General features: G+C 46.4%; 3 protein-coding genes across 6 annotated transcripts; 1 reads left to right on the plus strand and 2 right to left on the minus strand.

The window, feature by feature from the left end:
• Positions 1-1,839: 1,839 nt before the first annotated feature.
• LOC139384859 (large ribosomal subunit protein mL46-like) lies at positions 1,840-8,156 on the minus strand. 3 transcript variants are annotated; one of them, XR_011628886.1, is made up of 5 exons: positions 7,892-8,156; positions 4,354-4,558; positions 2,873-3,043; positions 2,042-2,508; positions 1,840-1,987 (listed from the first exon to the last, which is right to left on the minus strand). XR_011628886.1 is itself a non-coding variant. In XM_071129757.1 (4 exons), exons 1-4 carry the CDS (start codon positions 8,150-8,152, stop codon positions 2,231-2,233), a joined length of 915 nt encoding a protein of 304 aa, XP_070985858.1. In that variant the 5' UTR covers positions 8,153-8,156; the 3' UTR covers positions 1,840-2,230. The 3 variants fall into 3 exon arrangements, 1 of the variants encoding a protein (XP_070985858.1); XR_011628887.1 differs by having other exon boundaries at positions 1,842-1,999; positions 2,096-2,508; XM_071129757.1 differs by having other exon boundaries at positions 1,840-2,508.
• A 288-nt stretch (positions 8,157-8,444) lies between these two features.
• On the plus strand, positions 8,445-15,707 carry LOC139384824 (small ribosomal subunit protein uS11m-like). The gene is made up of 6 exons (XM_071129719.1): positions 8,445-8,640; positions 9,592-9,696; positions 12,179-12,277; positions 12,375-12,504; positions 12,692-12,757; positions 15,277-15,707. Exons 1-6 carry the CDS (start codon positions 8,555-8,557, stop codon positions 15,382-15,384), a joined length of 594 nt encoding a protein of 197 aa, XP_070985820.1. The 5' UTR covers positions 8,445-8,554; the 3' UTR covers positions 15,385-15,707.
• A 6,223-nt stretch (positions 15,708-21,930) lies between these two features.
• LOC139384993 (pyruvate dehydrogenase phosphatase regulatory subunit, mitochondrial-like) lies at positions 21,931-57,779 on the minus strand. 2 transcript variants are annotated; one of them, XM_071129955.1, is made up of 19 exons: positions 57,635-57,779; positions 56,646-56,933; positions 53,932-54,065; positions 51,642-51,723; positions 50,877-51,040; positions 48,378-48,499; positions 47,609-47,726; positions 45,537-45,686; positions 44,932-45,124; positions 41,143-41,267; positions 40,579-40,734; positions 40,156-40,289; positions 36,325-36,473; positions 34,891-35,003; positions 34,698-34,792; positions 34,505-34,594; positions 26,092-26,274; positions 25,525-25,661; positions 21,931-24,630 (listed from the first exon to the last, which is right to left on the minus strand). In XM_071129955.1, the coding sequence occupies exons 2-19, from the start codon at positions 56,918-56,920 to the stop codon at positions 24,363-24,365; spliced, it is 2,688 nt and encodes an 895-aa protein (XP_070986056.1). In that variant the 5' UTR covers positions 56,921-56,933; positions 57,635-57,779; the 3' UTR covers positions 21,931-24,362. The 2 variants fall into 2 exon arrangements, with proteins under 2 accessions (XP_070986056.1, XP_070986057.1); XM_071129956.1 differs by lacking the exon at positions 56,646-56,933 and having other exon boundaries at positions 57,635-57,771.
• Positions 57,780-70,331: the final 12,552 nt, after the last annotated feature.

The following is a 70,331-nucleotide window of genomic DNA, read 5'->3' on the forward strand; positions in this document are numbered from 1 at the left end:
AAGTGTCAAAGGCTTTTAGTGACAATTACATGAAGTTGATGCAAAGAGTCAATATTTGCAGTGTTGACCCTTGTTTTTCAAGACCTCTGCAATCCGTCCTGGCATGCTGTCAATTAACTTCTGGGCCACATCCTGACTGATGGCAGCCCATTCTTGCATAATCAATGATTGGAGTTTGCCAGAATTATTTTTTTTTTTTGTCTACCCGCCTCTTGAGGATTGACCACAAGTTCTCAATGGGATTAAGGTCTGGGGAGTTTCCTGGCCATGGACCCAAAATATCGATGTTTCGTTCCCTGAGCCCCTTAGTTATCACTTTTGCTTTATGGCAAGGTGCTCCATCATGCTGGAAAAGGCATTGTTAATCACCAAACTGTTCCTGGATGGTTGGGAGAAGTTGCTCTCGGAGGATGTGTTGGTACCATTCTTTATTTATGGCTGTGTTCTTGGGAAAAATTGTGAGTGAGCCCACTCCCTTGGCTGAGAAGCAACCCCACACATTAATGTTCTCAGGATGCTTTACTGTTGACATGACACAGGACTGATGGTAGCACTCATCTTATATTCCCCGAACAAGCTTTTTCCGGATGCCTCAAACAATCGGAAAGGGGATTCATCAGAGAAAATGACTTTACCCCAGTCCTCAGCAGTCCAATCCCTGTACCTTTTGCAGAATATCGGTCTGTCCCTGATGTTTTTCCTGGAGAGAAGTGGCTTCTTTGCTGCCCTTCTTGACACCAGGCCTTCCTCCAAAAGTATTCTCCTCACTGTGCGTGCAGATGCAACCTGCCTGCTGCCATTCCTGAGCTCTGTACTGGTGGTGGAGGAGGCAGACTACGGTGGCCAGGAGACCATCACCGCTCAGGACCCGATTCTGCAGCTGAATCCATTTTAGGAGACGGTCCTGGACTTTCTTGGGCGCCCTGAAGCCTTCTTCACAACAACTGAACCGCTCTCCATGAAGTACTTGATGATCCGTTAAATGGTTGATTTAGGTGCAACCTTACTGCCAGTAATATCCTTGCCTGTGCAGCCCTTTTTGTGCAAAGCTGATAACGGCACGTGTTTCCTTGCAGTTGACCATGCTTGACAGAGGAAGAACAATGATTCCAAGCACCACCCTCCTTTTGAAGCTTCCAATCTGTTATTCAAACTCAATCAGCATGACAGAGTGATCTCCAGCCTTGTCCTCGTCAACACTCACACCTGTGTTAACGAGAGAATCACTGACATGATGTCAGCTGGTCCTTTTGTGGCAGGGCTGAAATGCAGTGGAAATGTTTTTTGGGGGATTCAGTTCATTTGCATGGCAAAGAGGGACTTTGTAATAAAATGCAATTCAACTGATCACTCTTCATTACATTCTGGAGTATATGCAAATTGCCATCATACAAACTGAGGCAGCAGACTTCGTTAAAATGTATATTTGTGTCATTCTCAACTTTTGGCCACGACTGTAGAGACGCTCTCTGACCAGTCTCTCCTGTCTCACTACTGCCATCTAGTGGACAGGACAATACACTGTTCTGACCAGCCTCTCCTGTCTCATTACTGCCATCTAGTGGACAGGACAATACACGGTTCTGACCAGCCTCTCCTGTCTCACTACTGCCATCTAGTGGACAGGACAATACACTGTTCTGACCAGCCTCTCCTGTCTCATTACTGCCATCTAGTGGACAGGACAATACACGGTTCTGACCAGCCTCTCCTGTCTCACTACTGCCATCTAGTGGAGGACAGGAAAATACACTGTTTGCATAGAACAACACACAGGCAAAGAGACTGGCTTTCTATCCTCTGGGATATAGGCCTACAGACAACACTGAATGGTTTATATGTTGGAACAAATTATAAACTTTAATCATGCTCGCTTATACACCAAGTGGACGGGCAGGAGAAAACAACAGTTGCTGTGACAGAAATATGACTTCCAGGACTCAACGAGGACGTTTCGAAAAAAGACATCCGTAACCTCACATCACATCTTCTCCATCAGCTCTCATCCACTCCATCACAGGTTGAGTATGAAGCAGTCAACCTTCTCCATCAGCTCTCATCCACTCCATCACAGGTTGAGTATGAAGCAGTCAACCTTCTCCATCAGCTCTCATCCGCTCCATCACAGGTTGAGTATGAAGCAGTCAACCTTCTCCATCAGCTCTCATCCGCTCCATCACAGGTTGAGTATGAAGCGGTCGACCTTCTCCATCAGCTCTCATCCGCTCCATCACAGGTTGAGTATGAAGCGGTCGACCTTCTCCAAGTAAGCTGGCTTCAGGTATCCCTGCAGTTCAGTCTTCTTCACCCACAAGAAAGGTTCTTTCTGACTGGCTGAACCAGCAGACAGGAAAGGTTCTTTCTGACTGGCTGAACCAGCAGACAGGAAAGCTTTGAAAAAGAAGACCTTGGCTCCCACGCAGCGCTCTGTCCGGACCTCTTTGGGGAATGTGTACCTGTACACTCCACAGGGGGTGTTGCCAAGGAACGTAGCCTTGAAATCAGCCTCTGGAACGAAGAACAAACTTGGCGTTAGAACGGAGTTGGAGAACACACAATTTAGAGTCTTTACTGATGTACCAGTACAGTGTGCAGGTGAAGGACTCTATCATGATACAGAACTAGAATAGTTAGATATAGAGCCCTGATCAAGAACATTGCATAGATCTCCTGCTCAAGCATGTGCCGTGTAGATATTTCTGGAACCTTCCAGAGTCCAGCACTAGAGAAGGTGTTGGAAGCCTGATGAAAATGTCTGACAGAGGAAACACTGCATCACCCCAAATTGGCCCCCTAATTCAGAGCACTACTTTTGACCAGGGCCTATAAAGTAGTGCACTAGATAGGGCTCCAGTACCACTACACAGCTGACCTGGCAGGCTGCTGAGGCCTCTCTCTGCTGTCTGTCGGAGAGTCTCCCCTGCCTCCCACTGGGCCTGAGGGAGCAGCCAGATGGTCTCTTTACCGACAGTCTGCTGGACCAGCAGGACCAGGCTGTCTCCTAGACACCTCTCCACTGAGCCCAGCGGTGTCCCACCTACATCTGAAACACAGAGTTACAGGTCAGTTTGACAGTCTGCTGGACCAGCAGGACCAGGCTGTCTCCTAGACACCTCTCCACATCAGTTTGTCTGAGCTGTTGTCCCACCCAGCTATCTTGAGATGACCTCATTAACTGTAGGTGTCTATGGATAAGAGTGTCTGCTGAATGACTAACATGTCAATGTTGTTTATGAAGCATTTCACAGTTAGTCTCCATCTGTTGGTCATGAAGCATTTCACTGTTAGTCTCCACCTGTTGGTCGTGAAGCATTTCACTGTTAGTCTCCACCTGTTGTCTAGGAAGCATGTCACTGTTAGTCTCCACCTGTTGGTCATGAAGCATTTCACTGTTAGTCTCCACCTGTTGTTCATGAAGCATTTCACTGTTAGTCTCCACCTGTTGGTCATGAAGCACGTCACTGTTAGTCTCCACCTGTTGGTCGTGAAGCATTTCACTGTTAGTCTCCACCTGTTGGTCGTGAAGCACGTCACTGTTAGTCTCCACCTGTTGGTCGTGAAGCATGTCACTGTTAGTCTCCACCTGTTGGTCGTGAAGCATTTCACTGTTAGTCTCCACCTGTTGGTCGTGAAGCATTTCACTGTTAGTCTCCACCTGTTGGTCATGAAGCATTTCACAGTTAGTCTCCACCTGTTGGTCATGAAGCACGTCATTGTTAGTCTCCACCTGTTGGTCGTGAAGCATTTCACAGTTAGTCTCCACCTGTTGGTCGTGAAGCATTTCACAGTTAGTCTCCACCTGTTGGTCGTGAAGCATTTCACTGTTAGTCTCCACCTGTTGGTCATGAAGCATTTCACAGTTAGTCTCCACCTGTTGGTCATGAAGCACGTCATTGTTAGTCTCCACCTGTTGGTCGTGAAGCATTTCACTGTTAGTCTCCACCTGTTGGTCATGAAGCATTTCACAGTTAGTCTCCACCTGTTGGTCATGAAGCACGTCACTGTTAGTCTCCACCTGTTGGTCGTGAAGCATTTCACTGTTAGTCTCCACCTGTTGGTCATGAAGCATTTCACAGTTAGTCTCCACCTGTTGGTCATGAAGCACGTCACTGTTAGTCTCCACCTGTTGGTCATGAAGCACGTCACTGTTAGTCTCCACCTGTTGGTCATGAAGCACGTCACTGTTAGTCTCCACCTGTTGTTCATGAAGCATGTCACTGTTAGTCTCCACCTGTTGTTCATGAAGCACGTGACCAATAACATATGATTTATTATTTGATTTGTTCCTAATGTTTTGTCTAGTCAGTGCATAGGGAATAGGGTGCCATTAAGGACAACCTCTCTGACTCCTACCTCTGTCTCTGAGAGCAGGTTGGAAGTGTTTGAGCTTCTGTTCCCAGGTGTCCTCCTGGTCCTGAGCGGTGATGGTCTCCTGGCCACCGTAGTCTGCCTCCTCCTCATCTGAATCATAGTTGTCTGCCTGTTTACGAGTCATACGTTCTGAGTCCTCAAGGAGCCTCTGTTCATGATCCGACAGCAAGCTTCTCTCCAGCTCCATCTGGGATTAGGATATCACAGAGACGTCACCCTCTCAACCCCTAGGATATCACAGAGACGTCACCCTCTCAACCCCTAGGATATCACAGAGACGTCATCCTCTCAACCCCTAGGATATCACAGAGACGTCACCCTCTCAACCCCTAGGATATCACAGAGACGTCACCCTCTCAACCCCTAGGATATCAGAGACGTCATCCTCTCATTCCTAGGATATCACAGAGACGTCATCCTCTCATTCCTAGGATATCACAGAGACGTCAGCCTCTCATTCCTAGGATATCACAGAGACGTCAGCCTCTCAACCCCTAGGATATCACAGAGACGTCAGCCTCTCAACCCCTAGGATATCACAGAGACGTCAGCCTCTCAACCCCTAGGATATCACAGAGACGTCAGCCTCTCAACCCCTAGGATATCACAGAGATTTCAGTCCTGCCGCTAGTCTACCCTCCACTACAGTATTGACGGTAGTCTACCCTCCGCTACAGTACTGCCGGTAGTCTACCCTCCACTACAGTACTGCCGGTAGTCTACCCTCCACTACAGTACTGCCGGTAGTCTACCCTCCACTACAGTACTGCCGCTAGTCTACCCTCCAATACAGTACTGCCGCTAGTCTACCCTCCACTACAGTACTGCCGGTAGTCTACCCTCCACTACAGTACTGCCGCTAGTCTACCCTCCACTACAGTACTGCCGGTAGTCTACCCTCCACTACAGTACTGCCGGTAGTCTACCCTCCACTAGGACTACAGTACTGCCGCTAGTCTACCCTCCACTAGGACTACAGTACTGCCGCTAGTCTACCCTCCACTAGGACTACAGTACTGCCGCTAGTCTACCCTCCACTACAGTACTGCCGGTAGTCTACCCTCCACTACAGTACTGCCGCTAGTCTACCCTCCACTAGGACTACAGTACTGCCGCTAGTCTACCCTCCACTAGGACTACAGTACTGCCGCTAGTCTACCCTCCACTAGGACTACAGTACTGCTGGTAGTCTACCCTCCACTACAGTACTGCCGGTAGTCTACCCTCCACTACAGTACTGCCGCTAGTCTACCCTCCACTACAGTACTGCCGGTAGTCTACCCTCCACTACAGTACTGCTGGTAGTCTACCCTCCACTACAGTACTGCCGGTAGTCTACCCTCCACTACAGTACTGCTGGTAGTCTACCCTCCCAGCAAAAGCAATTTCACACACATGAGCACACGCAGGACAGGTAGCCTACATTCAATATAATACAGTTGAAAAACATGTTTTACACCCTGGTTCAGGAGTAACATTTAATTAAAAAACAGTCCTCATGGGCACATAGATCTAAAATAATGTAGGCCTATGCAAATGCTTCTAACCAAAAGAGTCAACTATAGGCCTACTGGCATTAATTTACTTGTTGGATGGATTTGGATGCGCATTGGTGTCTAGTGATATTGGTGTCTAGCTGTAGGCTAGGTGTCTAGTGATATTGGTGTCTAGGTGTCTAGCTGTAGGCTAGTGATATTGGTGTCTAGCTGTAGGCTAGTGATATTGGTGTCCAGCTGTAGGCTAGTGATATTGGTGTCCAGCTGTAGGCTAGTGATATTGGTGTCCAGCTGTAGGCTAGTGATATTGGTGTCCAGCTGTAGGCTAGTGATATTGGTGTCCAGCTGTAGGCTAGTGATATTGGTGTCCAGCTGTAGGCTAGTGATATTGGTGTCCAGCTGTAGGCTAGTGATATTGGTGTCCAGCTGTAGGCTAGTGATATTGGTGTCCAGCTGTAGCTGTAGGCTAGTGATATTGGTGTCTAGCTGTAGACTAGTGATTTTGGTGTCTAGCTGTAGGCTAGTGATTTTGGTGTCTAGCTGTAGGCGAGTTGTCTAGTGATATTGGTGTCTAGCTGTAGGCGAGTGATGTTGGTGTCTAGTGCTGTTGGTGTCCAGCTGTAGGCTAGTGATATTGGTGTCCAGCTGTAGGCTAGTGATATTTGTGTCCAGCTGTAGGCTAGTGATATTGGTGTCCAGCTGTAGGCTAGTGATATTGGTGTCCAGCTGTAGGCTAGTGATATTGGTGTCCAGCTGTAGGCTAGTGATATTGGTGTCTAGCTGTAGGCTAGTGATATTGGTGTCCAGCTGTAGCTGTAGGCTAGTGATATTGGTGTCTAGCTGTAGGCTAGTGATATTGGTGTCTAGCTGTAGGCTAGTGATTTTGGTGTCTAGCTGTAGGCTAGTGATTTTGGTGTCTAGCTGTAGGCTAGTGATTTTGGTGTCTAGCTGTAGGCTAGTGATTTTGGTGTCTAGCTGTAGGCTAGTGATTTTGGTGTCTAGCTGTAGGCTAGTGATTTTGGTGTCTAGCTGTAGGCTAGTGATTTTGGTGTCTAGCTGTAGGCTAGTGATATTGGTGTCTAGCTGTAGGCTAGTGATATTGGTGTCTAGCTGTAGGCTAGTGAATTTGGTGTCTAGCTGTAGGCTAGTGATTTTGGTGTCTAGCTGTAGGCTAGTGATTTTGGTGTCTAGCTGTAGGCTAGTGATTTTGGTGTCTAGCTGTAGGCGAGTTGTCTAGTGATATTGGTGTCTAGCTGTAGGCGAGTGATGTTGGTGTCTAGTGCTGTTGGTGTCTAGCTGTCTAGTGATGTTGGTGTCTAGTTATCTAGTGATATTGGTGTCTAGCTGTAGGCTAGTTGTCTAGTGATGTTGGTGTCTAGCTGTCTAGTGATGTTGGTGTCTAGTTGTCTAGTGATGTTGGTGTCTAGTGATATTGGTGTCTAGCTGTAGGCTAGTTGTCTAGTGATGTTGGTGTCTAGCTGTCTAGTGATGTTGGTGTCTAGCTGTCTAGTGATGTTGGTGTCTAGTTGTCTAGTGATGTTGGTGTCTAGTGATGTTTGTGTCTAGTGATGTTGGTGTCTAGTTGTCTAGTGATATTGGTGTCTAGCTGTAGGCTAGTTGTCTAGTGATGTTGGTGTCTAAATCATATTTACCATTGCATTTTAAACAAAGAGATGAATGGTTAAATTAGCATTATTTAGGGCAACACCATAGTTTGTTGCATATAGGGGAGCTAACTCTTCATTCAGAGGAGTTGAGCCCCCCCCCTCCCAGGTCATCCGTATTCCGAACTTTGTAGCAGAGCAGTGGAGAGCAACAGGGCGCAGGGATTTATTCTAGCCTTACACTACTGATTCAACTCAATGAAGTCTTGGAAGTTGATTGGTTGAATATGTGTTAGTGCAAGGCTTGAAGCAAAGACCTGCATTGGCCTGCACATCCACTTCAGGACCACGGTCAGCAAACCATCTCAGACTATTCACTAGTGACTACATCCATTGACAAGTGAATGGAAACACATTTACCTGATGCATGAGCTCAGCGAATTGGTCTTCGATCGGGTTCCGCTCCTGTGATATGACAGGCAGCCTCTGGAGACACACCGCCCCGTACAGCTTCCATGGCGACGCGACGCTTTCCGTTTTACTTCTGGTCTGAGTTGCAGCTCGACAAGCAGAACCGAGAGAAATTTGACGAACTCCTGTATGTTTTAGCCCTGTCCGTCTGACATTTGTAATAAATTGCCATATAGGGCGACTCGCCATCCTCGAGCAGGGCGCTACCATCTTGATTCTCTTGTTTCCACCCACAATCCTCTGCGAAGAAGGGAGAGATTATGCTAAGGAAAAGGGGTAGAGGAAATTAAGATAAATGTAGTTTGAAATATAAAATATTTAACATTAAGATCATTCATTGAAACATATATATTTTTAATTGATCTTAGATACATTTAGTGTAGAAATAAAAACGTTTACGCATAAGATTTTAGAACTAAATATTTTCTAATAATTTGGATCGCTCCCCCACATTATTAATAATGTACTATTCCAGGAAACGCGTCATACTAAATGGCTAATTTTGACTTTGTGACTGTGCTATCTATTGGAAACCTCCTCAATGTCACACATGTTGTTGTGTAACGCTAGTTGACTTGTTGGTTTCTAGTAGCTAAATTATATTATCTAATCATGCATAAATTAAATTGTATATTATCTAATTCTTTCAGGAGTGCCTGCCAACAGGTTGCTGGTTCCTTCAATGCAGGAGGCTCAATGTAAGTATCACGTTTTTATACGAAATCCCATGCATGCAATTGACAGCTAGTTAACGTTATTTTACGATGCTAGTTTGAGAACTGGTAGTGTGGTACTTTAAACTCGATAAAGACCTTTACCGATTTAATTATACCGCCAGCTTGCTACACTTCATTCAACCGATCAGCTACCTTAGTTATCTATCTATACTAGGGGGCGGCAGGGTAGTTTAGTGGTTAGAGCGTTGGACTAGTAACCGAAAGGTTGCAAGTTCAAATCCCTGTCGTTCTGCCCCTGAACAGGCAGTTAACCCGTCATTGAAAGGAAAATAGTCCATTGAAATTAATTATTCCCTAATCTATGGATTTCACATGACTTATTATTGATTTTGTTTTATAAACTTTTATTTAAATTTAGTCCTGGACTTTCTGATGGTCCGCCCCCAGGTGGTGAAGATAGGAAACAACACCTCCACTTCGCTGATCCTCAACACAGGGGCCCCACGAGGGTGGGTGCTCAGCCCCCTCCTGTACTCCTTGTTCACCCATGACTGCGTGGCCACGCACGCCTCCAACTCAAAAAGCTTCTTGATATGCCACACCTGTCAGGTGGATGGATTATCTTGGCAAAGAAGAAATGCTCACTAACAGGGACATAAAAACACATTTGTGTAAATCATTTGAGAGAAATAAGCTTTTTCTGGGATTGTTTATTTCAGCTCATGAAACCAACACCTTCACATGTGGTGTTTCTATTCCTGTTCACTAGATGATCTGGGCAGTTACTGGACTGTCTCAACATGAACCAGTTGATTTGCGGTCTGCAGAGAGCAGTGTGCTGATTGGTTTATTCTCTGTTATAGTTGTAGAACCAGCGGTCTGCAGAGAGCAGTGTGTTGATTGGTTTATTCTCTGTTATAGTTGTAGAACCAGCGGTCTGCAGTGTGCTGATTGGTTTATTCTCTGTTATAGTTGTGGAACCAGCGGTCTGCAGAGAGCAGTGTCCTCCAGTGCTGTCAGGTTGCAAGAGGATGCCAGTGTCTCAGCCACACCTGGGAAAATATCCAAAGACTTCAGGTAACACTAGCTCTCAGACTCTAGGTGGCATTCTGCCTATAGCTCTCAGCCATTCTGCCTATAGCTCTCAGCCATTCTGCCTATAGCTCTCAGCCATTCTGCCTATAGCTCTCAGCCATTCTGCCGTTAGCTCTCAGCCATTCTGCCGTTAGCTCTCAGCCATTCTGCCGTTAGCTCTCAGCCATTCTGCCGTTAGCTCTCAGCCATTCTGCCGTTAGCTCTCAGCCATTCTGCCGTTAGCTCTCAGCCATTCTGCCGTTAGCTCTCAGCCATTCTGCCGTTAGCTCTCAGCCATTCTGCCTACAGCTCTCAGCCATTCTGCCTACAGCTCTCAGCCATTCTGCCTACAGCTCTCAGCCATTCTGCCTACAGCTCTCAGCCATTCTGCCTACAGCTCTCAGCCATTCTGCCTCAACCATTCTGACTTCTGCCTACAGCTCTCAGCCATTCTGCCTACAGCTCTCAGCCATTCTGCCTACAGCTCTCAGCCATTCTGCCTCAACCATTCTGACTTCTGCCTACAGCTCTCAGCCATTCTGACTTCTCCCTACAGCTCTCAGCCATTCGCTTCGCTCACAACTGGCTCATGTGAGCTACATTCCCAACTCTGTGTCATCAGCGAGAAACAATCCTTCAAAATAAAACAATAGTTCATTTTGCCCAGATCCATCCAGCAAAACTATAATTCAGCTCCACTTCCTGAGTTTCGCTGACACACAGGTGTACAGAGCATGCTAGATAGCTAATTAACACAGGTAGTTCCATCTGTCTTCGTAAACAAGCAATGAACCATGGAGATATGGCCGTGTGGGAACACTAACCCTATAAAGATGTGTTGTAATTTTAACCTTTTAGTTAAAAAAAAAGGATTTCTCTCTGATTTGAAAGATAAAGTCCATATGCCTCCAAAACCGTACTGCAAGCGATGCCTGTTAATGTTCAGACAGAACATCGTACAGAAGACACCTTTGTCCAATGACTTATTATTTAGGATTTTTTAAACCCGGTTTGCTGTTCACTTGAGGGATCTCAGATGGGAGCTCAATGTAATCATGGCTCTATGTAATACTGTACACTTTCTGGAAGTTGTTCTGGATTTGGGGACTGTGAAAAGACCCCTGGTGGCATGTCTGGTGGGGTAAGTGTGTGTGTGTCAGAGATTTGTGTAAGTTGACTGTGCAAACAATTTGGTATTTAACGACTGTTTCTTATAATGTTGCAATCAGTCTCTCCTCTACTTCCATCCCAGAGAGACTGTATTGATCTTAGCCTTCTGATGACAAGACGTGCCGCTCTGTTCTGGGCCAGCTGCAGCTTAACTAGGTCCTTCTTTGTTGCACCTGACCATATGACTGGACAATAATCAAGCTAAGATCGAACTAGAGCCTGCAGGACTTTACCATATGACTGGACAACACTCACGATAAGATCAAACTAGAGCCTGCAGGACTTGCTTTGCGGAGTGTGGTATCAAGAAATCTGACAGACCTCTCCCCACCTTTACAACCATTGAATCTATATGTTTTGACCATGACAGTTTACACTCTAAGTCAACACCAAGTCATTTAGTTTCCTCAACGTGTTTACCAGTTGAGGTATAGTTATGGTGCTGGGGGTGATGGCTGCTGTTTTACAGGCTCCTAACCAACTGGGCTATTTATTTTATTCACATTGTTTGTAACTTATTGTGTACATAATGTTGCTGCTACCGTCTCTTATGACCGAAAAGAGCTCCTGGTCATCTGAACAGCGATTACTCACCTCGAACTGGACGCAGAGTTTTTTTTAATTTAATGAGTTCGAAGCAAAGGATATACTGCTTTGTCAAGACGAGGCCCAAATCCCCGTCATCAGCGTGAAGAAAAGGGGAAGGAGGAAAAGGGGGAGGAGGGCGGGGTGCATTCTAAGAATTCGTAGACGAGTTGGTAAACCACGACTCCCCTCCGTATAATAAACCACGACTCCCCTCCGTATAATAAACCACGACTCCCCTCCGTATTATAAACCACGACTCCCCTCCGTATTATAAACCACGACTCCCCTCCGTATAATAAACCACGACTCCCCTCCGTATAATAAACCACGACTCCCCTCCGTATAATAAACCACGACTCCCCTCCGTATAATAAACCACGACTCCCCTCCGTATAATAAACCACGACTCCCCTCCGTATAATAAACCACGACTCCCCTCCGTATTATAAACCACGACTCCCCTCCGTATTATAAACCACGACTCCCCTCCGTATTATAAACCACGACTCCCCTCCGTATTATAAACCACGACTCCCCTCCGTATTATAAACCACGACTCCCCTCCGTATTATTGGCCAACGTGCTCATTGGAAAACAAACTGGGCCATCTACGATTTAAGACTCCTACCAATGGGACATTCAAACTAGTCATATGTTTCACCAACAGTCTTTGCTCAATATTGTCACGTTTCCAACAGTTTGCCCATGTTTCTTCCTCCTCTCTAAGTCACCTCCCCCCGATGCCTGGCCAGGACAGTGTGCTGAGATGGGCTGGGAAGAAGTATGAGGAGTTGCCAATAGCACATATCAAAGCCACATATAACAAGTAAGCTAACAGACAGTGATGTGAATAACTGATATATTTTAATGTCCAGGTGACAGACTGATGTGAACAGCTGATATTTTAACGTGTCCCCCTCCAGTACACATGTCCAGGTGACAGACTGTGACGGCCAGTTCATGGTCAGAACATCGTGTGGAACCGAGGGGTTCAAGAACGTCAAGAAGTCCACTCCCATCGCTGCTCAGACAGCAGGCATCTCAGCTGCAGCGGTAAGATGAGACCACATGGAAAATATAGATCATGTAGACGTATAGTTAATAGTTGTAGTCTGGCTGCTACAGACAACACCGAGACATCTGTTCTCCACTAGATGGCACTAGAGCCTAAAACAAACTGGCAAAAAGATTAATTTGTGTTTCCTGATGAATGGTCCTGTATTCTTCTTCTCCTGGGCAGAAGGCCACAGCGGTGGGGGTGACGTTTGTCCGCGTGTTGGTGAAAGGTCTGGGTCCTGGACGCCTGGTGAGAACCTTTTTTGATGAAATGCAGAATTCATACCGTAGAGATAAACAGTGTTCACATGATGCATCTCCCCCCACTCTGAAGTTATCCCAGCAGTTTGACCAGCAGCAGACCACCCTGTATCCCACTGCTGGCTTTAACCAGCAGCAGACCACCCTGTATCCCACTGCTGGCTTTAACCAGCAGCAGACCACCCTGTATCCCACTGTGTTAACCAGCAGCAGACCACCCTGCATCCCACTGCTGGCTTTAACCAGCAGCAGACCACCCTGTATCCCACTGTGTTAACCAGCAGCAGACCACCCTGCATCCCACTGCTGGCTTTAACCAGCAGCAGACCAACCTGTATCCCACTGCTGGCTTTAACCAGCAGCAGACCAACCTGTATCCCACTGCTGGCTTTAACCAGCAGCAGACCACCCTGTATCCCACTGTGTTAACCAGCAGCAGACCACCCTGCATCCCACTGCTGGCTTTAACCAGCAGCAGACCACCCTGTATCCCACTGCTGGCTTTAACCAGCAGCAGACCACCCTGTATCCCACTGTGTTAACCAGCAGCAGACCACCCTGTATCCCACTGCTGGCTTTAACCAGCAGCAGACCACCCTGTATCCCACTGCTGGCTTTAACCAGCAGCAGACCACCCTGTATCCCACTGTGTTAACCAGCAGCAGACCACCCTGCATCCCACTGCTGGCTTTAACCAGCAGCAGACCAACCTGTATCCCACTGCTGGCTTTAACCAGCAGCAGACCAACCTGTATCCCACTGCTGGCTTTAACCAGCAGCAGACCACCCTGTATCCCACTGTGTTAACCAGCAGCAGACCACCCTGCATCCCACTGCTGGCTTTAACCAGCAGCAGACCACCCTGTATCCCACTGCTGGCTTTAACCAGCAGCAGACCACCCTGTATCCCACTGTGTTAACCAGCAGCAGACCACCCTGTATCCCACTGCTGGCTTTAACCAGCAGCAGACCACCCTGTATCCCACTGCTGGCTTTAACCAGCAGCAGACCACCCTGTATCCCACTGCTGGCTTTAACCAGCAGCAGACCACCCTGTATCCCAATGCTGGCTTTAACCAGCAGCAGACCACCCTGTATCCCACTGCTGGCTTTAACCAGCAGCAGACCACCCTGTATCCCACTGCTGGCGTTAACCAGCAGCAGACCACCCTGTATCCCACTGCTGGCTTTAACCAGCAGCAGACCACCCTGTATCCCACTGCTGGCGTTAACCAGCAGCAGACCACCCTGTATCCCACTGCTGGCTTTAACCAGCAGCAGACCACCCTGTATCCCACTGCTGGCTTTAACCAGCAGCAGACCACCCTGTATCCCACTGTGTTAACCAGCAGCAGACCACCCTGTATCCCACTGCTGGCTTTAACCAGCAGCAGACCACCCTGTATCCCACTGTGTTAACCAGCAGCAGACCACCCTGTATCCCACTGCTGGCTTTAACCAGCAGCAGACCACCCTGTATCCCACTGCTGGCTTTAACCAGCAGCAGACCACCCTGTATCCCACTGCTGGCTTTAACCAGCAGCAGACCACCCTGTATCCCACTGTGTTAACCAGCAGCAGACCACCCTGTATCCCACTGCTGGCTTTAACCAGCAGCAGACCACCCTGTATCCCACTGCTGGCTTTAACCAGCAGCAGACCACCCTGTATCCCACTGTGTTAACCAGCAGCAGACCACCCTGCATCCCACTGCTGGCTTTAACCAGCAGCAGACCACCCTGTATCCCACTGTGTTAACCAGCAGCAGACCACCCTGTATCCCACTGCTGGCTTTAACCAGCAGCAGACCAACCTGTATCCCACTGCTGGCTTTAACCAGCAGCAGACCAACCTGTATCCCACTGCTGGCTTTAACCAGCAGCAGACCAACCTGTATCCCACTGCTGGCTTTAACCAGCAGCAGACCAACCTGTATCCCACTGCTGGCTTTAACCAGCAGCAGACCACCCTGTATCCCACTGTGTTAACCAGCAGCAGACCACCCTGTATCCCACTGCTGGCTTTAACCAGCAGCAGACCACCCTGTATCCCAATGCTGGCTTTAACCAGCAGCAGACCACCCTGTATCCCACTGTGTTAACCAGCAGCAGACCACCCTGTATCTTACTGTGTTAACCAGCAGCAGACCACCCTGTATCTCACTGTGTTAACCAGCAGCAGACCACCCTGCATCCCACTGCTGGCTTTAACCAGCAGCAGACCACCCTGTATCCCACTGCTGGCTTTAACCAGCAGCAGACCACCCTGTATCTCACTGTGTTAACCAGCAGCAGACCACCCTGTATCCCACTGCTGGCTTTAACCAGCAGCAGACCACCCTGTATCCCACTGTGTTAACCAGCAGCAGACCACCCTGTATCCCAAATTAGAATGTGTTCAGTCAATTTACCTGGTTAATTAAACATCTGGTTTTGAATCTGTCAGAATCTTGTAGAGATGAGGAAAATACATTTGACTCGGTTCTGATGCATTTCTCTCTGTGTGCAGTCTGCCATCAAGGGTCTGACCATGGGAGGATTGGAGGTTGTGTCCATCACAGACAACACCCCCGTACCACACAATGGTTGTCGCCCTCGCAAGGCTCGAAGAATATGAACAGGACCGTACCATCATGGACTGCAGGGGTCCAGCCATCTGTCTTGTAACATGCTTAATGTTGTTGTATGAAGACTATTTTTTACTGGTATTTAAGCATTTTGGAAAATACTTGTACCTGCAGAAATGTTTAAAACATTCAGGGCCTGTTTCCCAGACACAGATTCATCCCTGGACTGAAAAACAAGTTCAATGTAGAATCTTCAGTCCAGGTCTTAATCTGTGTCTGGGGGAACTGGCTGAACCTGAATGCATGGACCAGCACATCTAGTAACAGATAGAAAATGATTCATCGATGTTTATTAAATCCATATACACCCAAACCCCTGTACAACATGTGTTTATAAATACAAGGCTTCCAGCAGGAGAGAACCTGGTCAGATCAGTCCAGCAGGAGAGAACCTGGTCAGATCAGTCTAGCAGGAGAGAACCTGGTCAGATCAGTCCAGCAGGAGAGAACCTGGTCAGATCAGTCCAGCAGGTTTAACTAACATGAGGTGAACAACCAAAACATGCAGTTATACAGAAACTAGTCAAACGTTGCTGACTTCCTTGTTCCATCAAGGTGTACTGATAGGAGGGGTCAAGCGTTGCTAACTTCCTTGTTCCATCAAGGTGTACTGATAGGAGGGGTCAAACGTTGCTAACTTCCTGGTTCCATCAAGGTGTACTGATAGGAGGGGTCAAACGTTGCTAACTTCCTGGTTCCATCAAGGTGTACTGATAGGAGGGGTCAAACAGAACATCTCTGCTACTGTAGTCTAGTGTCTACAGTAGGTAACAGAACATCTCTGCTACTGTAGCCTAGTGTCTGTACAGTAGGTAACAGAACATCTCTGCTACTGTAGCCTAGTGTCTGTACAGTAGGTAACAGAACATATCTGCTACTGTAGCCTAGTGTCTGTACAGTAGGTAACAGAACATCTCTGCTACTGTAGTCTAGTGTCTGTACAGTAGGTAACAGAACATATCTGCTACTGTAGCCTAGTGTCTGTACAGTAGGTAACAGAACATCTCTGCTACTGTAGCCTAGTGTCTGTACAGTAGGTAACAGAACATATCTGCTACTGTAGCCTAGTGTCTGTACAGTAGGTAACAGAACATCTCTGCTACTGTAGCCTAGTGTCTGTACAGTAGGTAACAGAACATCTCTGCTACTGTAGCCTAGTGTCTACAGTAGGTAACAGAACATCTCTGCTACTGTAGCCTAGTGTCTGTACAGTAGGTAACAGAACATCTCTGCTACTGTAGCCTAGTGTCTACAGTAGGTAACAGAACATCTCTGCTACTGTAGCCTAGTGTCTGTACAGTAGGTAACAGAACATCTCTGCTACTGTAGCCTAGTGTCTGTACAGTAGGTAACAGAACATCTCTGCTACTGTAGCCTAGTGTCTGTACAGTAGGTAACAGAACATCTCTGCTACTGTAGCCTAGTGTCTGTACAGTAGGTAACAGAACATCTCTGCTACTGTAGCCTAGTGTCTGTACAGTAGGTAACATCTCTGCTACTGTAGCCTAGTGTCTGTACAGTAGGTAACAGAACATCTCTGCTACTGTAGCCTAGTGTCTGTACAGTAGGTAACAGAACATCTCTGCTACTGAAGCCTAGTGATCGGGAGGTCTATTACCATGTTATCTGACTGGCCAAAGAGCTCTATTACCATGTTATCCAACTGGTCTGACTGGCCAAAGAGATCTATTATCATGTTATCCAACTAGCCTGACTGGTCAAAGAGCTGTATTATCATGTTATCCAACTGGTCAAAGAGCTTTATTATCATGTTATCCAACTGGTATGACTGGCCAAAGAGCTCTATTATGTTCTCCAACTGGTCAAAGAGCTCTATTACCATGTTATCCAACTGGTCTGGCTGACCAAAGAGCTCTTATCATGTTATCCAACTGGTCTGGCTGGCCAAAGAGCTCTATTACCATGTTATCGGACTGGCCAAAGAGCTCTATTACCATGTTATCTGACTGGCCAAAGAGCTCTATTACCATGTTATCCAACTGGCCAAAGAGCTCTTATCATGTTATCCAACTGGTCTGACTGGTCAAAGAGCTCTATTATCATGTTATCTGACTGGCCAAAGAGCTCTATTACCATGTTATCCAACTGGTCTGACTGGCCAAAGAGCTCCCATCATGTTATCCAACTGGTCTGACTGGCCAAAGAGCTCTTATCATGTTATCCAACTGGTCAAAGAGCTCTTATCATGTTATCCAACTGGTCTGACTGGCCAAAGAGTTCTTATCATGTTATCCAACTGGTCTGCCTGGCCAAAGAGCTCGATTACCATGTTATTCAACTAATATAAACACCTGGAGTTTGATAAACGGCGTTGGCACTTGGAACCGGTGCTTTGGTCACGCCCACCAGTGGTATGCGGAATAGGGGGCGCTGTACGGAATAGGGGGCGCTGTACGGATAGCTTCTTAGTCAGATGTTTTATATCAGCTCGAAGGACAACTTGTCATCAACCAGACTCCCAGGTACTGATATTGAGAAACAAGCTCAATGTGGGCTGATGGAATGGCAGCACATATGCAGATTTCCTTGCTTTTGGAAAACGTCCTGTTAACAACGTTAAATTAAAAATGTGGGCTACTGAGACAGCAATAAGAGGTGATGCACACTTCAGCACGACCAGGCTCCAAATGATCAGGGGATGTTATCATGTCTAACGTTAACAAAGCATCCAGGACTTCTTTATCAGTGAATTTCAGAAAAAGGGAAACTCCTGACCAGCATTTTCACCAAGCTGCCTTTGATATACATTCAGAGATAAAGGTGATTTAAACCCATTAATGATATCCATGTTGTCAGTAATAGGGCCAGGGAATCTAAATGAATTCATTTATTGAGGGAGAGAAGAAGAGATACATCCCTTCAGGGATTTAACAGCTTCCCAAAATGTATCTGAGTTCCCTGTACATTCAGATAGTGTATTGGCATAATGGATTTAACAGCTTCCCAAAATGTATCTGAGTTCCCTGTACATTCAGATAGTGTATTAGCTTAATGGATTTAACAGCTTCCCAAAATGTATCTGAGTTCCCTGTACATTCAGATAGTGTATTGGCATAATGGATTTAGCTTTTTAAAACTTATTTTACACGGATTTCTCAACTTCCTGAAAGACTGCCCGTCTGGGAATCTAGCTTTGGCCCAGGCAGCATCCCTGATGTGCATGACTTCAGATAGCTCTGGACTGAACCAAGGGCAAGACCTACTTTTAATTCTATTAATTCTAAGGGAACATGTTTATCTACAATACACTCTGGGTCAGGTACAGAAGCAATACGATCAAAGTCACCAAAATAAAGGTCACCAATAAAAGGCCAGTTCGTTGAAATGTTTAAAATGTCTCTCGTTGATAAAATGAGGCTAGGCTCGAGGCATCTGGATATCCCTGACACAAACAATGGGACAGCGGTCACTAATATCCACAGCAAATACCCCAGAATATTACTCTGGAGTATTTGTAAATATGAGGTCAATCAAAGTCGATTTCGTAGAGTCCTTTAAGTTTGGACGAGTGGGCTTTGTAATCAGCTGGGTCAAATTTAGATTAGTACAACAGTTATGTAGACAGTCAGCTTCCAGCATCCATGCAAGATTAAAATATCCAGCGATCAACACCTCTGGGGTAATAAAAATGGCAATTAAATCAGGGAGCTTGTTTAGTACACACTTCTTGGCGGAAGGTAGACGGTAGATTCCTATAACTGTTATTCTTGACTTTGAACACAACTGAAGACTTAAAGCCAACAAGTATAATAGTTTAGGACTGGAGGTGGCCTTTAACAGAGACACAGAAAGAAGATTCCTTGTGTAAATAGCAACACCACAACCGTTGCCTTTCCTACCAGCCCTAAACACATTGTAACCATCCATAGAAACACCACAACCGTTGCCTTTCCTACCAGCCCTAAACACATTGTAACCATCCATAGTAACACCACCACCGTTGCCTTTCCTACCAGCCCTAAACACATTGTAACCATCCATAGAAACACCACCACCGTTGCCTTTCCTACCAGCCCTAAACACATTGTAACCATCCATAGTAACACCACCACCGTTGCCTTTCCTACCAGCCCTAAACACATTGTAACCATCCATAGAAACACCACCACCGTTGCCTTTCCTACCAGCCCTAAACACATTGTAACCATCCATAGAAACACCACCACCGTTGCCTTTCCTACCAGCCCTAAACACATTGTAACCATCCATAGTAACACCACCACCGTTGCCTTTCCTACCAGCCCTAAACACATTGTAACCATCCATAGAAACACCACCACCGTTGCCTTTCCTACCAGCCCTAAACACATTGTAACCATCCATAGAAACACCACCACCGTTACCTTTCCTACCAGCCCTAAACACATTGTAACCATCCATAGAAACACCACCACCGTTGCCTTTCCTACCAGCCCTAAACACATTGTAACCATCCATAGAAACACCACCACCGTTGCCTTTCCTACCAGCCCTAAACACATTGTAACCATCCATAGAAACACCACCACCGTTGCCTTTCCTACCAGCCCTAAACACATTGTAACCATCCATAGTAACACCACCACCGTTGCCTTTCCTACCAGCCCTAAACACATTGTAACCATCCATAGTAACACCACCACCGTTGCCTTTCCTACCAGCCCTAAACACATTGTAACCATCCATAGCAACATTAGAGTCCAGGGTTTTATCAGTTAACTCGGTCTCAGATACAATACAAAATATCAGAGGCCCAGATCTTGACATTTTTTAGGTAATAAACTACACATATTAAGTAAAAATGTAAAACCATTTCTGCATTTAAAATCATAGAGTTTCAATACTTTGAGATTTCAGAACAACAGATTATATCTGTCAGGAAAATAAAACAAAGATTAGATTACAGCTACTCCTCAGAGCAGGTGAGTCTCCTGTATTGTGTCAGTCACCTGTATCTCTCTCCACTCCTCAGAGCAGGTGAGTCTCCTGTATTGTGTCAGATACCTGTATCTCTCTCCCCTCCTCAGAGCAGGTGAGTCTCCTGTATTGTGTGTCAGTTACCTGTATCTCTCCATTCCTCAGAGCAGGTGAGTCTCCTGTATTGTGTGTCAGTTACTGGTATCTCCTCACTCCTCAGAGCAGGTGAGTCTCCTGTATTGTGTCAGATACCTGTATCTCTCTCCCCTCCTCAGAGCAGGTGAGTCTCCTGTATTGTGTGTCAGATACCTGTATCTCTCTCCCATCCTCAGAGCAGGTTAGTCTCCTGTATTGTGTGTCAGTTACTGGTATCTCCTCACTCCTCAGAGCAGGTGAGTCTCCTGTATTGTGTCAGATACCTGTATCGCTCTCCCCTCCTCAGAACAGGTGAGTCTCCTGTATTGTGTGTCAGTTACCTGTATCTCTCTCCCCTCCTCAGAGCAGGTGAGTCTCCTGTATTGTGTGTCAGTTACTGGTATCTCTCTCCCCTCCTCAGAGCAGGTGAGTCTCCTGTATTGTGTGTCAGTTACTGGTATCTCTCTCCCCTCCTCAGAGCAGGTGAGTCTCCTGTATTGTGTTAGTAACCTGTATCTCTCTCCACTCCTCAGAGCAGGTGAGTCTCCTGTATTGTGTTAGTAACCTGTATCTCTCTCCCCTCCTCAGAGCAGGTGAGTCTCCTGTATTGTGATCAAACAGACGTCTGACCTCAGGGAGCCCATCCTAATGAAATGTACTAGAACATGAAATATTGGACAACAAAGCATTACTGACCGTAAAGAAACACCATTTCAGAATCAACACAACCAATTAGATGGGATATAGATAGATGGGTTTTACAGTCTCGCTGACATCCTCTCTGACAGAACCATTTAAATATGACCCAGAAGGATAACGAGGGTATAAACCATTTAAATATGACCCAGAAGGATAACGAGGGTATAAACCATTTAAATATGACCCAGAAGGATAACGAGGGTATAAACCGTTTAAATATGACCCAGAAGGATAACGAGGGTTTAAACCATTTAAGTATGACCCAGAAGGATAACGAGGGTATAAACCGTTTAAATATGACCCAGAAGGATAATGAGGGTTTAAACCATTTAAGTATGACCCAGAAGGATAACGAGGGTTTAAACCATTTAAATGACCCAGAAGGATAACGAGGGTTTAAACCATTTAAATATGACCCAGAAGGATAACGAGGGTATAAACCGTTTAAATATGACCCAGAAGGATAACGAGGGTATAAACCATTTAAATATGACCCAGAAGGATAACGAGGGTATAAACCATTTAAATATGACCCAGAAGGATAACGAGGGTTTAAACCATTTAAATATGATCCAGAAGGATAACGAGGGTTTAAACCATTTAAATATGACCCAGAAGTATAACGCGGGTATAAACCATTTAAATATGACCCAGAAGTATAACGCGGGTATAGGGGAAGGGCGCAGGGGGGAGGGGTGCAGGGGGGAAGGGGCGCAGGGGGGAAGGGGCGCAGGGGGGAAGGGGCGCAGGGGCAAGGGGCGCGACCAAACAGATGTGGGACCATATCATAGCTGGATAGTTTTATTCTGTACAAAGTGTTTCAGTCTGATAAACATGGTACAACTCATCAAATCTGTGCTACTTCAACATATTTACAACTTCACTCATATACAAAAATACATTTATTTTGAACATTTGTCCTTTCTTTACACAGACACCCATCCAGGGGGAGACCGATAGGAAATCACCCACCAACCACGAGGCCTCCCATTGGACAGGGCAGCGGGTTTCCACCAATAAGAGGGAATTTAACATGGCTGTTCCCTTCTCTGTCACGCCACCCCCCTCAGATAACCACTACTGTCCTCCCCACCGTACTCACTCAGACTGCAGGACTTTAAAAGGTTTAGATATACAGTTAATATATGGTTATCACGTGATATGTAGCGGGAGGGACGCACTGAGAGGCAGTCCTGACAGACAACTCTGGACCTGGGGGGGCCAGTCCTGACAGACAACTCTGGACCTGGAGGGGCCAGTCCTGACAGACAGACAACTCTGGACCTGGGGGGGCCAGTCCTGACAGACAGACAACTCTGGACCTTGGGGGGGGGGGGCAGTCCTGACAGACAGACAACTCTGGACCTGGGGGGCCAGTCCTGACAGACAGACAGACAGACAGACAACTCTGGACCTGGGGGGGCCAGTCCTGACAGACAGACAACTCTGGACCTGGGGGGGCAGTCCTGACAGACAGACAACTCTGGACCTTGGGGGGGGGGGGGGGCAGTCCTGACAGACAGACAACTCTGGACCTTGGGGGGCAGTCCTGACAGACAGACAACTCTGGAGTTTTTGGTATCTTGTAGATATTGCACTATGAAAGAGAAGGGGAGAGCGGGATGGGGGGGGGGGCAGGGGATTGATTGTGCGTTAAACGGTACGCCCCTTCAGCGTGGGAGCGAGAGGCAGAGAACAGATCGGCACCAGAAGGGTGGAGCGAGAGACAGAGAACAGATCGGCACCAGAAGGGTGGAGCGAGAGGCAGAGAACAGGTCGGCACCAGAAGGGTGGAGCGAGAGGCCGAGAACAGATCGGCACCAGAAGGGTGGAGCGAGAGGCAGAGAACAGATCGGCACCAGAAGGATGGAGCGAGAGGCCGAGAACAGATCGGCACCAGAAGGGTGGAGCGAGAGGCAGAGAACAGATCGGCACCAGAAGGGTGGAGCGAGAGGAAGAGAACAGATCGGCACCAGAAGGGTGGAGCGAGAGGAAGAGAACAGATCGGCACCAGAAGGGTGGAGCGAGAGGCAGAGAACAGATCGGCACCAGAAGGGTGGAGCGAGAGGAAGAGAACAGATCGGCACCAGAAGGGTGGAGCGAGAGGCAGAGAACAGATCGGCACCAGAAGGATGGAGCGAGAGGCCGAGAACAGATCGGCACCAGAAGGATGGAGCGAGAGGCAGAGAACAGATCGGCACCAGAAGGATGGAGCGGGAGACAGAGAACAGATCGGCACCAGAAGGATGGAGCGGGAGACAGAGAACAGATCGGCACCAGAAGGGTGGAGCGAGAGACAGAGAACAGATCGGCACCAGAAGGGTGGAGCGAGAGACAGAGAACAGATCGGCACCAGAAGGATGGAGCGAGAGGTAGAGAACAGAGAACAGATCGGCACCAGAAGGATGGAGCGAGAGGCCGAGAACAGATCGGCACCAGAAGGGTGGAGCGAGAGGCTGAGAACAGATCGGCACCAGAAGGATGGAGCGAGAGGCAGAGAACAGATCGGCACCAGAAGGATGGAGCGAGAGGCAGAGAACAGATCGGCACCAGAAGGGTGGAGCGAGAGGCCGAGAACAGATCGGCACCAGAAGGATGGAGCGAGAAGCAGAGAACAGATCGGCACCAGAAGGATGGAGCGAGAGGCAGAGAACAGATCGGCACCAGAAGGGTGGAGCGAGAGGCCGAGAACAGATCGGCACCAGAAGGGTGGAGCGAGAGGCCGAGAACAGATCGGCACCAGAAGGGTGGAGCGAGAGGCCGAGAACAGATCGGCACCAGAAGGGTGGAGCGAGAGGCCGAGAACAGATCGGCACCAGAAGGGTGGAGCGAGAGGCCGAGAACAGATCGGCACCAGAAGGGTGGAGCGAGAGGCCGAGAACAAATCGGCACCAGAAGGGTGGAGCGAGAGGCCGAGAACAGATCGGCAACAGAAGGATGGAGCGAGAGACCGAGAACAGATCGGCACCAGAGGATGGAGCGAGAGGCCGAGAACAGATCGGCACCAGAAGGGTGGAGCGAGAGGCCGAGAACAGATCGGCACCAGAAGGGTGGAGCGAGAGGCAGAGAACAGATCGGCACCAGAAGGATGGAGCGAGAGACCGAGAACAGATCGGCACCAGAAGGGTGGAGCGAGAGAAAGGTTAAAGGGTCATCTCTGGAGAGTTCACCCTTCACTCAGACCCCTCTTCTTAGATCCTACATTCCTTCCTCTTCCTCATTTGCCCTGAAAGTTACTGAGCTCCATCTCATCTTTGCGTCGTCTCTGCTGGGCGAACAGAGAGCTGAAGGGGTACAGCTTCGCCTTGGCTGGGTATCTCTGTCCTGCTATATCCACCTCGTAATCTCCCCTGTTGATGAAGTCTGGGGTCACCGCGGCAGGGGAGCCGTCCAGGGAGGGCGGCGAGACAAAGCCCAGACACACGTGTCTCTCCAGGGTGTAGGAGTAGGCAGAGGAGGTGGTGGTACCACACAGCTCCCCATTCCTGAAGAGACAGAGAGAGAAAAAGACAGAGAGAGAAAGAGACAGACAGAGAAAGAGAGAGCGACAGAGAAAGAGAGAAAGAAACAGAGAAAGAGAGAGATAGACGAGATGACAGAGAGAGAGACGGAGAGAGAAAGAGAGAAAGCGAGAGAGCGACAGAGAGAGAGAGAAAGAGACGAGACAGAGAGCATTAGATGGTGAAAATAAAATATTATTGATCCTGTAACCCTCTGATAGCCTCTTCATCCAGACTGTGTGTGTAAGGCAGTTTAGGGGTTCAGAGGCTAGGGCAGTTTAGGGGTTCAGAGGCTAGGGCAGTTTAGGGGTTCAGAGGCTAGGGCAGTTTAGGGGTTTAGAGGCTAGGGCAGTTTAGGGGTTCAGAGGCTAGGGCAGTTTAGGGGTTTAGAGGCTAGGGCAGTTTAGGGGTTTAGAGGCTAGGGCAGTTCAGAGGCTAGGGAAGTTTAGGGGTTCAGAGGCTAGGGCCGTTTAGGGGTTCAGAGGCTAGGGCAGTTTAGGGGTTCAGAGGCCAGGGCAGTTTAGGGGTTTAGAGGCCAGGGCAGTTTAGGGGTTCAGAGGCTAGGGCAGTTTAGGGGTTTAGAGGCTAGGGCAGTTTAGGGGTTTAGAGGCTAGGGCAGTTTAGGGGTTTAGAGTCTAGGGCAGTTCAGAGGCTAGGGCAGTTCAGAGGCTAGGGCAGTTTAGGGGTTCAGAGGCTAGGGCAGTTCAGAGGCTAGGGCAGTTTAGGGGTTTAGAGGCTAGGGCAGTTTAGGGGTTTAGAGGCTAGGGCAGTTTAGGGGTTTAGAGGCCAGGGCAGTTTAGGGGTTCAGAGGCCAGGGCAGCGGACAGCTACTATTGTAGTGTCTGCTGAGCAGTTTAGGGGTTCAGAGGCTTGTCTAACCTGTAGATGGGTTCTCCCCACCAGGGCCACAGGTCCAGCTCTGTGTCATGATCCTCCAGGACCAACATGATGAAGCGACGGCTCACCCCCTCCTGACGCTGATGCAGCAGAGACGCTCGACCCAGGAAGTCTATGTCCTGGAGGAGGGGACAGAGAGGAGGAGGAGGAGGGGACAGAGAGAGGAGGAGGAGGGGACAGAGAGAGGAGGAGGAGGGGACAGAGAGAGGAGGGGACAGAGGAGAAGGAGGAGGGGACAGAGAGAGAAGGAGGAGGGGACAGAGAGAGAAGGAGGAGGGGACAGAGGGAGGAGGAGGGGACAGAGAGAGGAAGAGGAGGGGACAGAAGAGGAGGGGACAGAGAGAGGAGGATGGGGTACAGAGAGAGGAGGATGTGGTACAGAGAGGAGGAGGATGTGGTACAGAGAGGAGGAGGAGAGAGAGATTAGGATGGGGGATAGAGAGAAGAGGAGGGGATAAGACCAAACATCAACCAGACCTCATCAGTAACACAGTACAGGACTAAGGACCTGTTCAGACCAAACTAAATATTGGGGTCCGTGGGTCGTACCGTGTCAAACTTGACCCTGAACTCCCGTCCACACTCCAGGGGAGTGGTGAAAGGATCCAGGTCCTGACCCCAGAAGGCAAAGAACTTCTCTATACGGAGAGAACGCAGGGCGTAGTACCCAGCGTTACGGATCCCATACTTCTGGCCCACTGACATCACCTCGTTGTAGACATGGAGCGCATACTGGAGGAGACGAGGGGGAGAGAGGGAGAGAGGGAGAGAGAGGGGGAGAGAGAGAGAGAGGGGAGAGAGGGGAAAGAGAGGGGGAGAGAGAGAGAGAGAAGGGGAGAGGGAGAGAGAGAGAGAGAGGGAGAGAGAGAGAGAGAGAGAGAGAGGGGAGAGAGAGTGTTAAGGGAATTTTTATCAATGATGACTAATTATGTATACATTTCAATCAGGACTGACTAATCAGAATACTATTATGTTACTGTATATGTACTAATCAGAATACTATTATGTTACTGTATATGTACTAATCAGAATACTATTATGTTACTGTATATGTACTAATCAGAATACTATTATGTTACTGTATATGTACTAATCAGAATACTATTATGTTGCTGTATATGTACTAATCAGAATACTATTATGTTACTGTATATGTACTAATCAGAATACTATTATGTTACTGTATATGTACTAATCCGAATACTATTATGTTGCTGTATATGTACTAATCAGAATACTATTATGATACTGTATATGTACTAATCAGAATACTATTATGTTACTGTATATGTACTAATCAGAATACTATTATGTTACTGTATATGTACTAATCAGAATACTATTATGTTACTGTATATGTACTAATCCGAATACTATTATGTTACTGTATATGTACTAATCCGAATACTATTATGTTGCTGTATATGTATGAGTTTTCTTTCTTGATCCCAGTGCTGAATATAATGTGTGTAAATGTGGGCAAGAGTTAGAACAATGACTGTCTGTTCCTTGGTAGAAATGAATTAACGATATCTTCAGACTGGCTAGAATGCTTATCTACGCAAGAAGACCTTGGCTCATGACTTATATTAAATTGGTAGGGAGACGATGTGGGAAGGCTTGAGATACTGCCTTTGTACCAGGGTGGGAGAAGAGACGGGTTGGTACTGAAACTAATGACGTCATTTTCAGTTTATAACCTGTGGTAAACTGTATCGTGTTCAGTACTCTCGTGAATAAACTCTGCTGATTGACTTTAAGACTGGGCTCTGTCCATTATTATAGAATAAGGGTCTTACAAATCCTTATGAATTGACAGTGTTTAATTTTAATTGGGTATTAAAACATAGAGCAATTTAATTCCAGTAACAGAGAGAGAGAAGGGGAGAGAGAGAGAGAGAGAGGGGAGAGAGAGGGAGAGGGAGAGAGGGGGAGATGAGAGGGGAAAGAGAGAAGGGGAGAAAGAGAAGGGGAGAAAGAGAGGGGAAAGGGAGACAGAGGAGAAAGAGAGAGGGGGAGAGGAGAGAAATTGAGAGAGAGAGAAGGGGAGGGATAGAGAGAGAGAGGGAGGGAGGGAGGGAGGGAGGGAGGGAGGGAGGGAGGGGAGGGAGAGGGAGGTGGGAGGGAGAGAAGGAGAGAAAGAGAGAGAGAGAAGGGGAGGGATAGAGAGAGAGAGGGAGGGAGGGAGGGGAGAGAGAGGGAGGTGGGAGGGAGAGAAGGAGAGAAAGAGAGAGAGAAATGGAGAGAGGAGAGAAATGGAGAGAGAGAGAGGGAGGGAGGGGGAGAGAGAAAGAGAAGGAGAGAGAGAAGGAGAGAGAGAGAAGAGGAGAGAGAGAAGGAGAGAGAGAGAGAAGGAGAGAGAGAGAGAAGGAGAGAGAGAGAGAGAGAGAGAGAGAGAGAGAGAGAGAGAGAGAGAGAGAGAGAGAGAGAGAGAGAGAGAGAGAGAGAGAGAGAGAGAGAGAGAGAGAGAGAGAGAGAGAGGAGAGGAGAGGAGAGGAGAGGAGAGGAGAGGAGAGGAGAGGAGAGGAGAGGAGAGGAGAGGAGAGGAGAGGAGAGGAGAGGAGAGGAGAGGAGAGGAGAGGAGAGAAGAGAGAGAGAGAGAAGGAGAGAGAGAGAATGTATCAATAACACTGTGTGATAACAAAATGTCCCATCAAACACACATCTTATTTTACTGATGAAGCACATACAGCATGTGATTGTGTTCAGACACAAACCAGTTGTGTATATAGACTAGTAGTATATAACTAGTAGTATATAACCAGTAGTATATATAGACTAGTAGTATATAACTAGTAGGATATAACCAGTAGTATATATAGACTAGTAGTATATAACCAGTAGTATATATAGACTAGTAGTATATAACCAGTAGTGTATAGTAGACCAGTAGTGTAGTAGTATATATAGACTAGTAGTATATAACCAGTAGTGTATAGTAGACCAGTAGTGCATATAGACTAGTAGTATATACCCAGTAGTATATAACTAGTAGTGTAGAGTAGACCAGTAGTATATAACCAGTAGTATATAACCAGTAGTATATAACCAGTAGTATATAACCAGTAGTATATAACCAGTAGTGTAAAACCAGTAGTATATAACTAGTAATGTATAGTAGACTAGTAGTATATAACCAGTAGTATATAACCAGTAATATATAACTAGTAGTATATAACCAGTAGTATAAAACCAGTAGTGTATAGTAGACTAGTAGTATATAACCAGTAGTATATAACCAGTAATATATAACTAGTAGTATATAACCAGTAGTATATAACCAGTAGTATATAACCAGTAATATATAACTAGTAGTATATAACCAGTAGTATATAACCAGTAGTGTAAAACCAGTAGTATATAACTAGTAATGTATAGTAGACTAGTAGTATATAACCAGTAGTATATAACCAGTAGTATATAACCAGTAGTATATAACCAGTAGTATATAGTAGACCAGTAGTGTATAACCAGTAGTATAGAACCAGCAGTGTATAACCAGTAGTGTATAACCAGTCGTGTATAACCAGTCGTGTATAACCAGTCGTGTATAACCAGTCGTATATAACCAGTAGTATATAACCAGTAGTGTATAACTCGTAGTATATAACTCGTAGTATATAACTAGTAGTGTATAGTAGACTAGTAGTATATAACCAGTAGTGTATAACTAGTAGTGTATAACTAGTAGTGTATAGTAGACTAGTAGTATATAACCAGTAGTATATAACCAGTAGTGTATAACCAGTAGTGTATAGTAGTCTAGTAGTATATAGTAGACTAGTAGTATATAACCAGTAGTGTATAACCAGTAGTATATAGTAGACTAGTAGTATATAACCAGTAGTGTATAACCAGTAGTGTATAGTAGACTAGTAGTATATAACCAGTAGTGTATAACCAGTAGTGTAGTAGTATATAACCAGTAGTATATAACCAGTAGTGTATAGTAGACTAGTAGTATATAACCAGTAGTGTATAACCAGTAGTGTAGTAGTATATAGTAGACAAGTAGTATATAACCAGTAGTGTATAACCAGTAGTGTATAACCAGTAGTGTATAGTAGTATATAGTAGACTAGTAGTATATAACCAGTAGTGTATAACCAGTAGTGTATAGTAGTCTAGTAATATATAGTAGACTAGTAGTATATAACCAGTAGTATATAGTAGACAAGTAGTATATAACCAGTAGTGTATAACCAGTAGTGTATACAGACTAGTAGTATATAACCAGTAGTGTATAGTAGACTAGTAGTATATAACCAGTAGTGTATAACCAGTAGTGTACAGTAGACCAGTAGTATATAACCAGTAGTGTATAACCAGTAGTGTATAGTAGTCTAGTAGTATATAGTAGACTAGTAGAATATAACCAGCAGTGTACGGTAGTCTAGTAGTGTTTAACCAGTAGTGTATACTAGACCAGTAGTGTTTAACCAGTAGTATATAACCAGTAGTATATAACCAGTAGTGTAGAGTAGACCAGTAGTATATAACCAGTAGTGATAGTAGACTAGTAGTGTTTAACCAGTAGTGTATAGTAGACCAGTAGCGTTTAACCAGTAGTGTATAACCAGTAGTGTACAGTAGACCAGTAGTATATAACCAGTAGTATATAACCAGTAGTATATAACCAGTAGTGTACAGTAGACCAGTAGTATATAACCAGTAGTATATAACCAGTAGTGTATAACCAGTAGTGTATAATAGACTAGTAGTGTTTAACCAGTAGTGTAAAACCAGTAGTGTATAACCAGTAGTATATAACTAGTAGTGTATAGTAGACTAGTAGTATATAACCAGTAGTATATAACCAGTAATATATAACTAGTAGTATATAACCAGTAGTATAAAACCAGTAGTGTATAGTAGACCAGTAGTATATAACCAGTAGTATTTAGTAGACCAGTAGGGTATAACCAGTAGTATATAACCAGCAGTATAGAACCAGCAGTGTATAACCAGTAGTGTATAACCAGTCGTGTATAACCAGTCGTGTATAACCAGTCGTGTATAACCAGTCGTGTATAACCAGTCGTGTATAACCAGTCGTATATAACCAGTCGTATATAACCAGTAGTATATAACAAGTAGTATATAACAAGTAGTGTATAACTCGTAGCATATAACTCGTAGTGTATAACTAGTAGTGTATAGTAGACTAGTAGTATATAACCAGTAGTGTATAACTAGTAGTGTATAACTAGTAGTGTATAGTAGACTAGTAGTATATAACCAGCAGTATATAACCAGTAGTGTATAACCAGTAGTGTATAGTAGTCTAGTAATATATAGTAGACTAGTAGTATATAACCAGTAGTGTATAACCAGTAGTGTATAGTAGACTAGTAGTATATAACCAGTAGTGTATAACCAGTAGTGTAGTAGTATATAGTAGACAAGTAGTATATAACCAGTAGTGTATAACCAGTAGTGTACATAGACTAGTAGTATATAACCAGTAGTGTATAGTAGACTAGTAGTATATAACCAGTAGTGTATAACCAGTACTGTACAGTAGACCAGTAGTATATAACCAGTAGTGTATAACCAGTAGTGTATAGTAGTCTAGTAGTATATAGTAGACTAGTAGTATATAACCAGCAGTGTACGGTAGTCTAGTAGTGTTTAACCAGTAGTGTATAGTAGACCAGTAGTGTATAACCAGTAGTATATAACCAGTAGTATATAACCAGTAGTGTAGAGTAGACCAGTAGTATATAACCATTAGTATATAAACAGTAGTATAGAGTAGACCAGTAGTATAAAACCAGTAGTGATAGTAGACTAGTAGTGTTTAACCAGTAGTGTACAGTAGACCAGTAGTGTATAGTAGACTAGTAGTGTTTAACCAGTAGTGTATAACCAGTAGTGTACAGTAGACCAGTAGTATATAGTAGACCAGTAGTATATAACCAGTAGTATATAACCAGTAGTGTATAATAGACTAGTAGTGTTTAACCAGTAGTGTATAATAGACTAGTAGTGTTTAACCAGTAGTGTACAGTAGACCAGTAGTATATAACCAGTAGTATATAACCAGTAGTATATAACCAGTAGTGTACAGTAGACCAGTAGTATATAACCAGTAGTATATAACCAGTAGTATATAACCAGTAGTGTACAGTAGACCAGTAGTATATAACCAGTAGTATATAACCAGTAGTATATAATAGACTAGTAGTGTTTAACCAGTAGCGTTTAACCAGTAGTGTTTAACCAGTAGTGTAAAGTAGACCAGTAGTATATAATAGACTAGTAGTGTTTAACCAGTAGTGTAAAGTAGACCAGTAGTATATAACCAGTAGTATATAACCAGTAGTATATAACCAGTAGTATATAATAGACTAGTAGTGTTTAACCAGTAGTTTACAGTAGACTAGTAGTATATAACCAGTAGTGTACAGTAGACCAGTAGTATATAACCAGTAGTATATAACCAGTAGTGTATAATAGACTAGTAGTGTTTAACCAGTAGTATATAACCAGTAGTATATAACCAGTAGTGTATAGCCAGTGGTATATAACCAGTAGTATATAACCAGTAGTGTACAGTAGTATATAACCAGTAGTACATAACCAGTAGTATAGAGTAGTATATAGTATAGTGTATATCTCACCTCTATAGGTATGTAAACATGAAGCCCAGTTATCCTGTATAGTATATAACCAGTAGTATATAACCAGTAGTGTTTGGTGGGATATAACTAGTAGTATATAACTAGTAGTATATAACCAGTAGTATATAACTAGTAGTATATAACCAGTAGTATATAGTATAGTGTGTATCTCACCTCTATAGGTATGTAAAGCATGAAGCCCGGCTCTCCTGTATAGTATATAACCAGTAGTATATAACCAGTAGTGTATAGTAGTCTAGTAGTATATAACCAGTAGTATATATAGACTAGTAGTATATAACCAGTAGTATATAACTAGTAGTATATAACCAGTAGTATATAGTATAGTGTGTATCTCACCTCTATAGGTATGTAAAGCATGAAGCCCGGCTCTCCTGTATAGTATATAACCAGTAGTGTATAGTAGTCTAGTAGTATATAACCAGTAGTATATATAGACTAGTAGCATATAACCAGTAGTATATAACCAGTAGTGTATAACCAGTAGTGTATAACCAGTAGTATATAACCAGTAGTGTATAGTAGTCTAGTAGTATATAACCAGTAGTATATAACCAGTAGTATATAACCAGTAGTGTATAGTAGTCTAGTAGTATATAACCAGTAGTATATAACTAGTAGTATATAGTATAGTGTGTATCTCACCTCTATAGGTATGTAAAGCATGAAGCCTGGCTCTCCTGTATGGGTATATAACCAGCATATAACTAGTAGTATATAACCAGTAGTGTATAGTAGTCTAGTAGTATATAACTAGTAGTATATAACCAGTAGTACACTGCTCAAAAAAATAAAGGGAACACTTAAACAACACAATGTAACTCCAAGTCAATCACACTTCTGTGAAATCAAACTGTCCACTTAGGAAGCAACACTGATTGACAATACATTTCACATGCTGTTGTGCAAATGGAATAGACAACAGGTGGAAATATATAGGCAATTAGCAAGACACCCCCAATAAAGGAGTGGTTCTGCAGGTTGGGACCACAGACCACTTCTCAGTTCCTATGCTTCCTGGCTGATGTTTTGGTCACTTTTGAATGCTGGTGGTGCTTTCACTCTAGTGGTAGCATGAGACGGAGTCTACAACCCACACAAGTGGCTCAGGTAGTGCAGCTCATCCAGGATGGCACATCAATGCAAGCTGTTGCAAGAAGGTTTGCTGTGTCTGTCAGCGTAGTGTCCAGAGCATGGAGGCGCTACCAGGAGACAGGCCAGTACATCAGGAGACGTGGAGGAGGTCTTAGACAACCCAGCAGCAGGACCGCTACCTCTGCCTTTGTGCAAGGAGGAGCAGGAGGAGCACTGCCAGAGTCCTGCAAAATTACCTCCAGCAGGCCACAAATGTGCATGTGTCTGCTCAAACGGTCAGAAACAGACTCCATGAGGGTGGTATGAGGGCCCGACGTTCACAGGTTGGGGTTGTGCTTACAGCCCAACACCGTGCAGGACGTTTGGCATTTGCCAGAGAACACAAAGATTGGCAAATTCGCCACTGGCGCCCTGTGCTCTTCACAGATGAAAGCAGGTTCACACTGAGCACGTGACAGACGTGACAGTCTGGAGACGCCGTGGAGAACGTTCTGCTGCCTGCTACATCCTCCAGCATGACCGGTATGGGAGTGGGTCAGTCATGGTGTGGGGTGGCATTTCTTTGGGGGGCCGCACAGCCCTCCATGTGCGCGCCAGAGGTAGCATGACTGCCATTAGGTACCGAGATGAGATCCTCAGACCCCTTGTGAGACCATATGCTGGTGCGGTTGGCCCTGGGTTCCTCCTAATGCAAGACACTGCTAGACCTCATGTGGCTGGAGTGTGTCAGCAGTTCCTGCAAGAGGAAGGCATTGATGCTATGGACTGGCCCACCCGTTCCCCAGACCTGAATCCAATTGAGCACATCTGGGACATCATGTCTCGCTCCATGCTTTAGTCCAGGTCTGGGAGGAGATCCCTCAGGAGTCCATCCGCCACCTCATCAGGAGCATGCCCAGGCGTTGTAGGGAGGTCATACAGGCACGTGGAGGCCACACACACTACTGAGCCTCATTTTGACTTGTTTTAAGGACATTACATCAAAGTTGGATCAGCCTGTAGTGTGGTTTTCCACTTTAATTTTGAGTGTGACTCCAAATCCAGACATCCATGGGTTGATACATTTGATTTACATTGATAATTGTTGTGTGATTTTGATGTCAGCACATTCAACTATGTAAAGAAAAAAGTATTTAATAAGAATATTTGATTAATTCAGATCTAGGATGTGTTATTTTAGTGTTCCCTTTATTTTTTTGGGCAGTGTATATAGTATATCTCACCTCTATAGGTATGTAAAGCATGAAGCCCGGCTCTCCTGTATGGGTCATACTCATTACTCGGATCCCATTGGCGTAGCCCACACTCATTTCCTGTTGACACACACCAAAGGTCAGGACAACAACACACACAACCTTCGGCCTTGTGATGAGCCACGATAAACATAACATGACCGGGCTAAAACAGATTCCTCACCTTACAGAAGAGGGACGGGAAGTGTTCGGGAGTCATGGAGACATACGATAGTTCTCCTAGGACGTCCATCGCCCGCGGACCAATAAGATTCAGCGCTGTAGAAGGGAGGCCGGGGGTGGGGAAAGGGTTCAGAACAGAAATGCATTGTGGGGAACTGAGGGGAAGATCGAGGTTCTGCAGCGATAGTTCTCACCGGTGTACTTCCAGCTGACGTCCTCTAGGTGGAGCTGTGGGTCGTCGGGCATGTGCTTCTTCAACCACGACCAGCAGTGGACCTGCTGATCTGTAGGAGAGATGATGAAGAAGCTACAGAGACAGAGACAGAGAGAGAGAGAAAGGGAGAGATGGAGAGAGAAAGGGAGAGATGGAGAGAGAGAGAGAGAGAAAGAGAGAGAGAGAGAGAGAAAGAGAGACAGAGAGAGAGAGAGAGAGACAGAGAGAGACAGAGAGAGACAGAGAGAGACAGAGAGAGACAGAGAGAGACAGAGAGAGACAGAGAGGGACAGAGAGGGACAGAGAGAGAGAGACAGAGAGAGAGAGAGATGGAGAGAGAAAGGGAGAGAGGAAAACATTTAGATGAGGAACTAACCCGTCGCTCCTATGTGACCCTCGTCCCTCAACAGACAGTGGAGACGAATGTGGAGCTGTCTGACATAAGACAAGGTGGTTCAGTCTCTATCCTGTTCATTTAGAGGACATTCACACGAGTTAGCCCCCAGGTGGAGTTAGCCCCCAGGTGGAGTTAGCCCCCAGGTGGAGTTAGCCCCCAGGTGGAGTTTTCCCCCAGGTGGAGTTTGCCCCCAGGTGGAGTTATGAACAGCTGGCTAAGCTCTCACCTGTTCTTCTGGACTCTGACCACGCTGCAGTGGTTCTTCTTAATGGCTAAACTCTCACCTGTTCTTCTTAATGGCTAAACTCTCACCTGTTCTTCTGGACTCTGACCACGCTGCAGTGGTTCTTCTTAATGGCTAAACTCTCACCTGTTCTTCTTAATGGCTAAACTCTCACCTGTTCTTCTTAATGGCTAAACTCTCACCTGTTCTTCTTAATGGCTAAGCTCTCACCTGTTCTTCTAATGGCTAAGCTCTCACCTGTTCTTCTTAATGGCTAAACTCTCACCTGTTCTTCTTAATGGCTAAACTCTCACCTGTTCTTCTTAATGGCTAAACTCACCTGTTCTTCTTAATGGCTAAACTCTCACCTGTTCTTCTTAATGGCTAAACTCTCACCTGTTCTTCTTAAATGGCTAAACTCTCACCTGTTCTTCTTAAATGGCTAAACTCTCACCTGTTCTTCTTAATGGCTAAACTCTCACCTGTTCTTCTTAATGGCTAAACTCTCACCTGTTCTTCTTAATGGCTAAACTCTCACCTGTTCTTCTTAATGGCTAAACTATCACCTGTTCTTCTGGACTCTGACCACGCTGCAGTGGTTCTTCTTAATGGCTAAACTCTCACCTGTTCTTCTTAATGGCTAAACTCTCACCTGTTCTTCTTAATGGCTAAACTCTCACCTGTTCTTCTTGACTCTGACCACGCTGCAGTGGTTCTTCTTAATGGCTAAACTCTCACCTGTTCTTCTTAATGGCTAAACTCTCACCTGTTCTTCTTAATGGCTAAACTCTCACCTGTTCTTCTTGACTCTGACCACGCTGCAGTCGTTCTCATATCCGCCCCTCTCGTTCAGCATGCCCGTATGAACGATGTGACCCACTGGCACATCGAGGTCATTGGCACACAGGTGCTGCAGCAACGCCAACGCCTGGTCATCTGTAGACTGGCACAGAAAGAAAAGTAGTGACCTAGGGTGGTCTAACCATGGAGATAATGTCATTCACATTATAGCTGTGATCGAGGGTGGTCTAGTCAGAGATAATGTCATTCACATTATAGCTGTGACCGAGGGTGGTCTAACCATGGAGATAATGTCATTCACATTATAGCTGTGACCTAGGGTGGTCTAACCATGGAGATAATGTCATTCACATTATAGCTGTGACCGAGGGTGGTCTAACCATGGAGATAATGTCATTCACATTATAGCTGTGACCGAGGGTGGTCTAACCATGGAGATAATGTCATTCACATTATAGCTGTGACCGAGGGTGGTCTAACCATGGAGATAATGTCATTCACATTATAGCTGTGACCTAGGGTGGTCTAACCATGGAGATAATGTCCTTCACATTATAGCTGTGACCGAGGGTGGTCTAACCATGGAGATCATGTCATTCACATTATAGCTGTGACCGAGGGTGGTCTAACCATGGAGATAATGTCATTCACATTATAGCTGTGACCGAGGGTGGTCTAACCATGGAGATAATGTCCTTCACATTATAGCTGTGACCGAGGGTGGTCTAACCATGGAGATAATGTCATTCACATTATAGCTGTGACCGAGGGTGGTCTAACCATGGAGATCATGTCATTCACATTATAGCTGTGACCGAGGGTGGTCTAACCATGGAGATAATGTCATTCACATTATAGCTGTGACCGAGGGTGGTCTAACCATGGAGATAATGTCCTTCACATTATAGCTGTGACCGAGGGTGGTCTAACCATGGAGATAATGTCATTCACATTATAGCTGTGACCGAGGGTGGTCTAACCATGGAGATAATGTCATTCACATTATAGCTGTGACCTAGGGTGGTCTAACCATGGAGATAATGTCATTCACATTATAGCTGTGACCGAGGGTGGTCTAACCATGGAGATAATGTCATTCACATTATAGCTGTGACCGAGGGTGGTCTAACCATGGAGATAATGTCATTCACATTATAGCTGTGACCGAGGGTGGTCTAACCATGGAGATAATGTCATTCACATTATAGCTGTGACCGAGGGTGGTCTAACCATGGAGATAATGTCATTCACATTATAGCTGTGACCTAGGGTGGTCTAACCATGGAGATAATGTCATTCACATTATAGCTGTGACCGAGGGTGGTCTAACCATGGAGATAATGTCATTCACATTATAGCTGTGACCTAGGGTGGTCTAACCATGGAGATAATGTCATTCACATTATAGCTGTGACCGAGGGTGGTCTAACCATGGAGATAATGTCATTCACATTATAGCTGTGACCTAGGGTGGTCTAACCATGGAGATAATGTCATTCACATTATAGCTGTGACCGAGGGTGGTCTAACCATGGAGATAATGTCATTCACATTATAGCTGTGACCGAGGGTGGTCTGGCCATAGAGATAATGTACTTCACATTATAGCTGTGACCGAGGCTGGTCTAACCATGGAGATAATGTCATTCACATTATATCTGTGACCGAGGGTGGTCTGGCCATAGAGATACTGTAATTCACATTATAGCTGTGCCCTAGGGTGGTCCAGCCATAGAGATAATGTAATTCACATTATAGCTGTGACCGAGGGTGGTCCAGCCATAGAGATAATGTAATTCAAATTATAGCTGTGACCGAGGGTGGTCCAGCCATAGAGATAATGTAATTCACATTATAGCTGTGACCTAGGGTGGTCTAGTCAGAGATAATGTAATTAACATTATAGCTGTGACCTAGGGTGGTCCAGCCATAGAGACAATGTAATTCACATTATAGCTGTGACCGAGGGTGGTCCAGCCATAGAGATAATGTAATTCACATTATAGCTCTGACCGAGGGTGGTCTAGTCAGAGATAATGTCATTCACATTATAGCTGTGACCGAGGCTGGTCTAACCATGGAGATAATGTCATTCACATTATATCTGTGACCGAGGGTGGTCTGGCCATAGAGATACTGTAATTCACATTATAGCTGTGACCTAGGGTGGTCTAGTCAGAGATAATGTCATTCACATTATAGCTGTGCCCTAGGGTGGTCCAGCCATAGAGATAATGTTATTCACATTATAGCTGTGACCTAGGCTGGTCTAGTCAAAGATAATGTAATTCACATTATAGCGGTGACCTAGGGTGGTCCAGCCATAGAGATAATGTAATTCACATTATAGCTGTGACCGAGGGTGGTCCAGCCATAGAGATAATGTAATTCACATTATAGCTGTGACCGAGGGTGGTCCAGCCATAGAGATAATGTAATTCACATTATAGCTGTGACCTAGGGTGTTCTAGTCAGAGATAATGTAATTCACATTATAGCTGTGACCTAGGGTGGTCCAGCCATAGAGATAATGTAATTCACATTATAGCTCTGACCGAGGGTGGTCCAGCCATAGAGATAATGTAATTCACATTATAGCTGTGACCTAGGGTGGTCCAGCCATAGAGATAATGCAATTCACATTATAGCTGTGACCTAGGGTGGTCTAACCATAGAGATAATGTAATTCACATTATAGCTGTGACCTAGGGTGGTTTAACCATAGAGATAATGTCATTCACATTATAGCTGTGACCTAGGGTGGTTTAACCATAGAGATAATGTCATTCACATTATAGCTGTGACCGAGGGTGGTTTAACCATAGAGATAATGTCATTCACATTATAGCTGTGACCGAGGGTGGTTTAACCATAGAGATAATGTCATTCACATTATAGCTGTGACCTAGAGTGGTTTAACCATAGAGATAATGTCATTCACATTATAGCTGTGACCGAGGGTGGTCCAGCCATAGAGATAATGTCATTCACATTATAGCTGTGACCTAGAGTGGTTTAACCATGGAGATAACATTCCTTTTTCTATTTCATTCTGTGGGTCCAGGGGTCAGATGATACCTCACTTCCCCTCCTTTTCAGGGGTCAGATGATACCCAACTTCCCCTCCTCTCCCGCTCCTTTTCAGGGGTCAGCCACCTACAGCTTCCATCATAGGAGGAAGTTGATACCTCACTTCCCCTCCTCTCCCTCTCCTTTTCAGGGGTCAGCCACCTACAGCTTCCATCATAGGAGGAAGTTGATACCTCACTTCCCCTCCTCTCCCTCTCCTTTTCAGGGGTCAGCCACCTACAGCTTCCATCATAGGAGGAAGTTGATACCTCACTTCCCCTCCTCTCCCTCTCCTTTCCAGGGGTCAGATGATACCTCACTTCCCCTCCTCTCCCTCTCCTTTTCAGGGGTCAGCCACCTAGAGCTTCCATCATAGGAGGAAGTTGATACCTCACTTCCCCTCCTCTCCCTCTCCTTTTCAGGGGTCAGATGATACCTCACTTCCCCTCCTCTCCCTCTCCTTTTCAGGGGTCAGCCACCTACAGTTTCCATCATAGGAGGAAGTTGATACCTCACTTCGCCTCCTCTCCCTCTCCTTTCCAGGGGTCAGATGATACCTCACTTCCCCTCCTCTCCCTCTCCTTTTCAGGGGTCAGCCACCTACAGTTTCCATCATAGGAGGAAGTTGATACCTCACTTCCCCTCCTCTCCCTCTCCTTTTCAGGGGTCAGCCACCTAGAGCTTCCATCATAGGAGGAAGTTGATACCTCACTTCCCCTCCTCTCCCTTCCCTCTCCTTTCCAGGGGTCACTCACAGTGAGCTCAAACTTGGTGAAGGAGGACATGTCGATGACACAGACGGCCTCCTTGCAGCATTTCACCTCCGCCCCCACGATGTCAAACCAGTCAGGCTTATAGAACGTCTTACTGGCATCCAGGGACAGCAGGTCTGAGAACAGATGATAGAATTGTTTAACTAACAGACAGACACAGGTCTGAGAACAGATGATAGAACTGTTTAACTAAACAGACAGACACAGAGCTAAGAGACAGCAGGTCTGAGAACAGAGGAACATGGTTTAGCTCTGATAGACAGAAGCATTGGGAAATTGTGGTGTGTGGGGTGGGGGTGTGTGTGGTGTGTGTGGTGTGAGGTGGGGTGTGTGTGTGGGGTGGGGTGTGTGTGTGGGGTGTGGGGGTGGGGTGTGTGTGTGTGGGGTGTGTGTGGTCTGCCTCACCCTTCCCTGCAGGGATGAAGTACTTGGCCCTCTCAAAGCCGTGTTTCTCCATCCATCTGGCTCCCTGTGTGTCCAGACGGTCGTACAGGGGAGAAGTCCTCAGCTGCCGGCCCGTCTGGAAGTCCCAACGAGGAACCTTTAGGTTATACAGCAGGGCTGGTGAGAGACAGACAGTCAGAAACCGAGAGAGAGAGAGACAGACAGACAGAAACCGAGAGAGAGAGCAGGACAGACAGTCAGACACAGAGAGAGAGGGACAGTCAGGCAGACACAGAGAGAGAGGGACAGTCAGGCAGAGAGAGGGACAGTCAGGCAGAGAGAGGGACAGTCAGGCAGAGAGAGGGACAGTCAGGCAGAGAGAGGGACAGTCAGGCAGAGAGAGGGACAGTCAGGCAGAGAGAGGGACAGTCAGGCAGAGAGAGGGACAGTCAGGCAGAGAGAGGGACAGTCAGGCAGAGAGAGGGACAGTCAGGCAGAGAGAGGGACAGTCAGGCAGAGAGAGGGACAGTCAGGCAGACATTACTAACAGAGAGTGTGATTGTGTTTGCTCTGGTCAGGACTCACGCATGACCTCCATGACCCTGTGTCGGAGGAAGGTTCGGCTGCTCTGAAGGTTGCCGAAGCGTTTGATGTCCAGAGGCCAGACGTTAGCCGTGGGGTAACCATACGTCATCCACTCTGCCAGGTACCTGACGACAGAACACACTGCTTTGATCCAGTTCATTTAGCCCACCACTATACACTAACCCTGCACTGTAACCTCTAACCTCTAACCCTGACAGACAGGACAGTCGTAACCTCTAACCCTGACAGACAGGACAGTCGTAACCTCTAACCCTGACAGACAGGACAGTCGTAACCTCTAACCCTGACAGACAGGACAGACGTTAGCCATGGGGTAACCATACGTCATCCACTCTGCCAGGTACCTGACGACAGAACACACTGCTTTGATCCAGTTCATTTAGCCCACCACTATACACTAACCCTGCACTGTAACCTCTAACCTCTAACCCTGACAGACAGGACAGTCGTAACCTCTAACCCTGACAGACAGGACAGTCGTAACCTCTAACCCTGACAGACAGGACAGTCGTAACCTCTAACCCTGACAGACAGGACAGTCGTAACCTCTAACCCTGACAGACAGGACAGTCGTAACCTCTAACCCTGACAGACAGGACAGTCGTAACCTCTAACCCTGACAGACAGGACAGTGGAGTGATAAGTATGTAAGTCAATCATCAAACATTACTCCACTCCTACATGAACCAGATTAGGGTGGTCACGATACTACGTGAACCAGATTGGTGTGGTCACGATACTACATGAACCAGATTAGGGTTGTCACGATACGACGTGACCCAGATTAGGGTGGTCGCGATACGACGTGACCCAGACTAGGGTGGTCGCGATACGACGTGACCCAGATTAGGGTGGTGGCGATACTACGTGAACCAGAGGTGTTCCCTCTTCCCTGGTGGTTGAACCTCAATCACAGGTTGATTTTCTGTGTTTTCTGGTGTTGTTACGATACTACGTGAACCAGAGGTGTTCCCTCTTCCCTGGTGGTTGAACCTCAATCGAAGGTTGATTTTCTGTCTTGTGAACAAAACAATGTAAATAGCCAAGAAACACAAGGACAGATTCCCCCTTTACTAAACTTGGTTTCAGGTAAATTAGACCAATTTTTATGCCTGTGCACAGCGCTTCTAAAACAATCTTTCACACAGCCCAGTGTCGCAGCAGGAAGTAGAATAGGCTACATAGGATTCAAACATAATGAGGTTCATCCACCAACTACTAAACAAAACGTCAGATACTTTGAAAACTGACCAGACCAGACCTGAGCACCCGCCAGCTCACACTGTGGAGACCTGAGCACCCGACACTGTGGAGACCTGAGCACCCGCCAGCTCACACTGTGGAGACCTGAGCACCCGCCAGCTCACACTGTGGAGACCTGAGCACCCGACACTGTGGAGACCTGAGCACCCGCCAGCTCACGCTGTGGAGACCTGAGCCCCCGCCAGCTCACGCTGTGGAGACCTGACCACCCGCCAGCTCACGCTGTGGAGACCTGACCACCCGACACCGTGGAGACCTGACCACCCGACACCGTGGAGACCTGACCACCCGACACCGTGGAGACCTGACCACCCGACACCGTGGAGACCTGACCACCCGACACCGTGGAGACCTGACCACCCGACACCGTGGAGACCTGACCACCCGACACCGTGGAGACCTGACCACCCGACACCGTGGAGACCTGACCACCCGACACTGTGGAGACCTGACCACCCGACACCGTGGAGACCTGACCACCCGACACTGTGGAGACCTGACCACCCGACACCGTGGAGACCTGACCACCCGACACTGTGGAGACCTGACCACCCGACACCGTGGAGACCTGACCACCCGACACTGTGGAGACCTGACCACCCGACACTGTGGAGACCTGACCACCCGACACCGTGGAGACCTGACCACCCGACACCGTGGAGACCTGACCACCCGACACCATGGAGACCTGAAAGACGTCTTGCACGCCAAAATCTACCCGCATTTGGCATACTCAGTCTACCATACTCAGTCTACCATACTCAGTCTACCATACTCAGTCTACCATACTCAGTCTACCATACTCAGTCTACCATACTCCGTCTACCATACTCCGTCTACCATACTCAGTCTACCATACTCAGTCTACCATACTCAGTCTACCATACTCAGTCTACCATACTCAGTCTACCATACTCAGTCTACCATACTCCGTGGGGAGAACATGAACCAGAGTAATATTAGGTTCGATACTCAGTCGACGATACTCAGTCAATCCACGGGGAGAACATGAACCAGACTAATATTAGGTTGGTTGTAACATCAGGACTGTTTTCATCAACAAATTTAGTCCTTAAATGTTCATGTTTTGTTTGCTTGCCATCATAAATGTACTGGAAATGTCCTGTCGTTCTCACGTTCAACCCTAAAGTAGAGGTACTGGAAATGTCCTGTCGTTCTCACGTTCAACCCTAAAGTAGATGTACTGGAAATGTCCTGTTGTTCTCACGTTCAACCCTAAAGTAGATGTACTGGAAATGTCCTGTCGTTCTCACGTTCAACCCTAAAGTAGATGTACTGGAAATGTCCTGTCGTTCTCACGTTCAACCCTAAAGTAGATGTACTGGAAATGTCCTGTCGTTCTCACGTTCAACCCTAAAGTAGATGTACTGGAAATGTCCTGTTGTTCTCACGTTCAACCCTAAAGTAGATGTACTGGAAATGTCCTGTTGTTCTCACGTTCAACCCTAAAGTAGATGTTCTGGAAATGTCCTGTCGTTCTCACTTTCAACCCTAAAGTAGATGTACTGGAAATGTCCTGTTGTTCTCACGTTCAACCCTAAAGTAGATGTACTGGAAATGTCCTGTTGTTCTCACGTTCAACCCTAAAGTAGATGTACTGGAAATGTCCTGTCGTTCTCACGTTCAACCCTAAAGTAGATGTACTGGAAATGTCCTGTCGTTCTCACGTTCAACCCTAAAGTAGATGTTCTGGAAATGTCCTGTCGTTCTCACTTTCAACCCTAAAGTAGATGTACTGGAAATGTCCTGTCGTTCTCACGTTCAACCCTAAAGTAGATGTACTGGAAATGTCCTGTTGTTCTCACTCTCAACCCTAAAGTAGATGTACTGGAAATGTCCTGTCGTTCTCACGTTCAACCCTAAAGTAGATGTACTGGAAATGTCCTGTCGTTCTCACGTTCAACCCTAAAGTAGATGTTCTGGAAATGTCCTGTCGTTCTCACTTTCAACCCTAAAGTAGATGTACTGGAAATGTCCTGTCGTTCTCACGTTCAACCCTAAAGTAGATGTACTGGAAATGTCCTGTCGTTCTCACGTTCAACCCTAAAGTAGATGTACTGGAAATGTCCTGTTGTTCTCACGTTCAACCCTAAAGTAGATGTACTGGAAATGTCCTGTTGTTCTCACGTTCAACCCTAAAGTAGAGGTACTGGAAATGTCCTGTTGTTCTCACGTTCAACCCTAAAGTAGAGGTACTGGAAATGTCCTGTTGTTCTCACGTTCAACCCTAAAGTAGATGTACTGGAAATGTCCTGTCGTTCTCACTCTCAACCCTAAAGTAGATGTACTGGAAATGTCCTGTCGTTCTCACGTTCAACCCTAAAGTAGATGTACTGGAAATGTCCTGTCGTTCTCACGTTCAACCCTAAAGTAGATGTACTGGAAATGTCCTGTCGTTCAACCCTAAAGTAGATGTACTGGAAATGTCCTGTCGTTCTCACTCTCAACCCTAAAGTAGATGTACTGGAAATGTCCTATCCTTACTTTCCTGCTCCGCCAGCGAAGGCCAGGCCAGAGGCGTTCATTCCAGCCAGGACGAAGTAGCCGTGCACCCCCGGTGTCTCCCCCATCAGACAGCGCATGTCTGGGGTGAATGACTCAGGACAGTTGACCAGCTGCTGGATCTCACACACCTCTAGTTCTGGCATCCTCCTCAACAGGGCTGACAGCATGGGTTCTACAGGGAGGAGGGAGGGGGTAAGAGAGGGGGTAAGAGAGGGGGTTAGGTAGAGACACTATGGACCGGTCAGTTACTATGGTATATAACCACCTCACATAAACACAGTATATAACCAGTATGGGTTCGATTCCCACTGGGGACAACCCATACTGTCTCAGTTGGTAAGAGTGTGTGCCAACATCATGGGTTCGATTCCCACTGGGGCCAACCCATACTGTCTCAGTTGGTGAGAGTGTGCGCCAACATCATGGGTTCGATTCCCACTGGGGACAACCCATTTTAAAATGTATGCACTCACAGCACAAAGTCGCTATGGAAAACAAAACTAAATGGACTCCGTGTTTTACAGTAGCCGTGGCAACATAAACAAAATAGGGTGCCATTATAGAAAAATCACCCCGTCTCTTACCGAAGTGGTCCCAGTCCTCCTGCATGGTCTGGATCTCCAGCTGGTTACGTCCCTCGGTGAAGATGGGTTTAGGGTTCTTCTCAAATCCACCAGACAGGACCCCTCCCTGCCACGCTCTCACATAGATCCTCCCGTCCATATCCATCACCACTAGAGAGAACACACAGAGATACACAGTTACAACACAGTCTAACCCTGACCCTAACCACCAGACAGGACAGAGTTCAGGCCAGCGGAGGCTCCTCAGAGGAGGAAGGGGAGGACCATCCTCCTCAGTGAATTTCATAAACATTTAAATAGTAAAACATTAAAAAGGTTATCCCATTTAGATAAAACTACACAAAAAAAATTTGCATGTTACCAAATCATTGATTAAAACACACCGTTTTGCAATGAAGGTCAAAGTAGCCTCAGCAGCAACATAGTGTAGCCGGAGGACAGCTAGTTTCCGTCCTCCTCTGGGCACATCGACTTCAAAACAAAACCTAGGAGGCTCATGGTTCTCACCCCCTTCCATAGACTTACACAGTAATTACGACAACTTCCGGAGGACGTTCTCCAACCTATGGATGTTACATTGAACTGGGTGAATATGAATGACAGTAACCTAAACCTGTCACTGTTACATTGAACTGGGTGAATATGAATGACAGTAACCTAAACCTGTCACTGTTACATTGAACTGGGTGAATGGAATATGAATGACAGTAACCTAAACCTATCACTGTTACATTGAACTGGGTGAATATGAATGACAGTAACCTAAACCCATCACTGTTACATTGAACTGGGTGAATATGAATGACAGTTATCCAATACGCTGTAATATAAATAAGGCCGTGCTCATCTGGACTGAGCGGTACCAGCTCTAACTCCTTCTGGACTGAGCGGTACCAGCTCTAACTCCTTCTGGACTGAGCGGTACCAGCTCTAACTCCTTCTGGACTGAGCGGTACCAGCTCTAACTCCTTCTGGACTGAGCGGTACCAGCTCTAACTCCTTCTGGACTGAGCGGTACCAGCTCTAACTCCTTCTGGACTGAACGGTACCAGCTCTAACTCCTTGAAGAAACCATACGTGGATTATTTGTATCTGGGCTGTAGAGGAGGTAGTCTCACCTGGGGTTCTGGACTGTAGAGGAGGTGGACTCACCTGGGGTTCTGGGCTGTAGAGGCTCTGATAGGAGGTAGTCTCTCCTGGGGTTCTGGGCTGTAGAGGAGGGAGTCTCACCTGGGGTTCTGGGCTGTAGAGGAGGTAGTCTGACCTGGGGCTCTGGGCTGTAGAGGAGGTAGTCTCACCTGGGGTTCTGGGCTGTAGAGGAGGTAGTCTCACCTGGGGTTCTGGGCTGTAGAGGAGGTAGTCTCACCTGGGGTTCTGGGCTGTAGAGGAGGTAGTCTCACCTGGGGTTCTGGACTGTAGAGGCTCTGATAGGAGGTAGTCTCACCTGGGGTTCTGGGCTGTAGAGGAGGGAGTCTCACCTGGGGTTCTGGGCTGTAGAGGAGGTAGTCTTACCTGGCGTTCTGGACTGTAGAGGCTCTGATAGGAGGTAGTCTCACCTGGGGTTCTGGGCTGTAGAGGAGGGAGTCTCACCTGGGGTTCTGGGCTGTAGAGGAGGTAGTCTCACCTGGGGTTCTGGGCTGTAGAGGAGGTAGTCTCACCTGGGGTTCTGGGCTGTAGAGGAGGTAGTCTCACCTGGGGTTCTGGACTGTAGAGGAGGTGGACTCACCTGGGGTTCTGGGCTGTAGAGGCTCTGATAGGAGGTAGTCTCACCTGGGGTTCTGGGCTGTAGAGGAGGTAGTCTCACCTGGGGTTCTTGGCTGTAGAGGAGGTAGTCTCACCTGGGGTTCTTGGATGTAGAGGAGGTAGTCTCACCTGGGGTTCTTGGCTGTAGAGGAGGTGGACTCACCTGGGGTTCTGGGCTGTAGAGGCTCTGATAGGAGGTAGTCTCACCTGGGGTTCTGGGCTGTAGAGGCTCTGATAGGAGGTAGTCTCACCTGGGGTTCTGGGCTGTAGAGGAGGTAGTCTCACCTGGGGTTCAGGGCTGTAGAGGCTCTGAGAGGAGGTAGTCTCACCTGGGGTGCTGGGCTGTAGAGGCTCTGGTAGAGGTTTGGAGAGCAGGTAGAAGTGTTCACATCCATGGAGAGGAACAGACACCTTGGTCTCACTGGCCTGGCCCAGCTCATACGCCCACTGTAGAACATACATAGGACAGTTATAACATATCATATAGCATTCATAACCCCCTATTATATGAACACGTGTAGAGGAACAGACACCCTGGTTTCACTGGCCTGGCCCAGCTCCCTCAGAGACAGCTAGATACAACACTTCACTGGCCCAGCTCCCTCAGAGACAGCTAGATACAACACTTCACTGGCCCAGCTCCCTCAGAGACAGATAGATACAACACTTCACTGGCCCAGCTCCCTCAGAGACAGCTAGATACAACACTTCACTGGCCCAGCTCCCTCAGAGACAGCTAGATACAACACTTCACTGGCCCAGCTCCCTCAGAGACAGCTAGATTACAACACTTCACTGGTCCAGCTCCTACACCCAGAGAGTCTTTAGATTAGAAACCTCAGAGACAGCTCAGAGACAGCCAGTTACAACACTTCATATACAGCATGACTGTGTCCCAAATGGTTCCTTATTCTAGTGCACTAAATAGGACCCATCCTATCATTCATAACGCGTTATGAAACCTTACAGATCAGTTGGGCTGAAGAGAGCTGTCTAGCTGTCTAAAGACTAGTGGAGGGAGAGACGCCATGTCATTTACAGTCACACACACACACGCACACGCACACACACACACACACGTAATGGATAGAGGTTCACCTGTCCTGCACAGTTGACAAAGTATTCACACTCGATGGCTCCTCTGTCCGTCTCCACCGCTGTCACATGTCCCTTCTCCATCATCACATGGTTAACTGTGGTGCGCTCATGGATCTGGACTCCTGTAGATCAGAACATGGTTAACTGTGGTGAGCTCATGGATCTGGACTCCTGGAGATCAGAACATGGTTAACTGTGGTGAGCTCATGGATCTGGACTCCTGTAGATCAGAACATGGTTAACTGTGGTGAGCTCATGGATCTGGACTCCTGGAGATCAGAACATGGTTAACTGTGGTGCGCTCATGGATCTGGACTCCTGGAGATCAGAACATGGTTAACTGTGGTGCGCTCATGGATCTGGACTCCTGGAGATCAGAACATGGTTAACTGTGGTGAGCTCATGGATCTGGACTCCTGGAGATCAGAACATGGTTAACTGTGGTGAGCTCATGGATCTGGACTCCTGGAGATCAGAACATGGTTAACTGTGGTGGGCTCATGGATCTGGACTCCTGGACATCAGAACATGGTTAACAGTTGAAGTCAGAAGTTTACATTCACCGTAACCAAATGCATTTAAACTCAGTTTTTCCACAATTCCTGACATTTGATCCTAGTATAAATTCCCGGTCTTAGGTCAGTTAGGTTCACCACTTTGTTTTAAGAATGTGAAATGTCAGAATAATAGTAGAGAGAATGACTTATTTCAGCTTTTATTTCTTTCATCACATTCCCAGTGGGTCAGAAGTTTACATACACTCAATTAGTATTTGGTAGCATTGCCTTTAAATTGTTTAACTTGGGTCAAATGTTTTGGGTAGCCTTCCACAAGCTTCCCAAAATAAGTTGGGGAATTTTGTCCCATTCCCCCTGACAGAGCTGGTGTAACTGAGTCAGGTTTGTAGGCCTCCTTGCCAGCACACACTTTTTCAGTTCTGCCCACAAATTTTCTATAGGGTTGAGGTCTATTTTTGTTTCATCAGACCAGAGGACATTTCTCCAAAAAGTACCATCTTTGTCCCCATGTGAAGTTGCAAACCATAGTCTGACTTTTTTTATAGTGGTTTTGGATCAGTGGCTTCTTCCTTGCTGAGCGGCCTTTCAGGTTATGTCGATATAGGATATATACTCGCATACTATTGTTTGTAAAGATGAATGTGGTACCTTCAGGCATTTGGAAATTGCTCCCAAGGATGAACCAGACTTGTGGAGGTCTACAATTATTTTGTCTGAGGTCTTGGCTGATTTCTTTTGATTTTCCCATGATGTCAAGCAAAGAGGCACTGAGTTTGAAGGTAGGCCTTGAAATACATCCACAGGTACAACTCCAATTGACTCAAATTATGTCAATTAGACTATCAGAAGCTTCTAAAGTCATGACATAATTTTCTGGAATTTTCCAAGCTGTTTAAAGGCAGACAATTTAGTGTATATAAACTTCTGACCCACTGGAATTGTGATATAATTCACTGTAAGTGAAATAATCTGTCTGAAAACAATTGTTGGAAAATTTACTTGTGTCATGCATAAAGTAGACGTCCTAACCGACTTGCCAAAACTATAGTTTGTTAACAAGACATTTGTGGAGTGGTTGAAAAACGAGTTTTAATGACTCCAACCTAAGTGTATGTAAATTTCCAACTTCAAATGTACATGTATTCATGTAGAAAAGTACAATGTGATCAAACATGACAAACACTATCAATAGTTCATCGTTCGTTTGATTGGAGTAGCATGATGTCAAATTAGCCAAAGAGATGCCCCCTGGGCACCGACTACCTCACTCTGATTGGCAGGCCTTACCTTGGCCCCTTGGCAGGCCACACCTTGGCAGGCCACACCTTGACCCTTGGCAGGCCACACCCTGGCAGGCCACACCTTGGCAGGCCACACCTTGGCAGGCCACACCCTGGCCCTTGGCAGGCCACACCCTGGCAGGCCACACCTTGGCCCTTGGCAGGCCACACCTTGGCAGACCACACCTTGGCAGACCACACCTTGGCAGACCACACCTTGGCAGACCACACCTTGGCAGACCACACCTTGGCAGGCCACACCTTGGCCCTTGGCAGGCCACACCCTGGCAGGCCACACCTTGGCCCTTGGCAGGCCACACCCTGGCAGGCCACACCTTGGCAGACCACACCTTGGCAGACCACACCTTGGCAGACCACACCTTGGCAGACCACACCTTGGCAGACCACACCTTGGCAGACCACACCTTGGCCCTTCCCTCCAGTAGCCTTGCTTTCTGGCTTCATTCTAACTGATGGCGAAACCACATGGTTGTAACTTTCTATTGAAACCTCCACTACAGATGGGCTTGCAGGATTTTTCCTAAAATTCAGTTTTTCCAGAAATCCCAGTTGGAAAATTCCCCCAAATCAGGATGGAACAAGCAGGAAATCTGGAATCATCCAATCAGGATTTCTGGAAAACCTGGGAATTTTTGGCTTGCAAGCCGAACAATAGTCCATCCTTGGTTTTACTGTCTCACCGTGTCCGGCTGCTGCCGTGGCGAGGGCGTGGTTGACGTCAGGCGGTGACACCACGGCATCCCCCGGCAGGTGGAGCGCCCCCACCAGGTCATGAATATTCACCAGGGGGTGGAGCTTGGACACCTCTTTGGGTTTGATCACGTTACAGGGGATCCCCATCACACTGAGGAAGGAGGAGAGAAAGGAGAGAGGAGAGAGAGGAGGAGGAGAAGAGAGAGGGAGGGAGGGAGGAGAGGAGGAAGGGAGGAGAGAGGGAGGAGGAGAGAGGGAGGAGGAGAGAGGTTAGGGAGAGACTGGACCAGAGAGAATACTGAGCTATAATTCAGACCAGAGGTTAGGGAGAGACTGGACCAGAGAGAGTACTGAGCTATAATTCAGACCAGAGGAGAGGGTCAGGGAGAGACAGGACCAGAGAGAGTACTGAGCTATAATTCAGACCAGAGGAGAGGGTCAGGGAGAGACTGGACCAGAGAGAGTACTGAGCTATAATTCAGACCAGAGGAGAGGGTCAGGGAGAGACTGGACCAGAGAGAGTACTGAGCTATAATTCAGACCAGAGGAGAGGGTCAGGGAGAGACTGGACCAGAGAGAGTACTGAGCTATAATTCAGACCAGAGGAGAGGGTCAGGGAGAGACTGGACCAGAGAGAGAATACTGAGCTATAATTCAGACCAGAGGAGAGAGTACTGAGATATAATTCAGACCAGAGGAGAGGCAGGGTCAGGTTAGGGAGGGAAGAGAAAGGCGGTTAGGGAGGGACTTACTTCAGCCTGGATGCCAGGCGCTTCAGGGAGAGGAAACGGTCCTGATTCTGGGCCAGACATAGAGAGCCTGTTTTCACGTAACCTGGAACAAACACACACACATCAGGACTGCCAAGTCATGAGTCATCTCGCGTTAAACCACACAAGGCAACGCCCTGCCATACTGTCTGGATGTTGGCACAAGACTAAATACCACTGGTAAATCTGTTGTTTATACAAGACTAAATAACACTGGTAAATCTGTTGTTCTACAAGACTAAATACCACTGGTAAATCTGTTGTTCCACAAGACTAAATACCACTGGTAAATCTGTTGTTTATACAAGACTAAATACCACTGGTAAATCTGTCTTTATACAAGACTAAATACCACTGGTAAATCTGTTGTTCCACAAGACTAAATACCACTGGTAAATCTGTTGTTCCACAAGACTAAATACCACTGGTAAATCTGTTGTTCCACAAGACTAAATACCACTGGTAAATCTGTTGTTCCACAAGACTAAATACCACTGGTAAATCTGTTGTTCCACAAGACTAAATACCACTGGTAAATCTGTTGTTCCACAAGACTAAATACCACTGGTAAATATGTTGTTCCACAAGACTAAATACCACTGGAAATCTGTTGTTCCACAAGACTAAATACCACTGGAAATCTGTTGTTTATACAAGACTACATACCACTGGTAAATCTGTTGTTCCACAAGACTAAATACCACTGGTAAATCTGTTGTTCCACAAGACTAAATACCACTGGAAATCTGTTGTTCCACAAGACTAAACACCACTGGTAAATCTGTTGTTCCACAAGACTAAATATCACTGGTAAATCTGTTGTTTATACAAGACTAAATACCACTGGTAAATCTGTTGTTCCACAAGACTAAATACCACTGGTAAATCTGTTTACACACAAGACTAAATACCACTGGTAAATCTGTTGTTTATACAAGACTAAATACCACTGGTAAATCTGTTGTTCCACAAGACTAAATACCACTGGTAAATCTGTTTACACACAAGACTAAATACCACTGGTAAATCTGTGTTGAAACACAAACTGAAACAGCATGTGAGAGGAGGAGGGGGAAGCACTGGTAGGATACAGCCAGTCACATGACCTCATAGATAATATATAATTGATTCAACAACCAAAACAACTGGCTAAAACACAATCAGAACACAACCACACAGCAAAGACGTGTTCATAAACCCATTGAGGTACGTTGAGACAGACTGGAACTGTACTGCAGAGAGCAGGAGAGGCAAACTAACCAGCTTCCAGAGACATTCACTGATAAGGAGTTAGTACAAATGGAGCGGAACTCAGGAACTCAAGCTAGAGTCATACTGTAGGCATGTTAGTACAAATGGAGTGGAACTCAGGCTAGAGTCATACTGTAGACATGTTAGCGCAAGTGGAGTGGAACTCAGGCTAGAGTCATATTGTAGGCATGTTAGCACAAATGGACTGGAACTCAGGCTAGAGTCATACTGTAGGCATGTTAGCACAAATGGAGTGGAACTCAGGCTAGAGTCATACTGTAGGCGTGTTAGCACAAATGGACTGGAACTCAGGCTAGTGTCATACTGTAGGCATGTTAGCACAAATGGAGTGGAACTCAGGCTAGAGTCATACTGTAGGCATGTTAGCACAAATGGAGTGGAAACCAGGCTAGAGTCATAATGTAGGCATGTTAGCACAAATGGAGTGGAAACCAGGCTAGAGTCATACTGTAGGCATGTTAGTACAAATGGAGTGGAACTCAGGCAAGAGTTATATTGTAGGCATGTTAGTACAAGTGGAGTGAAACTCAGGCTAGTCATACTATAGGCATGTTAGCACAAATGGACTGGAACTCGGGCTAGAGTTATATTGTAGGCATGTTAGCACAAATGGAGTGGAACTCAGGCTAGTCTGAGTTCCAGGCATGTAGGCATGTTAGTACAAATGGAGTGGAGCTCAGGCTAGAGTCATACTGTAGGCATGTTAGCACAAATGGACTGGAACTCAGGCTAGAGTTATATTGTAGGCATGTTAGCACAAATGGAGTGGAACTCAGGCTAGTCTGAGTTCCAGGCATGTAGGCATGTTAGTACAAGTGGAGTGGAACTCAGGCTAGAGTCATACTGTAGGCATGTTAGCACAAATGGAGTAGAACTCAGGCTAGTCATACTGTAGGCATGTTAATACAAATGGAGTGGAACTCAGGCTAGTCATAGTGTAGGCATGTTAGTACACATGGAGTAGAACTCAGGCTAGTCATACTGTAGAAGTCCATCCCACCTGTCTTGACCCCAGTCTCCTCCTCCAGGTGTTCATACAGGGAGTTGGAGTAGTCAGCCATTTTACACTCAATAGAAATGGGCTTGGCCACGCTGACGATCCCAGCACACAGCCTGGTGGTGCCAGCACCTAGCCTAGCACACAGAGAAATGAGGACAACATGGTTAGGTACAGCACCTAGCCTAGCACACAGAGAGATGAGGACAACATGGTTAGGTACAGCACCTAGCCTAGCACACAGAGAGATGAGGACAACATGGTTAGGTACAGCACCTAGCCTAGCACACAGAGAGATGAGGACAACATGGCTAGGTACAGCACCTAGCCTAGCACACAGAGAGATGACAACAACATGGTTAGCTGTACCTAGCCTAGCACACAGAGAGATGACAACAACATGGTTAGGTACAGCACCTAGCCTAGCACACAGAGAGATGACAACAACATGGTTAGGTACAGCACCTAGCCTAGCACACAGAGAAATGACAACAACATGGTTAGCTGTACCCAGCCTAACACCCAGCCTGGTGGTACCAGCACCCAGCCTAACACCCAGCCTGGTGGTACCAGCACCCAGCCTAATACCCAGCCTGGTGGTACCAGCACCCAGCCTAACACCCAGCCTGGTGGTACCAGCACCCAGCCTAACACCCAGCCTGGTGGTGCCAGCACCCAGCCTAACACCCAGCCTGGTGGTACCAGCACCCAGCCTAACACCCAGCCTGGTGGTGCCAGCAACCAGCCTAACACCCAGCCTAACACCCAGCCTGGTGGTACCAGCACCCAGCCTAACACCAAGCCTAACACCCAGCCTGGTGGTACCAGCACCCAGCCTAACACCCAGCCTGTTGGTACCAGCACCCAGCCTAACACCCAGCCTGGTGGTGCCAGCACCCAGCCTAACACCCAGCCTAACACCCAGCCTAACACCCAGCCTAACACCCAGCCTGGTGGTGCCAGCAACCAGCCTAACACCCAGCCTAACACCCAGCCTGGTGGTACCAGCACCCAGCCTAACACCCAGCCTAACACCCAGCCTGGTGGTACCAGCACCCAGCCTAACACCCAGCCTAACACCCAGCCTGGTGGTACCAGCACCCAGCCTAACACCCAGCCTGGTGGTACCAGCACCCAGCCTAACACCCAGCCTGGTGGTGCCAGCACCCAGCCTAACACCCAGCCTGGTGGTACCAGCACCCAGCCTAACACCCAGCCTGGTGGTGCCAGCACCCAGCCTAACACCCAGCCTAACACCCAGCCTGGTGGTACCAGCACCCAGCCTAACACCCAGCCTAACACCCAGCCTGGTGGTACCAGCACCCAGCCTAACACCCAGCCTGGTGGTGCCAGCACTCAGCCTATAACACTAGGGGTGAAAGTAAGGCGGTTCACTAAATAGTGGGGGTACGCCGTACCGGGTAAACCGTGAGCCTATCACAATAACTAATACAAAGATGCCAAGAAAACTGTCAGCTATTTCACCACTATTTAAAGGCTCAGTGCAGTGAAAAACGTGATTTGCCTGTATTTTATAAATATTTACACAAGGTTGTTAGACAATCAGATGAAAACATCATGAATTGTTGTGTTAATGGCTCATTAAATCCAATCAGATGAAAACATCATGACTGGTTGTGTTAATGGCTCATTAAAAGGTCATGCATAATACAGGCGAGATGCCCAATCCTTACAAGGCCCATGAGATCACAATAATTCATAGGGATTCATTATGGGATTCTATGATCCGCAATTACACAGACAGTAGATCCCATAACTGTAAGAAATGCCATCTACTTTCCCCCCTGTCTAACACACACAGAGGACCACACAGTAGATCACACACACACAGAGGATCACACACACAGAGGACCACACAGTAGATCACACACACAGAGGACCACACAGTAGATCACACACACACACACAGAGGACCACACAGTAGATCACACACACAGAGGACCACACAGTAGATCACACACACAGAGGATTACACAGTAGGTCACACAGTAGATCACACACACACAGAGGATCACACACACACAGGACCACACACACAGTAGATCACACACACAGAGGATCACACAGTAGATCACACACACAGAGGACCACACAGTAGATCACACACACACAGAGGATCACACACACACAGGACCACACAGTAGATCACACACACAGTAGATCACACACACAGAGGATCACACAGTAGATCACACAGTAGATCACACACACACACACACACACACACACACACACACACACACACAGAGGACCACACAGTAGATCACACAGAGGATCACACAGTAGATCACACACACAGAAGACCACACAGTAGATCACACACACAGAGGATCACACAGTAGATCACACACACAGAGGATCACAACCCAGCAGGGTGAGTAATGAGACAGAAGACCATGGATCACAACCCAGCAGGGTGAGTAATGAGACATAAGTTCATGGTTCACAACCCAGCAGGGTGAGTAATGAGACATAAGACCATGGTTCCTTGTGATTTCTAGATGTTATCATTGATTACAGAAGGTCTCGTAGGCTAGTCCATGTTTTTACTGTGTTGGTCTCTCATCCCCTGACAAGCCCAGTAAAACAATGAACTCATGAAATCATGATATATTGTCCACCTACCCACAAATAAAGTGTTCTGGAAACATGCACCCCCCTCTTGTAAACAGACCACATCATTTAGCCTCTCCTACCTTCCCTGCTCCAATAGTACTATCTCAGTCCAGCCCAGCTTGGCCAGGTGATAGGCCACAGATGTCCCTACGATGCCCCCTCCACAGATCACCACCCGGGCTTGGCTGGGCAGGGGGATGGGCTGCGTGGTCTCTACAGCCGAGGCCAGTCTCCGAGGGGAGCTCCAGATACCCCTAGGCCTGGTCCCCGGAGCCCAGCATCCTGCATGGGACAGCAGCCTAGGGAGCAGGGCAGGGGACAGAGCCCTGGAGCTCCATACACAGCTGCAGTGCATGGCTTGGAGGAACCTGGAGAATCAGAACACAACAGGCCAGGAGAATCAGAACACAACAGGCCAGGAGGATCACAACACAACAGGCCAGGAGGATCACAACACAACAGGCCAGGAGGATCACAACACAACAGGCCAGGAGGATCACAACACAACAGGCCTGGAGGATCAGAACACAACAGGCCTGGAGGATCAGAACACAACAGGCCTGGAGGATCAGAACACAACAGGCCTGGAGGATCAGAACACAACAGGCCTGGAGGATCAGAACACAACAGGCCTGGAGAATCAGAACACAACAGGCATGGAGGATCAGAACACAACAGGCCTGGAGGATCAGAACACAACAGGCCCGGAGGATCAGAACACAACAGGCCAGGAGGATCACAACACAACAGGCCTGGAGAATGACATTAGCAAGCATGCAGACTTAGGTACTAGGTACCACAGCTAACTTTCGTACTGTCTTTCAAACAAGCTACAGTTAGCAAGCGAACTTTAGCTAACGTTAGTTGATCAGCTGGCTCAATGATAACTATCACTTGTTGCTAATGCCAACAGTAAATCTTAAGTTTGCTTGTGTTCGACCTTCGCTCCAAGGAGAACAACACCCCGATCCAAACGTCTTTGCATTGGTAATACGCTAGCGGCCTTCTGACATTCGTCTAGCTAATGATAATGCTAGTTAGCATTATCATTATCATGTAGCAAACTCACCGACTCACTCCACTCCAAAAGTAATGAAATCTCTATTCGGCTTGAAGCAGATTTCAGTCCTGCGCCTCGATGACAGCAGAATGTTTCAGTCAGACCCTCTTCGGCCAAACAAGCTGCATTGTTTATTTACACCGCCGTGAAACAGGCAACAAAAACTAACTACTTCCGGGTCGCGGATTTTTTTGAAATCCGTCAGAATAAAAGTTCCATCCTGTATACTTGGTAAATTAATAATTATTAAAATTTGTACAATTATTTACAAAAATATAAACGCAACAATTTAAACCAATTTACTGAGTTACAGTTCATATAAGGAAATCAGTCAATTGAAATAAATTAATTCGACCTAATCTATGGATTTCACATGAAAACATATATGCATATATTGGTCACATATACTCAGTGGTGGCCTGTCATTCAGGGCAGGTGAGCACCACCTGTTTTGAGACCCACGTTTTTCAGGTTATTTTTTACATAAATACATGTCACATATCAGTTTGCAAACAATGTCAAAAAAAATAATATTTGAGTTAATAAAGCCGCATACAAACATGGTTGCTTTCTTGAGTATGGCATCTCCAAAATGCAGATGTTTCAGCCTAGCTTAGTGCTTTCTGTGGTGGAGGGGCAGCCAGTGGAAAATACGGAGTGTAGTGGTTAGTAATGTACTCTAGTTGCGCCATGATTGGCTCACTTCTGTCACTCATGGGGACACTTTGTCAGCGCAAAATCTACAGAGAGAGCTTGAAAATTCAAGCCCCTTGGGTGCTGCCATAGATTTATATTAGAAGTGCCCATCCAAGAAGGCTCAAAGTCATTGGCCGCAAATAAAGTGACATCAAATCACGTTATATCTACAGCAGTTTTAATTGGACTTTCAAAATCTTAGCTAGCAAGCTAGACAAGCGGCCATCGTCACAAATCAACAATCTACTGGCAAATCCTTTTCAAACCTTGTTTTAAGAGAAATTATAAGATAAAAAAAACTTATTGGTGCTCAACGGCCATTGGACATTAACATTACACATTCATTTGGAAATTGCAAATATAACAATGGGTGATTTGGAAGGAACCTTTTACTGCTGCTCTTTAATTAATTTTTTTTTTTATGGTCTATTTTTTACTTAATACTTATTTTTCTTAAAACTGCATTGTTGGTTAGGGGCTTGTAAGTAAGCATTTCACTGTTGTATTCGGCGCATGTGACAAATACAATTTGATTTGATCCGTGGCTAACTGCAAGTGTTGCAAAGCAATCACTAGCTTGCTACTCAGTGGAGAGGGTGTGTGGTCCAAATCTGGGTTTAAGGGTTTCTTTTTCAAGCTTAAAAGGATAAACAGTCACATGTAACACTGTGGGCCAGAAAAGGTTGAATACATTGGCCACACTGTCAACCTAGTACAACTTCTGCCGCATTCAAAACAAGTGTCAACTTGGAACTGACTTCAGTGAGTTCAAGACAACTGGGGAAAAAAAACGAGCTCAGACTGGAAAAATACGCTTTCAATCCAACTCGGGAACTCAGGCCTCTTTCTAGAGCTCCGACCTGAAGATCACTGACGTCATGATTCAACCTTTTATTATTTTTTTAGTTCCCAGTTATCTTGAAAGCACCATAAATCTAGAGAATGCCAGACTTTGATGACAAAATTTGCCCACAAGAAGAACCGCTGTGCCACCTTCCTGTTCAAGTGAGCACAGCACAACAATGTACGTCCAAAAATGGTATTATATGCTGCTGCAAAAATTATGTAATATGCCAGGGAAATATGTCCCTTCCCCCTCATAAGTTAGCCTACTGTTCTGACTTGGTGGTGCACATGTAGCCTATAGTCTGTTTAGAGAAATGCCATCATCGAGAATTGTAAGAGCTTTCATTGGCTGCTTATGTGCCCCATTTATTTATCCTACGGTTCTGACTTGGTGTACAGGGAGAACACTGTAAGAACGGGCCATGTTTTGAATTCTGTCGCTGTACATTTCAAAAGTGCTGAACAAATACTTATACAGACTACGTCCGTCTTAGATCTGTCATTGTCTTAAACAAAATTACGGATTCGTGTAACGGATGTGAAATGGCTAGCTAGTTAGCGGTGGTGCAGTAGCCAGTGTAACGGATGTGAAATGGCTAGCTAGTTAGCGGTGGTGCAGTAGCCAGTGTAACGGATGTGAAATGGCTAGCTAGTTAGCGGTGGTGCAGTAGCCAGTGTAACGGATGTGAAATGGCTAGCTAGTTAGCGGTGGTGCAGTAGCCAGTGTAACGGATGTGAAATGGCTAGCTAGTTAGCGGTGGTGCGCGCTAATAGCGTTTCAATCGGTGACGTCATTTGCTCTGAGACCTTGAAGTAGTGGTTCCCTTTACTCTGCAAGGGCGTGGCTTTTGTGGAGCGATGGGTAACGATGCTTCGAGGGTGACTGTTGATATGTGCAGAGGGTCCCTGGTTCGTGCCCGGGTCGAGGCGAGGGGAAGGACTAAAGTTATACTATTACATCTGCTCATCGTTCCCTTGTACATCTCAATTGTCCGCATTAACCACATTTTGTTTAAGCGAAGCAGCCATATCAGATTTTTTTTTTTTAAATGGCAGTAAATGAGGCTGAATTAACTGTTTCCCTGCCAGACAAGGCTCTACTGATAGCCAGGTGTAGCAGTGGTAAGGATCCCCTCCATGGTGCTGGAAACAAGGCTCCACTGATAGCCAGGTGCAGCAGTGGTAAGGATCCCCTCCATGGTGCTGGAAACAAGGCTCCACTGATAGCCAGGTGTAGCGGTGGTAAGGATTCACTCCATGGTGCTGAAAATAAATCTCTGCTGTTGGGACAGCTTTATGTTGGCCCTAACAGTTAGTGGGCATCATTTGTCACCGTTATAGTGTAATTAATGTATTGTTTAGTGTTGTGGCTTTGCTGGCATGCGTCAACATTTTTTTGAGTTTGTCCCACCAAATGTACATGCTAAAATCACCACTGCATAAAACCAGTCAGTATCTGGTGTGACCACCGTGCAGCGCGACTCCTTCGCATGGAGTTGATCAGGCTGTTGATTGTGGAATGTTGCCCCACTCCTCTTCAATGGTTGTGCGAAGTTGCTGGATATTGGAGGGAACTGGAACACGCTGTCATACAAGTCGATCCAACAGTGGAGGCCCCTCAGAGGAGGATCATCCTCCTCAGTGAATTTATAAAACATTTAAAAAGTTAGCCTTTTAGATAAAACTACACTAAATATATTCACGTCACCAAATAATTGATTCAAACAAACTGTTTTGCAATGTTGGGGTTTGGCCGTCATTGTAAATACGATTTTGTTCTTAACTGACTTGTCTAGTTAAATAAAGGTTAAATAAAAATTAAATATCCAATATGAAAAACGTACTGAACATCGTGTAATGCAAATGGGATAATTAACAATGGGATTTTAAAGTGTTTTCTAAAGTTGATTACAATTATACCAATAATATTATGAATATTATTACTAAATGTAGCATTCAAAATGTGTTGTTTTACTGTTACCATGATAACTATCTAGTATCATTTATTTTTAATGCTGCTAACAATAATGTCAATGCTATATTAGTTTTTGCCTTAAATGCCATCTTTTTTTTATATTGTTAAACCAAATTCAAAATTTGCTAACATTTCCCCATAAACAGTAACTCATATCGACCTTTTTATTATTTTTCACCATCTTCATTGCCGGACTTTTATATTGAAGGAGGTACGGAGGTAATGTTTACGATCCCATCGCCGAGCGCTGCGTGAACAGGATCTTCACGAAACGTCATTGGTCATTACTGTACTAGTAAAATGTCAAAAAATATCCACATATGTCATTGTTTCGATACATTAATATTGTTCCATTTATGAGGAAAGGAGAGACTGCTCTTATCCAGTTGTCTTCAATACAAACATCTGTTAGAAATACATTGCTTTCCTATCGCATGACACCAACAGTCATTCTGAAATACATTGCTTTCCTATCGCATGACACCAACAGTCATTCTGAAATACATTGCTTTCCTATCGCATGACACCAACAGTCATTCTGAAATACATTGCTTTCCTATCGCATGACACCAACAGTCATTCTGAAATACATTGCTTTCCTATCGCATGACACCAACAGTCATTCTGAAATACATTGCTTTCCTATCGCATGACACCAACAGTCATTCTGAAATACCCAACATGGACACCATGAGGTAAAAATCTGCAGACAATTTTATTAAATTGACAAAATGTTCATCTGTACAGCAAAAAAAAAGCACAATGTAAAATCTCAATATTACATCGTGGCATAACCTGAACAAAAAATATAACAGCAGATCCATAACGTTGTACAGAAAGAAAAGGACAAAACTGGTTATCATCATCAGTCTGTTTCAAAGAAGTCTCACTTCAAACCGACGAAAACAGACAGGAAGAAGGACAAACTTTTGTTTGAAATGAATAGAGCGTCCAGGTGTTGCTGAAGCAGGAGAGAGGTCCAGCTCCTGGAGAGCAGAGGAGCTATGTGACCTTCTCATGTAGTTCAAACGGTCTCACGGAGGGCCTCTGTGTCCAGACTCTCCCCTCGTTTCTGTTTCCAGGGTTGAGATGTGGAGGATGGTGGTGCCAGATTTACAACAGGGCCAGATCTGGCCCAAGATGACCTCTAAAGGGGCCTAATGTTACTCTAAGGTCCAAGGCCCTTCTGTTATTTTCATAGGGAGACTGGAAGCCAAAACAGATACTCCATCTAAACATGAATCAGATTCTCAACTGCGATACATTTCTAGAAACATAAAACCCTTGTCACTTTCACATCGAAATAATTTCACAAATGTAAAATACACATTTACTGAAGTGGTGAGAAGTCCTTCAGTGAAACGTTTTTGGGGTATCTGTACTTTATTTATATTTTTACTTCACTACATTCCTGAAAATAATGTACTTTTTACTCCATACATTTTCCCTGACACCCAAAAAGTACATTTTGAATGCTTAGCAGGACAGGAAAATGGTCTAATTTATACACTTATCAAGAGAACATGGTCATTTATACTTTTACTTTTGATCTGTAAGTATAGTTTAGCAATTATGTTGACTTTTTATACTGATGTATATTTAAAACCAAAGACTTTTACTCAAAGAACAAACTTTTGTTTGAAATGAATAGAGCGTCCAGGTGTTGCTGAAGCAGGAGAGAGGTTCAGCTCCTGAAGAGCAGAGGTGCTTTGTGACCTTCTCATGTAGTAGTATTTTACTGGGTGACTCACTTTCACCTGAGTCATTTTCTATTAAAGTATCTTTACTTTTACTCAAGTATGATAATGTATTTTTTACACTGCTGCTGTACACCGTTTTGACCAGCTATATCACAGTTGCAGCCGATATTTCAGTGACAACACGTTTTCTGGCGGTCTGCTTCCATTACACACAGGTGTCAGGTGCATGCTAGATATCTAACTAGCACAGGTGTCAGGTGCATGCTAGATATCTAATTAGCACAGGTGTCAGGCGCATGCTAGATATCAAATTAGCACAGGTGTCAGGTGCATGCTAGATATCTAACTAGCACAGGTGTCAGGTGCATGCTAGATATCTAACTAGCACAGGTGTCAGGTGCATGCTAGATATCTAATTAGCACAGGTGTCAGGTGCATACTAGATATCTAATTAGCACAGGTGGTGTCTCGGTGGTCCGTCGACACTGTAACATGGATTCATTTAAACTGGACACAGCAGATCATCTAGATGACAGCGTCAACCGAGAAAATACCTTTCTGAAAACTCCCTCCCCCCCCCCGACTCTAACACCATCTGATTCCTAATTAAAACAGAAAAACATTTCTCAAATAAATAGCTTCTCATTTTCAGTTTATTGAGAAAAAATTGTAATTATTGAATTAGAATCTCAGTTTATTTCCTGAACTGACCAACTTCTATTGGAATGGATCCCAACAGGCCCCTGACCTCTGACCTCTGTGGAGCAAGACATATTGAGGATGCATCCCAACAGGCCCTTGACCTCTGACCTCTGTGGAGCAAGACATATTGAGGATGCATCCCAAAATGCACCTCATTCCCTACATAGCACACTACGTTTGACCACGACCCATAGGGCCCTGGTCCAAAGTAGTGCAGTTAATAGGGAATAGGGAGGCCTTTTGTTACAGAGACGCAGAACGACTTCCCTATTCAATGCTAGCAGCTATAACAGGAGCCACGTACTGTAGTAGGGACACAGTGGACGTAAACACAATAGAAAAACAACCTGACAACACACCATCATCATCATCACAGTCAAAACAACCAGCTCAGGTAGCAGAACTAAACACATTTACAATCAACATGAATTGTTGTTCTTGTACAATATGACATTTATTTAACTTTAGCATTTACTAAAGGAGGCACATACATGACCAACAGGCCAGTGTCCCAAATGGAATCCTATCCCCTCTGTCGTGCACTACTATTGACCAGGGCCCATAGGGTGAAGGGGACACTACTGTTGACCAGGGCCCATAGGGTAAAGGGGACACTACTGTTGACCAGGGCCCATAGGGTGAAGGGGACACTACTGTTGACCAGGGCCCATAGGATAAAGGGGACACTACTGTTGACCAGGGTCCATAGGATAAAGGGGACACTACTGTTGACCAGGGCACATAGGATAAAGGGGACACTACTGTTGACCAGGGCCCATAGGGTAAAGGGGACACTACTGTTGACCAGGGCCCATAGGGTAAAGGGGACACTACTGTTGACCAGGGCCCATAGGGTAAAGGGGACACTACTGTTGACCAGGGCCCATAGGATAAAGGGGACACTACTGTTGACCAGGGACCATAGGGTAAAGGGGACACTACTGTTAACCAGGGCCCATAGGATAAAGGGGACACTACTGTTAACCAGGGCCCATAGGGTGAAGGGGACACTACTGTTGACCAGGGCCCATAGGATAAAGGGGACAATACTGTTAACCAGGGCCCATAGGGTAAAGGGGACACTACTGTTGACCAGGGCCCATAGGGTAAAGGGGACACTACTGTTGACCAGGGCCCTTAGGATAAAGGGGACACTACTGTTGACCAGGGCCCATAGGGTAAAGGGGACACTACTGTTGACCAGGGCCCATAGGATAAAGGGGACACTACTGTTGACCAGGGTCCATAGGGTAAAGGGGACACTACTGTTAACCAGGGCCCATAGGGTAAAGGGGACACTACTGTTGACCAGGGCCCATAGGGTAAAGGGGACACTACTGTTGACCAGGGCCCATAGGGTGAAGGGGACACTACTGTTAACCAGGGCCCATAGGGTAAAGGGGAAACTACTGTTAACCAGGGCCCATAGGATAAAGGGGACACTACTGTTAACCAGGGCCCATAGGGTGAAGGGGACACTACTGTTGGCCAGGGCCCATAGGGTGAAGGGGACACTACTGTTGACCAGGGCCTATAGGATAAAGGGGACACTACTGTTAACCAGGGCCCATAGGGTAAAGGGGACACTACTGTTAACCAGGGCCCATAGGATAAAGGGGACACTACTGTTAACCAGGGCCAATATGACAAAGGGGACACTACTGTTAACCAGGGCCCATAGGGTGAAGGGGACACTACTGTTAACCAGGGCCCATAGGATAAAGGGGACACTACTGTTGACCAGGGTCCATAGGGTAAAGGGGACACTACTGTTAACCAGGGCCCATAGGATAAAGGGGACACTACTGTTAACCAGGGCCCATAGGGTGAAGGGGACACTACTGTTGACCAGGGCCCATAGGATAAAGGGGACAATACTGTTAACCAGGGCCCATAGGGTAAAGGGGACACTACTGTTGACCAGGGCCCATAGGGTAAAGGGGACACTACTGTTGACCAGGGCCCTTAGGATAAAGGGGACACTACTGTTGACCAGGGCCCATAGGGTAAAGGGGACACTACTGTTGACCAGGGCCCATAGGATAAAGGGGACACTACTGTTGACCAGGGTCCATAGGGTAAAGGGGACACTACTGTTAACCAGGGCCCATAGGGTAAAGGGGACACTACTGTTGACCAGGGCCCATAGGGTAAAGGGGACACTACTGTTGACCAGGGCCCATAGGGTGAAGGGGACACTACTGTTAACCAGGGCCCATAGGGTAAAGGGGAAACTACTGTTAACCAGGGCCCATAGGATAAAGGGGACACTACTGTTAACCAGGGCCCATAGGGTGAAGGGGACACTACTGTTGGCCAGGGCCCATAGGGTGAAGGGGACACTACTGTTGACCAGGGCCCATAGGATAAAGGGGACACTACTGTTAACCAGGGCCCATAGGGTAAAGGGGACACTACTGTTAACCAGGGCCCATAGGATAAAGGGGACACTACTGTTAACCAGGGCCAATATGACAAAGGGGACACTACTGTTAACCAGGGCCCATAGGGTGAAGGGGACACTACTGTTAACCAGGGTCCATAGGGTAAAGGGGACACTACTGTTAACCAGGGCCCATAGGGTAAAGGGGACACTACTGTTGACCAGGGCCCATAGGGTAAAGGGGACACTACTGTTGACCAGGGCCCATAGGGTGAAGGGGACACTACTGTTAACCAGGGCCCATAGGGTAAAGGGGAAACTACTGTTAACCAGGGCCCATAGGATAAAGGGGACACTACTGTTAACCAGGGCCCATAGGGTGAAGGGGACACTACTGTTGGCCAGGGCCCATAGGGTGAAGGGGACACTACTGTTGACCAGGGCCCATAGGATAAAGGGGACACTACTGTTAACCAGGGCCCATAGGGTAAAGGGGACACTACTGTTAACCAGGGCCCATAGGATAAAGGGGACACTACTGTTAACCAGGGCCAATATGACAAAGGGGACACTACTGTTAACCAGGGCCCATAGGGTGAAGGGGACACTACTGTTAACCAGGGCACATAGGATAAAGGGGACACTACTGTTGACCAGGGCCCATAGGGTAAAGGGGACACTACTGTTGACCAGGGCCCATAGGGTAAAGGGGACACTACTGTTGACCAGGGCCCATAGGGTAAAGGGGACACTACTGTTGACCAGGGCCCATAGGATAAAGGGGACACTACTGTTGACCAGGGTCCATAGGGTAAAGGGGACACTACTGTTAACCAGGGCCCATAGGATAAAGGGGACACTACTGTTAACCAGGGCCCATAGGGTGAAGGGGACACTACTGTTGACCAGGGCCCATAGGATAAAGGGGACAATACTGTTAACCAGGGCCCATAGGGTAAAGGGGACACTACTGTTGACCAGGGCCCATAGGGTAAAGGGGACACTACTGTTGACCAGGGCCCTTAGGATAAAGGGGACACTACTGTTGACCAGGGCCCATAGGGTAAAGGGGACACTACTGTTGACCAGGGCCCATAGGATAAAGGGGACACTACTGTTGACCAGGGTCCATAGGGTAAAGGGGACACTACTGTTAACCAGGGCCCATAGGGTAAAGGGGACACTACTGTTGACCAGGGCCCATAGGGTAAAGGGGACACTACTGTTGACCAGGGCCCATAGGGTGAAGGGGACACTACTGTTAACCAGGGCCCATAGGGTAAAGGGGAAACTACTGTTAACCAGGGCCCATAGGATAAAGGGGACACTACTGTTAACCAGGGCCAATATGACAAAGGGGACACTACTGTTAACCAGGGCCCATAGGGTGAAGGGGACACTACTGTTAACCAGGGCCCATAGGGTAAAGGGGACACCCCCCCCCCCCCCATCCATAGAGACTGGTAAAAATCCACCATCATGTCTTGAAGGCGCCCCCCCCCTCCTCATTGGACTAGACCGGGTTATCCAGATATGAGACACTTCATAAAAACTCTGAATCAATATTAGTAAACAATAAACAAGTCTGCAAAACAAACAAACAAACAACCAGTAGGACCAACAGCCTTCTTCAAGAGGAGGTTCAGGGCCAGTTTTAGGTCCAACAGTAGCCAGCTTCAAGAGGAGGTTCAGGGCCAGTTTTAGGACCAGTAGGACCAACAGCCTTCTTCAAGAGGAGGTTCAGGGCCAGTTTTAGGACCAGTAGGACCAACAGCCTTCTTCAAGAGGAGGTTCAGGGCCAGTTTTAGGACCAACAGTATCCAGCTTCAAGAGAAGAGTCTGGGCAAGTTTTAGGACCAACAGCCTTCTTCAAGAGGAGGTTCAGGTCCAGTTTTAGGACCAACAGTATCCAGCTTCAAGAGAAGAGTCTGGGCCAGTTTTAGGACCAACAGCCTTCTTCAAGAGGAGGTTCAGGGACAGTTTTAGAACCAGTAGGACCAACAGCCTTCGTCAAGAGGAGGTTCAGGGCCAGTTTGAGAACCAGTAGGACCAACAGCCTTCTTCAAGAGGAGGTTCAAGTTTTCGGTCCAACAGTAGCCAGCTTCAAGAGGAGGTTCAGGGCCAGTTTTAGGACCAACAGTATCCTGCTTCAGGAGGAGGGTCAGGGCCCGTTTTAGGTCCAACAGTATCCTGCTTCAGGAGGAGGTTCAGGGCCAGTTTTAGGACCAACAGTAGCCAGCTTAAAGAGGAGGTTCAGGGCCAGTTTTAGGACCAGTAGGACCAACAGCCTGCTTCAGGAGGAGGTTCAGGGCCAGTTTTAGGACCAACAGCCTGCATCAGGAGGAGGTTCAGGGCCAGTTTTAGGACCAGTAGGACCAACAGCCTGCTTCAGGAGGTGGTTCATGGCCAGTTTTAGGACCAACAATATCCTACTTCAGAAGGAGGTTCAGAGCCAGTTTTAGGACCAACAGTATCCTGCTTCAGGAGGAGGTTCAGGGCCAGTTTTAGGACCAACAGTATCCTACTTCAGGAGGAGGTTCAGAGCCAGTTTTAGGACCAGTAGGGCCAACAGTATCCTGCTTCAGGAGGTTGTTCAGGGCCAGTTTTAGGACCAACAGTATCCTGCTTCAGGAGGAGGTTCAGGGCCAGTTTTAGGACCAACAGTATCCTACTTCAGGAGGAGGTTCAGAGCCAGTTTTAGGACCAGTAGGGCCAACAGTATCCTGCTTCAGGAGGAGGTTCAGGGCCAGTTTTAGGACCAACAGTATCCTACTTCAGGAGGAGGTTCAGAGCCAGTTTTAGGACCAGTAGGGCCAACAGTATCCTGCTTCAGGAGGAGGTTCAGGGCCAGTTTTAGGACCAACAGTATCCTACTTCAGGAGGAGGTTCAGAGCCAGTTTTAGGACCAGTAGGGCCAACAGTATCCTGCTTCAGGAGGTTGTTCAGGGCCAGTTTTAGGACCAACAGTATCCTGCTTCAGGAGGAGGTTCAGGGCCAGTTTTAGGACCAACAGTATCCTACTTCAGGAGGAGGTTCAGAGCCAGTTTTAGGACCAGTAGGGCCAACAGTATCCTGCTTCAGGAGGAGGTTCAGGGCCAGTTTTAGGACCAACAGTATCCTACTTCAGGAGGAGGTTCAGAGCCAGTTTTAGGACCAGTAGGGCCAACAGTATCCTGCTTCAGGAGGAGGTTCAGGGTCAGTTTTAGGACCAACAGTATCCTGCTTCGGGAGGTGGTTCAGGGCCAGTTTTAGGACCAGTTTAGGGCCAGTTTTTTTATATTGTTAAACAAATTTCAAAATTTGCTAACATTTCCCCATAAAAAGTAACTCATATTTTTCACCATCTTCATTGCCGGACTTTTATATTGAAGGAAAACTGCCAAGGTCAGGGCATTATTCTTGCTGGCGGAACGGAGGTAATGTTTACGATCCCATCGCCGCTGCGTGAACAGCATCTTCACGAAACGTCATTGGTCATTACTGTACTAGTAAAATGTCAAAAAAATATCCACGTGTGTTATTGTTTCGATACATTAATATTGTTCCATTTATGAGGAAAGGAGAGACTGCTCTTATCCAGTTGTCTTCAATACAAACATCTGTTAGAAATACATTGCTTTCCTATCGCATGACAGCAACAGTCATTCTGAAATACCCAACATGGACACCATGAGGTAAAAATATGCAGACAATTTTATTAAATTGACAAAATGTTCATCTGTACAGCAAAAAAAAAACACAAAATCTCAATATTACATCGTGGCATAATCTGAACAAAAAATATAACAGCAGATCCATAACGTTGTACAGAAAGAAAAGGACAAAACTAGTTATCATCATCAGTCTGTTTCAAATAAGTCTCACTTCAAACCGACGAAAACAGACAGGAAGAAGGACAAACTTTGTTTAAAATGAATAGAGCGTCCAGGTGTTGCTGAAGCAGGAGAGAGGTCCAGTTCCTGGAGAGCAGAGGAGCTATGTGACCTTCTCATGTAGTCCAAACGGTCTCACGGAGGGCCTCGGTGTCCAGACTCTCCCCTCGTTTCTGTTTCCAGGGTTGAGATGTGGAGGATGGTGGTGCCAGATTTACAACAGGGCCAGATCTGGCCCAAGATGACCTCTAAAGGGGCCTAATGTTACTCTAAGGTCCAAGGCCCTTCTGTTATTTTCATAGGGAGACTGGAAGCCAAAACAGACACTCCATCTAAACATGAATCAGATTCTCAACTGCGATACATTTCTAGAAACATAAAACCCTTGTCACTTTCACATCGACATAATTTCACAAATGTAAAATACACATTTACTGAAGTGGTGTGAAGTCCTTCAGTTAAAACCAAAGACTTTTACTCAAAGAACAAACTTTTGTTTGAAATGAATAGAGCGTCCAGGTGTTGCTGAAGC

This window comes from Oncorhynchus clarkii, chromosome 26 (genome assembly GCF_045791955.1).
Source record: "Oncorhynchus clarkii lewisi isolate Uvic-CL-2024 chromosome 26, UVic_Ocla_1.0, whole genome shotgun sequence".
Classification (NCBI taxonomy): Eukaryota; Metazoa; Chordata; class Actinopteri; order Salmoniformes; family Salmonidae; genus Oncorhynchus; species Oncorhynchus clarkii.

What these genes read in the sequence shown, in the direction of transcription:
- LOC139384859 (XM_071129757.1), bottom strand. Translation starts at nt 8,152, where the DNA reads ATGGTAGCGCCCTGCTCGAGGATGGCGAGTCGCCCTATATGGCAATTT. An exon ending in TCGCTGAGCTCATGCATCAG is followed by an intron (nt 4,559 to 7,891) that starts GTAAATGTGTTT and finishes TCCTAATCCCAG; the next exon opens with ATGGAGCTGGAGAGAAGCTT. An exon ending in AGGCCTCAGCAGCCTGCCAG is followed by an intron (nt 2,509 to 2,872) that starts GTCAGCTGTGTA and finishes TCTTCGTTCCAG; the next exon opens with AGGCTGATTTCAAGGCTACG.
- LOC139384824 (XM_071129719.1), top strand. Translation starts at nt 8,555, where the DNA reads ATGCATAAATTAAATTGTATATTATCTAATTCTTTCAGGAGTGCCTGC. An exon ending in AAAATATCCAAAGACTTCAG is followed by an intron (nt 9,697 to 12,178) that starts GTAACACTAGCT and finishes CTCCTCTCTAAG; the next exon opens with TCACCTCCCCCCGATGCCTG. An exon ending in ATCAAAGCCACATATAACAA is followed by an intron (nt 12,278 to 12,374) that starts GTAAGCTAACAG and finishes GTCCCCCTCCAG; the next exon opens with TACACATGTCCAGGTGACAG.
- LOC139384993 (XM_071129955.1), bottom strand. Translation starts at nt 56,920, where the DNA reads ATGCACTGCAGCTGTGTATGGAGCTCCAGGGCTCTGTCCCCTGCCCTG. An exon ending in GTCAGAGTCAAGAAGAACAG is followed by an intron (nt 35,004 to 36,324) that starts GTGAGAGTTTAG and finishes CTGTCTCTGTAG; the next exon opens with CTTCTTCATCATCTCTCCTA. An exon ending in CGTCAGCTGGAAGTACACCG is followed by an intron (nt 34,793 to 34,890) that starts GTGAGAACTATC and finishes TCCCTTCTACAG; the next exon opens with CGCTGAATCTTATTGGTCCG.